General features: G+C 43.5%; 1 protein-coding gene across 1 annotated transcript; it reads right to left on the bottom strand.

Moving 5' to 3' along the window:
* Positions 1–5,014: 5,014 nt before the first annotated feature.
* Positions 5,015–49,032, bottom strand: ufm1 (ubiquitin-fold modifier 1). The gene is made up of 6 exons (XM_038965440.1): positions 48,913–49,032; positions 48,757–48,813; positions 48,003–48,060; positions 41,700–41,739; positions 40,547–40,579; positions 5,015–5,711 (listed from the first exon to the last, which is right to left on the bottom strand). Coding segments are annotated over exons 1-6 (306 nt in total). The 5' UTR covers positions 48,915–49,032; the 3' UTR covers positions 5,015–5,595.
* Between the last annotated feature and the right edge of the window lie 13,222 nt (positions 49,033–62,254).

Genomic DNA, 62,254 nt, shown 5'->3' with positions numbered 1-62,254 from the left:
TGTTATGTTCATACAAATATTTACACGTTAAGTTTGCTGAAAATAAACGCAGTTGACAGTGAGAGGAGGTTTCTTTTTTTTGCTGAGTTTATTTCCCAACATGCTCTATTGCAGTTAGATATTTTGAATTATTTGTTGCAATATCTGTGTTTTTGATTGATAAATATGTCAATAAATGTATCTTGTGCTACTCTAAGATAAATAGCATTACATTTTTCTAAGCTAATTCAATTTACGAGTCGGATTTATTGCACCCATTACTGAAATGGTTGTTCCAGTAGAGAGTATCACTTATTAATCTTTCTTCCAGTAGAGAGTATCACTTATTAATCTTTCTATCTGCAGCAGTCACTCTGGCTGCAGATAGTGGGAATCCACTTGGGTTGGATTCCATTGAGAATTAAACATCTCTCTCTGCAAACCGGCATAATGTGACTTGATGCCGGTGTTGTTGTATCTTAGACTGGTCACCGTGTTTAGCACCGTAAACATTAAGAACACATTCCTAATATGGGCATCCCTGTGGAAAGCTTTTGAAACTTTGTAGAGTCTATTCCCAGACAAATTGACAATCATAAAATGTATCCTAATGAACAAGGCTTTGAAGTTTTTTTTTTACCTCTAACTCAAAAAAAAGAAAAAGAGACCCATGTTAAATATAATACCCCCCCCCCGGTTTTGTGAGATGACTTCTTCCAAATATGGACGTGCACGAAAGAGAGTTCAGACGGCTTCTGTACAGCTTGTAGATGTCGTTGAGCTAAACAACCATCGTTGTTGTGTTCGTGAGAGTCTTGTCTTTCGAAGGTGGAGACTTATTAGTTTGTAGCTCACATAGTTTGGGTTGGTTTCCACTAATTGCCCCAATCACAAAGTCAAAATTGGCTATATTGTAAAAATAGCTTTTTTGGTCTTTAATTTAAGGTTATGAATAAGGTTAGCAGTGTTTTTAAGGTAAGGGTTAAGGTGACGTTTAAAACATTTTAAGAATACGAATTTAAGAAATAGGTGTCGGTTATGATGTTGTGTCTGTGGTAACTACTGAGGGCAGTTTGGGTTTTACAAGACGATTTCGTGACGATTTTCTTGTCCGGATCCTCGCATGTGTAGAAAAAGGCCGCTTTCACAAGCCCCATGTTATGAAATAGGCGCAAACGTTATGTCGGCGGAAAGAGGAGATTGAGCTGCAGCCAATACAACAAACAGTACGTCTCTAGCATTAACCCACCGGGAGATATTCAATATTCAATATGACGTCACCGTGTGACGCACGGGTGCATCAATCGACTCTCTGGTGTTTCTAAGCAACTCCCTGCTTTTCTGTGTGTTGTTTTTGAATTAACAATCAACTCCAGCAGAGTACATGTATCTATCGGTTGGCTTCCTTTTGATCTAAAAGTCCATGCTGCATGCACATTGCAAAGTGGGAAAATGATGTCCTTATAAGGAATCCGATCAGTGCTTTAATACTGCATCTGACGCCAACCTTTGGTTTGGTATGAAATATTATCTTCTCTCATTTCTTGCCAAACCTAATTGAAGGCTTTAGGGTTCAGGAAGACAGACACGGACTAATGCAACAGAGGATGTCAGGCAGAAACAGTCACTCAGCCACATTATTACGCTACATCCCAATTGGGTTCTGGTCAAAAGTAGTGTACTACATAGGGAATAGGGTGCCATATGGGTACTACATAGGGAATAGGGTGCCATATGGCTACTACATAGGGAAAAGGGTGCCATATGGGTACTACATAGGGAATAGGGTGCCATATGGGTAATACATAGGGAATAGGGTGCCATATGGGTAATACATAGGGAATAGAGTGCCATATTGGTACTACATAGGGAATAGGGTGCCATATGGGTACTACATCGGGAATAGGGTGCCATATGGCTACTACATAGGGAATAGGGTGCCATATGGCTACTACATAGGGAATAGGGTGATATATGGGTACTACACAGGGAATAGAGTGCCATATGGGTACTACATAGGGAATAGGGTGCCATATGGGTGCTACATAGGGAATAGGGTGCCATATGGGTACTACATCGGGAATAGGGTGCCATATGGGTAATACATAGGGAATATAGTGCCATATGGGTACTACATAGGGAATAGGGTGCCATATGGGTGCTACATTGGGAATAGGGTGCCATATGGCTACTACATAGGGAATAGGGTGCCATATGGGTAATACATAGGGAATAGAGTGCCATATTGGTACTACATAGGGAATAGGGTGCCATATGGGTACTACATCGGGAATAGGGTGCCATATGGCTACTACATAGGGAATAGGGTGATATATGGGTACTACACAGGGAATAGAGTGCCATATGGGTACTACATAGGGAATAGGGTGATATATGGGTACTACATCGGGAATATAGTGCCATATGGGTACTACATAGGGAATAGGGTGCCATATGGGTGCTACATTGGGAATAGGGTGCCATATGGCTACTACATAGGGAATAGAGTGCCATATGGGTGCTACATAGGGAATAGGGTGCCATATGGGCACTACATAGGGAATAGGGTGCCATATGGGTGCTACATAGGGAATAGGGTGACATATGGGTACTACACAGGGAATAGGGTGACATATGGGTACTACATAGGGAATAGGGTGCCATATGGGTACTGCATAGGGAATAGGGTGCCATATGGGTACTACATAGGGAATAGGGTGCCATATGGGTGCTACATAGGGAATAGGGTGACATATGGGTACTACACAGGGAATAGGGTGACATATGGGTACTACATAGGGAATAGGGTGCCATATGGGTACTACATAGGGAATAGGGTGCCATATGGCTACTACATAGGGAATAGGGTGCCATATGGGTACTACATAGGGAATATGGTGCCATATGGGTACTACATAGGGAATAGGGTGCCATATGGGTACTACATAAGGAATAGGGTGCCATATGGGTACTACATAGGGAATAGGGTGCCATGGGAGACACAGTCTGCCACACTTTGTCCCTAATGGCCTTTTTCCTCTCAGATATGACTGGTTGGTAAATGACTGGAGCACACATTGATTAACACAAATCCAGAGAGCCATTAGCGGTGGTGGATGGAACACACTGGATTCCTCCTCGGCTGCGTTCTCTGGCTAATGGAGAGTGAAAAACAAATGAGCTCTCTTTGTTTACCCACCACTGTGTGTTCTCGCTGTCTCCTTCCATCTCCCTTTATTGGGCCCTCTCTTTCGCTCCCATCTTCCCACCACCAAGATGGCACATTTCATTTCTGTGAGAGGAACCTCAGGAAAACGAATGACCGAGGTCTGACACTGAAGAGTTATGAGTAAACCTGATGTTATCAAGATAGGGAAAACATGTGGTCTGTTTCTGTGTGTGTGTGGTCTATTGTTTATGTGGCTCTGTTCAAATACATGTACATTTCATCCTTCTGATGTGACCTAAAGCCTGAATGAACATACTAGGCGGTTGGGGGAAGTCAACATGGTGGTAACTTCACTTAGTAAGCTAAAAAACTGACTGATATAGTAAGTAGCCTTGTCCGAGCCAGAACGGCCCATAGGACGCTAGTCTGAGGCAGCTTGATGTACAGTACACTACCTGGACAGGACGCTAGGCTATCTCCTGTTTCTGTAGTGTGAGGCAGCTTGATGTACAGTACACTACCTGGACAGGACGCTAGGCTATCTCCTGTTTCTGTAGTGTGAGGCAGCTTGATGTACAGTACACTACCTGGACAGGACACTAGTCTATCTCCTGTTTCTGTAGTGTGAGGCAGCTTGATGTACAGTACACTACCTGGACAGGACGCTAGGCTATCTCCTGTTTCTGTAGCGTGAGGCAGCTTGATGTACAGTACACCCCCTGGACAGGACACTAGTCTATCTCCTGTTTCTGTAGTGTGAGGCAGCTTGATGTACAGTACACCATCTGGACAGGACGCTAGGCTATCTCCTGTTTCTGTAGTGTGAGGCAGCTTGATGTACAAGTACACTACCTGGACAGGACGCTAGTCTACTGCAGGGCCTATGATACAGTAGCTCTTTCTAACACCTTGGCATTAGTCTGATTAGGAATCTTCATTTTCACCATCAGTCCCTACTGTGTATCAGTTGCAGGTTAATCTCTTCCACGAGCCCCCTCCCTCCCCCCTCCTCTCTCTCTGGCAGTAATTGAGCCTGAGGATGTTAGCTGCAGGTTGACGTGATGCACTAGTTCAGTATTTGGTTGATGGGACCCAGTGCATTATATCACAGTGTGTAGTGTATTTGGATAACGCTTGGTTTGCAAAATTCCGTTCACTTTCACAAAATTCTCTGGTTCTCCAGAAATCCTGTTTGGAGGATTCTGTATTTCCTGCTTATTCCCTCCTGATTCTGTGAATCTTCAAACCGGGAATCTTCCAACCAGAGGAATTTTTGAGACCTTAGTTGATTTTCATGAACGTTTTTTCCCCCCGTTTGAGTCATTTTAGCTGATGCTCTTATCCAGAGCTAGTTACAGTAGCAATTAGGGTTAAGTGCCTTTCCTCGGGGATTCGAACCAGAGACAGTTCAGTTACTGGCCTAATGATATTTTAACCGTTAGGCTCTGCTATACTACATGCCAATGTTGCCTACTGTACTTAATGAGACATGCAGCAGTACTGATGGAATCAGACAGACGGCAGCAGAGCTCCATGTTCAGTTCATCACAATACAGTTTATTCTTTAAAAAATATATATATATTTTATATTGAACCTTTATTTAACCCGGCAAGTCAATTCTGAGGGTACAGACAGAAAAACCCAAGTCCAGCGAATATTGAAAAACCATCAATGGGTTTTCCTTAACGCCCCAAACCAGACTCGAAATAATGGCATTACAAAATGATCTCGGCTAGAATGGGAAATGTAATATATTAAAGCTACCTACATTAATATATTCCAGAAAGATCTGCATTGTAAGTTATGGATGCTTGCTTGGACAGTATTTGTCTCTAGAAAAGGATGCTAGACAAGACAACCTCAGATGTAAAACACAGACAGCTTCTTTGAACAAGCATCATTTATTAAACAATGCTCTCTGAAGGCATGCTGAATAAGCTAAATCATTTGAATGTGTAGTGCGAACCCACATTAATGCAGTCCTCTTCAAAAAGCAAGCACATACATACCTAAATATGCCTGCAGATGTTGGACAAAAAAAGGAGGCAAATATATTAGCCATTTACCATTACAACTAAAATAGGTATACAAAACTACAACTGTTCACAAACTCAAAGCACATTGTCTGCTAAGCTTCCGCCGAGTCCTTCTCTTGAAGCCGCCAGAGTGTGTGTGTGTGTGTGTGTGTGTGTGTGTGTCTGTGTGTAATCAATTACTTCAGTGTGAGGATATCTATGGGCAGCCTGGGGTGACGCTGCATTTGGATAGTGCAGACAGTATAGACAAAATTAAGCTTGCTGCTGCAGTGTGTCTCTTTGTGTAGGTGTGTGTGTGTAGTAATTTCAGGTCTAGAAAATATATACACAAACACACTGACACTCACACACACACACTGAGTGTTCCGCAGGTCAGAAGTTAAACATGATTCAGCCGGTGTGTGTCTGAGTCATTGGGTCTTCGAGGAGGAGGATGAGGAAGATGGGTCTGTTCCTACTCCCCTTCCTCCCACTCTGTCTCTGGGAATGATGCGCAGCTCTGAACCGTGCTTCAGGAACACGTTCCCTGGAAAACAACATTAGAAATCGTCAATAACGTCAGAGAATAGAATAAAACAAAACGTTCTCGATAAAGAGTTTCCCCCCTCCACCTGAAAACAGTTGATACTTGATACTGCAGTATTTACCTTGTCAAGAGACTTTCCTAGGCATTTCTCTAGCGCCGTATAAACTCACCAGTCACCAGTCCACAGACAGGAGATAAATAAGACCAACTGATAGATTGAGCTACTAAACACAGCAAATGTTGTAAAATGTATCAAGTAGTAACATCCCGAAACCTCCCAGAGACTAGTGTTCAAGTACTGACAGATAGGTTAACCTATACTACTAACAACTAGCTAAGAGGAAATCATTCCCCCTGAGCAGATGGTGATTAGAGCACTTGGTGATTACAGGGCACGGTGGTTACAGGGCTTGGTGGTTACAGCAGATGGTGATTACAGGGCATGGTGATTACAGGGCACGGTGGTTACAGGGCACGGTGATTACAGGGCACGGTGGTTACAGGGCACGGTGTTTACAGGGCACGGTGATTACAGGGCACGGTGATTACAGGGCTTGGTGGTTACAGCAGATGGTGATTACAGGGCACGGTGTTTACAGGGCACGGTGTTTACAGGGCACGGTGATTACAGGGCACGGTGTTTACAGGGCACGGTGTTTACAGGGCTTGGTGGTTACAGGGCTTGGTGGTTACAGGCCATGGTGGTTACAGGGCATGGTAATAACAGGGCACGGTGATTACAGGGCTTGGTGGTTACAGCAGATGGTGATTACAGGGCACGGTGATTACAGGGCACGGTGATTACAGGGCTTGGTAGTTACAGCAGATGGTGATTACAGGGCACGGTGTTTACAGGGCACGGTGGTTACAGGGCACAGTGGTTACAGGGCACAGTGGTTACAGGGCACAGTGGTTACAGGGCACAGTGGTTACAGCAGATGGTGATTACAGGGCACAGTGATTACAGGGCTTGGTGGTTACAGCAGATGGTGATTACAGGGCACAGTGATTACAGGGCACGGTGATTACAGGGCACGGTGTTTACAGGGCACGGTGTTTACAGGGCACGGTGATTACAGGGCACGGTGATTACAGGGCACGGTGGTTACAGGGCACGGTGATTACAGGGCACGGTGGTTACAGGGCACGGTGATTACAGGGCACGGTGATTACAGGGCACGGTGGTTACAGGGCACGGTGATTACAGGGCTAGGTGGTTACAGGGCACGGTGATTACAGGGCACGGTGGTTACACGGCACGGTGATTACAGGGCACGGTGATTACACGGCACGGTGATTACAGGGCACGGTGATTACAGGGCACGGTGGTTACAGGGCACGGTGGTTACAGGGCACGGTGATTACAGGGCTAGGTGGTTACAGGGCACGGTGATTACAGGGCACGGTGATTACAGGGCACGGTGATTACAGGGCTAGGTGGTTACAGGGCACGGTGATTACAGGGCTAGGTGGTTACAGGGCACGGTGATTACAGGGCACGGTGTTTACAGGGCACGGTGATTACACGGCACGGTGATTACAGGGCACGGTGATTACAGGGCACGGTGTTTACAGGGCACGGTGTTTACAGGGCACGGTGATTACAGGGCACGGTGATTACAGGGCACGGTGATTACAGGGCACGGTGATTACACGGCACGGTGATTACAGGGCACGGTGATTACAGGGCACGGTGATTACAGGGCACAGTGATTACAGGGCTAGGTGGTTACAGGGCACGGTGATTACAGGGCTAGGTGGTTACAGGGCACGGTGATTACAGGGCACGGTGATTACAGGGCACGGTGGTTACAGGGCACGGTGTTTACAGGGCACGGTGTTTACAGGGCACGGTGTTTACAGGGCACGGTGATTACACGGCACGGTGATTACAGGGCACGGTGGTTACACGGCACGGTGATTACAGGGCACGGTGATTACAGGGCACGGTGATTACAGGGCACGGTGATTACAGGACTAGGTGGTTACACGGCACGGTGATTACAGGGCACGGTGATTACACGGCACGGTGTTTACAGGGCACGGTGTTTACAGGTTACAGCAGATGGTGATTACACGGCACGGTGATTACAGGGCTTACAGCAGATGGTGCAGATGGATTACAGTGGTTGGATTACAGGGCATGGATTACAGTGGTTACAGCAGATGGTGATTACACGGCACGGTGATTACAGGGCACGGTGATTACAGGGCACGGTGTTTACAGGGCACGGTGATTACAGGGCACGGTGTTTACAGGGCACGGTGTTTACAGGGCACGGTGTTTACAGGGCTTGGTGGTTACAGCAGATGGTGATTACAGCAGATGGTGATTACAGGGCACGTGTTTACAGGGCACGGTGTTTACAGGGCACGGTGATTACAGGGCACGGTGTTTACAGGGCACGGTGTTTACAGGGCACGGTGTTTACATGGCTTGGTGGTTACAGGGCACGGTGGTTACAGGGCACGGTGGTTACAGGGCACGGTGGTTACAGGGCGTGGTGGTTACAGGGCGTGGTGATTACAGGGAATGGTGGTTACAGCAGACGGTGATTACAGGGCATGGTGATTACAGCAGATGGTGATTACAGGGCATGGTGATTACAGCAGATGGTGATTACAGGGCATGGTGTTTACAGCAGATGGTGATTACAGGGCATGGTGATTACAGCAGATGGTGATTACAGGGCACGGTGGTTACAGGGCACGGTGGTTACAGGGCACGGTGGTTACAGGGCACGGTGGTTACAGGGCACGGTGTTTACAGGGCACGGTGGTTACAGGGCACGGTGTTTACAGGGCACGGTGGTTACAGGGCACGGTGGTTACAGGGCACGGTGAATACAGTGCACGGTGTTTAGAGGGCACGGTGGTTACAGCAGATGGTGTTTACAGGGCACGGTGGTTACAGCAGATGGTGTTTACAGGGCACGGTGATTACAGGGCACAGTGGTTACAGGGCACGGTGGTAACAGGGCACGGTGGTTACAGGGCACGGTGGTTACAGGGCACGGTGGTTACAGGGCACGGTGGTTACAGGGCACGGTGGTTACAGCAGATGGTGTTTACAGGGCACGGTGGTTACAGCAGATGGTGTTTACAGGGCACGGTGATTACAGGGCACGGTGGTTACAGGGCACGTGTTTACAGGGCACGGTGGTTACAGGGCACGGTGGTTACAGGGCACGGTGTTTACAGGGCACGGTGATTACAGGGCACGGTGATTACAGGGCACGGTGAATACAGTGCACGGTGTTTACAGCAGATGGTGTTTACAGGGCACGGTGATTACAGGGCACGGTGGTTACAGGGCACGTGTTTACAGCGCACGGTGGTTACAGGGCACGGTGGTTACAGCGCACGGTGGTTACAGGGCACGGTGATTACAGGGCACAGTGGTTACAGGGCACGGTGGTTACAGGGCACGGTGGTTACAGGGCACGGTGGTTACAGGGCACGGTGTTTACAGGGCACGGTGTTTACAGGGCACGGTGATTACAGGGCACGGTGATTACAGCAGATGGTGATTACAGGGCACGGTGATTACAGGGCACGGTGATTACAGGGCACGGTGTTTACAGGGCACAGTGATTACAGCAGATGGTGATTACAGGGCACGGTGATTACAGGGCACGGTGATTACAGGGCACGGTGATTACAGCAGATGGTGATTACAGGGCACGGTGATTACAGGGCACGGTGATTACAGGGCACGGTGTTTACAGGGCACGGTGATTATAGGGCACGGTGATTACAGGGCACGGTGATTACAGGGCTTGGTTACAGCAGATGGTGATTACAGGGCACGGTGATTACAGGGCTAGGTGGTTACAGGGCATGGTGGTTACAGGGCACCGTGTTTACAGGGCACGGTGGTTACAGGGCACGGTGGTTACAGGGCACGGTGATTACAGGGCACGGTGATTACAGGGCACGGTGATTACAGGGCTTGGTGGTTACAGCAGATGGTGGTTACAGCAGATGGTGATTACAGGGCACGGTGTTTACAGGGCACGGTGATTACAGGGCTAGGTGGTTACAGGGCACGGTGATTACAGGGCTAGGTGGTTACAGGGCACCGTGTTTACAGGGCACCGTGTTTACAGGGCACGGTGATTACAGGGCACGGTGGTTACAGGGCACGGTGAATACAGGGCATGGTGATTACAGGGCACGGTGATTACAGGGCACGGTGATTACAGGGCACGGTGGTTACAGCAGATGGTGATTACAGGGCACAGTGATTACAGCAGATGGTGATTACAGGGCACGGTGATTACAGGGCACGGTGATTACAGGGCACGGTGATTACAGCAGATGGTGATTACAGGGCACGGTGATTACAGGGCACGGTGATTACAGGGCACGGTGTTTACAGGGCACGGTGATTATAGGGCACGGTGATTACAGGGCACGGTGATTACAGGGCTTGGTTACAGCAGATGGTGATTACAGGGCACGGTGATTACAGGGCTTGGTTACAGCAGATGGTGATTACAGGGCACGGTGATTACAGGGCTAGGTGGTTACAGGGCATGGTGGTTACAGGGCACCGTGTTTACAGGGCACGGTGGTTACAGGGCACGGTGATTACAGGGCACGGTGATTACAGGGCACGGTGATTACAGGGCTTGGTGGTTACAGCAGATGGTGGTTACAGCAGATGGTGATTACAGGGCACGGTGTTTACAGGGCACGGTGATTACAGGGCTAGGTGGTTACAGGGCACGGTGATTACAGGGCTAGGTGGTTACAGGGCACCGTGTTTACAGGGCACCGTGTTTACAGGGCACGGTGATTACAGGGCACGGTGAATACAGTGCACGGTGTTTACAGGGCACGGTGGTTACAGCAGATGGTGTTTACAGGGCACGGTGGTTACATGGCACGGTGGTTACAGCGCACGGTGGTTACAGGGCACGGTGGTTACAGGGCACGGTGATTACAGGGCACGGTGGTTACAGGGCACGGTGGTTACAGGGCACGGTGTTTACAGGGCACGGTGGTTACAGGGCACGGTGGTTACAGGGCACGGTGGTTACAGGGCACGGTGGTTACAGGGCACGGTGATTACAGGGCACGGTGGTTACAGGGCACGGTGGTTACAGGGCACGGTGGTTACAGGGCACGGTGAATACAGGGCACGGTGAATACAGGGCACGGTGTTTACAGGGCACGGTGTTTACAGGGCACGGTGGTTACAGCAGATGGTGATTACAGGGCACGGTGATTACAGCAGATGGTGATTACAGGGCACGGTGATTACAGGGCACGGTGTTTACAGGGCACGGTGATTACAGGGCGCGTTGATTACAGGGCACGGTGATTACAGCAGATGGTGATTACAGGGCACGGTGATTACAGGGCACGGTGGTTACAGGGCACGGTGGTTACAGGGCACGGTGTTTACAGGGCATGGTGATTACAGGGCACGGTGATTACAGGGCACGGTGATTACAGGGCACGGTGGTTACAGCAGATGGTGATTACAGGGCACGGTGATTACAGCAGATGGTGATTACAGGGCACGGTGATTACAGGGCACGGTGATTACAGGGCACGGTGATTACAGCAGATGGTGATTACAGGGCACGGTGATTACAGGGCACGGTGATTACAGGGCACGGTGTTTACAGGGCATGGTGATTATAGGGCACGGTGATTACAGGGCACGGTGATTACAGGGCTTGGTTACAGCAGATGGTGATTACAGGGCACGGTGTTTACAGGGCACGGTGATTACAGGGCTAGGTGGTTACAGGGCATGGTGGTTACAGGGCACCGTGTTTACAGGGCACGGTGGTTACAGGGCACGGTGGTTACAGGGCACGGTGATTACAGGGCACGGTGATTACAGGGCACGGTGATTACAGGGCTTGGTGGTTACAGCAGATGGTGGTTACAGCAGATGGTGATTACAGGGCACGGTGTTTACAGGGCACGGTGATTACAGGGCTAGGTGGTTACAGGGCACGGTGATTACAGGGCTAGGTGGTTACAGGGCACCGTGTTTACAGGGCACCGTGTTTACAGGGCACGGTGATTACAGGGCACGGTGATTACAGGGCACGGTGAATACAGTGCACGGTGTTTACAGGGCACGGTGGTTACAGCAGATGGTGTTTACAGGGCACGGTGGTTACATGGCACGGTGGTTACAGCGCACGGTGGTTACAGCGCACGGTGGTTACAGGGCACGGTGATTACAGGGCACGGTGGTTACAGGGCACGGTGGTTACAGGGCACGGTGGTTACAGGGCACGGTGGTTACAGGGCACGGTGTTTACAGGGCACGGTGTTTACAGGGCACGGTGTTTACAGGGCACGGTGTTTACAGGGCACGGTGGTTACAGGGCACGGTGGTTACAGGGCACGGTGATTACAGGGCACGGTGGTTACAGGGCACGGTGGTTACAGGGCACGGTGAATACAGGGCACGGTGTTTACAGGGCACGGTGTTTACAGGGCACGGTGTTTACAGGGCACGGTGGTTACAGCAGATGGTGATTACAGGGCACGGTGATTACAGGGCACGGTGATTACAGGGCACGGTGATTACAGGGCACGGTGTTTACAGGGCACGGTGATTACAGGGCGCGGTGATTACAGGGCACGGTGATTACAGCAGATGGTGATTACAGGGCACGGTGATTACAGGGCACGGTGGTTACAGGGCACGGTGGTTACAGGGCACGGTGTTTACAGGGCATGGTGATTACAGGGCACGGTGATTACAGGGCACGGTGATTACAGGGCACGGTGGTTACAGCAGATGGTGATTACAGGGCACGGTGATTACAGCAGATGGTGATTACAGGGCACGGTGATTACAGGGCACGGTGATTACAGGGCACGGTGATTACAGGGCACGGTGATTACAGGGCACGGTGATTACAGGGCACGGTGTTTACAGGGCACGGTGATTATAGGGCACGGTGATTACAGGGCACGGTGATTACAGGGCTTGGTTACAGCAGATGGTGATTACAGGGCACGGTGTTTACAGGGCACGGTGATTACAGGGCTAGGTGGTTACAGGGCATGGTGGTTACAGGGCACCGTGTTTACAGGGCACGGTGGTTACAGGGCACGGTGATTACAGGGCACGGTGATTACAGGGCACGGTGATTACAGGGCACGGTGATTACAGGGCTTGGTGGTTACAGCAGATGGTGGTTACAGCAGATGGTGATTACAGGGCACGGTGTTTACAGGGCACGGTGATTACAGGGCTAGGTGGTTACAGGGCACGGTGGTTACAGGGCACCGTGTTTACAGGGCACCGTGTTTACAGGGCACCGTGTTTACAGGGCACGGTGATTACAGGGCACGGTGATTACAGGGCACGGTGAATACAGTGCACGGTGTTTACAGGGCACGGTGGTTACAGCAGATGTTGTTTACAGCGCACGGTGGTTACAGGGCACGGTGGTTACAGGGCACGGTGGTTACAGGGCACGGTGGTTACAGGGCACGGTGGTTACAGGGCACGGTGTTTACAGGGCACGGTGGTTACAGGGCACGGTGATTACAGGGCACGGTGGTTACAGGGCACGGTGGTTACAGGGCACGGTGAATACAGGGCACGGTGTTTACAGGGCACGGTGTTTACAGGGCACGGTGGTTACAGCAGATGGTGATTACAGGGCACGGTGATTACAGGGCACGGTGTTTACAGGGCACGGTGTTTACAGGGCACGGTGTTTACAGGGCACGGTGATTACAGGGCGCGGTGATTACAGGGCACGGTGATTACAGCAGATGGTGATTACAGGGCACGGTGGTTACAGGGCACGGTGGTTACAGGGCACGGTGGTTACAGGGCACGGTGGTTACAGGGCACGGTGTTTACAGGGCACGGTGTTTACAGGGCACGGTGGTTACAGGGCACGGTGGTTACAGGGCACGGTGGTTACAGGGCACGGTGGTTACAGGGCACGGTGGTTACAGGGCACGGTGGTTACAGGGCACGGTGAATACAGGGCACGGTGTTTACAGGGCACGGTGTTTACAGGGCACGGTGGTTACAGCAGATGGTGATTACAGGGCACGGTGATTACAGCAGATGGTGATTACAGGGCACGGTGATTACAGGGCACGGTGTTTACAGGGCACGGTGTTTACAGGGCACGGTGATTACAGGGCGCGGTGATTACAGGGCACGGTGATTACAGCAGATGGTGATTACAGGGCACGGTGATTACAGGGCACGGTGGTTACAGGGCACGGTGGTTACAGGGCACGGTGTTTACAGGGCACGGTGATTACAGGGCATGGTGATTACAGGGCACGGTGGTTACAGCAGATGGTGATTACAGGGCACGGTGATTACAGCAGATGGTGATTACAGGGCACGGTGATTACAGGGCACGGTGATTACAGCAGATGGTGATTACAGGGCACGGTGATTACAGGGCACGGTGATTACAGGGCACGGTGATTACAGCAGATGGTGATTACAGGGCACGGTGATTACAGGGCACGGTGATTACAGGGCACGGTGTTTACAGGGCATGGTGATTATAGGGCACGGTGATTACAGGGCACGGTGATTACAGGGCTTGGTTACAGCAGATGGTGATTACAGGGCACGGTGTTTACAGGGCACGGTGATTACAGGGCTAGGTGGTTACAGGGCATGGTGGTTACAGGGCACCGTGTTTACAGGGCACGGTGGTTACAGGGCACGGTGATTACAGGGCACGGTGATTACAGGGCACGGTGATTACAGGGCTTGGTGGTTACAGCAGATGGTGGTTACAGCAGATGGTGATTACAGGGCACGGTGTTTACAGGGCACGGTGATTACAGGGCTAGGTGGTTACAGGGCACGGTGGTTACAGGGCACCGTGTTTACAGGGCACGGTGATTACAGGGCACGGTGAATACAGTGCACAGTGTTTACAGGGCACGGTGGTTACAGCAGATGGTGTTTACAGCGCACGGTGGTTACAGGGCACGGTGGTTACAGCACACGGTGGTTACAGGGCACGGTGGTTACAGGGCACGGTGGTTACAGGGCACGGTGGTTACAGGGCACGGTGGTTACAGGGCACGGTGTTTACAGGGCACGGTGTTTACAGGGCACGGTGTTTACAGGGCACGGTGATTACAGGGCACGGTGGTTACAGGGCACGGTGGTTACAGGGCACGGTGGTTACAGGGCACGGTGGTTACAGGGCACGGTGAATACAGGGCACGGTGTTTACAGGGCACGGTGTTTACAGGGCACGGTGGTTACAGCAGATGGTGATTACAGGGCACGGTGATTACAGCAGATGGTGATTACAGGGCACGGTGATTAAAGGGCACGGTGTTTACAGGGCACGGTGTTTACAGGGCACGGTGTTTACAGGGCACGGTGATTACAGGGCGCGGTGATTACAGGGCACGGTGATTACAGCAGATGGTGATTACAGGGCACGGTGATTACAGGGCACGGTGGTTACAGGGCACGGTGGTTACAGGGCACGGTGTTTACAGGGCACGGTGATTACAGGGCACGGTGATTACAGGGCACGGTGGTTACAGCAGATGGTGATTACAGGGCACGGTGATTACAGCAGATGGTGATTACAGGGCACGGTGATTACAGGGCACGGTGATTACAGGGCACGGTGATTACAGCAGATGGTGATTACAGGGCACGGTGATTACAGGGCACGGTGTTTACAGGGCACGGTGATTATAGGGCACGGTGATTACAGGGCACGGTGATTACAGGGCTTGGTTACAGCAGATGGTGGTTACAGGGCACGGTGTTTACAGGGCACGGTGATTACAGGGCTAGGTGGTTACAGGGCACCGTGTTTACAGGGCACGGTGGTTACAGGGCACGGTGATTACAGGGCACGGTGATTACAGGGCTTGGTGGTTACAGCAGATGGTGGTTACAGCAGATGGTGATTACAGGGCACGGTGTTTACAGGGCACGGTGATTACAGGGCTAGGTGGTTACAGGGCACGGTGGTTACAGGGCACCGTGTTTACAGGGCACCGTGTTTACAGGGCACCGTGTTTACAGGGCACCGTGATTACAGGGCACGGTGATTACAGGGCACGGTGATTACAGGGCACGGTGTTTACAGGGCACGGTGTTTACAGGGCACGGTGTTTACAGGGCACGGTGTTTACAGGGCACGGTGATTACAGGGCACGGTGATTACAGGGCACGGTGATTACAGGGCACGGTGATTACAGGGCTTGGTTGTTACAGCAGATGGTGATTACAGGGCACGGTGATTACAGGGCACGGTGATTACAGGGCACGGTGGTTACAGGGCACGGTGGTTACAGGGCACGGTGGTTACAGGGCACGGTGATTACAGGGCACGGTGATTACAGGGCACGGTGTTTACAGGGCACGGTGTTTACAGGGCACGGTGTTTACAGGGCACGGTGTTTACAGGGCACGGTGATTACAGGGCTTGGTTGTTACAGCAGATGGTGATTACAGGGCACGGTGTTTACAGGGCACGGTGATTACAGGGCTTGGTGGTTACATGGCACGGTGGTTACAGGGCACGGTGTTTACAGGGCACAGTGATTACAGGGCACGGTGGTTACAGGGCATGGTGTTTACAGGGCATGGTGTTTACAGGGCATGGTGTTTACAGGGCATGGCGATTACAGGGCATGGTGTTTACAGCGCACGGTGATTACAGCGCATGGTGATAACAGGGCACGGTGATTACAGGGCCTGGTGGTTACAGCAGATGGTGATTACAGGGCTTGGTGGTTACAGCAGATGGTGATTACAGGGCACGGTGATTACAGGGCACGGTGTTTACAGGGCACGGTGTTTACAGGGCACGGTGATTACAGGGCACGGTGATTACAGGGCACGGTGGTTACAGGGCGTGGTGATTACAGGGCACGGTGATTACAGCAGATGGTGATTACAGGGCACGGTGGTTACAGGGCACGGTGGTTACAGGGCACGGTGGTTACAGGGCACGGTGGTTACAGGGCACGGTGGTTACAGGGCACGGTGTTTACAGGGCACGGTGGTTACAGCAGATGGTGATTACAGGGCACGGTGATTACAGCAGATGGTGATTACAGGGCACGGTGATTACAGGGCACGGTGATTACAGGGCACGGTGATTACAGCAGATGGTGATTACAGGGCACGGTGATTACAGGGCACGGTGATTACAGGGCACGGTGATTACAGCAGATGGTGATTACAGGGCACGGTGATTACAGGGCACGGTGATTACAGGGCACGGTGTTTACAGGGCATGGTGATTACAGGGCACGGTGATTACAGGGCTTGGTTGTTACAGCAGATGGTGATTACAGGGCACGGTGTTTACAGGGCACGGTGATTACAGGGCACGGTGATTACAGGGCATGGTGGTTACAGGGCACCGTGTTTACAGGGCACGGTGGTTACAGGGCACGGTGGTTACAGGGCACGGTGATTACAGGGCACGGTGATTACAGGGCTTGGTGGTTACAGGGCTTGGTGGTTACAGCAGATGGTGATTACAGGGCACGGTGTTTACAGGGCACGGTGATTACAGGGCTAGGTGGTTACAGGGCACGGTGGTTACAGCAGATGGTGATTACAGGGCACGGTGATTACAGCAGATGGTGATTACAGGGCACGGTGATTACAGGGCACGGTGATTACAGGGCACGGTGATTACAGCAGATGGTGATTAAAGGGCACGGTGATTACAGGGCACGGTGATTACAGGGCACGGTGTTTACAGGGCACGGTGATTACAGGGCACGGTGATTACAGGGCACGGTGATTACAGGGCTTGATTGTTACAGCAGATGGTGATTACAGGGCACGGTGTTTACAGGGCACGGTGATTACAGGGCTAGGTGGTTACAGGGCACGGTGGTTACAGGGCACGGTGGTTACAGGGCACGGTGATTACAGGGCACGGTGATTACAGGGCACGGTGATTACAGGGCACGGTGGTTACAGGGCTTGGTGGTTACAGCAGATGGTGATTACAGGGCACGGTGTTTACAGGGCACGGTGATTACAGGGCTAGGTGGTTACAGGGCACGGTGGTTACAGGGCACCGTGTTTACAGGGCACGGTGGTTACAGGGCACGGTGGTTACAGGGCTTGGTGATTACAGGGCACGGTGATTACAGGGCACGGTGATTACAGGGCACGGTGTTTACAGGGCACGGTGTTTACAGGGCACGGTGTTTACAGGGCACGGTGTTTACAGGGCACGGTGTTTACAGGGCACGGTGATTACAGGGCACGGTGATTACAGGGCACGGTGATTACAGGGCACGGTGATTACAGGGCTTGGTTGTTACAGCAGATGGTGATTACAGGGCACGGTGTTTACAGGGCACGGTGATTACAGGGCTTGGTGGTTACAGCAGATGGTGATTACAGGGCACGGTGTTTACAGGGCACGGTGGTTACAGGGCACGGTGGTTACAGGGCTTGAAGGACAGAGTAAAGTAGCCAAGAGTACGTACTCAACTGTATGGATAGCATTTGTATAGTATGACATGTATTCAACTGCCTGCTTTCTCACGTCTTCATGTACAAGTAGTGCAATGTGAAGAAAGCCAGGCGTGGGTGCTGTAGGCTACTATAAGTGCAGTTTACTATCTATAATACCTGGGTTTTATATAGCCCAGCACTTTTCATGGACCCAAAGGTGAGTTTAGTTCCAATGACTGCCTGCTCACAACTACATTATTAAAACACATATCAAACAAACACAGCCTTCACAAAGGAATGGAGAAGAAAAGCTATTTAGAGACAATTCTGAAAAGTAACACATTCGAAGAAACATCTTTAATACACACCACTCTCTACTGTCCCACAACACTACCTGGAGGTCAATGCTAGCTAGCTGAATAGCCTATGCTATTCTAAATCAAATCAAATTTATTCATAAAGCCCTTTTTTAAAAACGTTTTATTTTATTTTTTACATTGGCCGATGTCACAAAGTGATGTACAGAAACCCAGCCTAAAACCCCCCAAACAGCAAACAATAGATGTATAAACACGGTGGCTAGGAAAAACTCCATAGAAAAGGCAGGAAGCTAGGAAGAAACCTAGAGAGGAACCAGGCTGATGATGTTCAAACGTTCATAGATGACCAGCAGGGTAAAATAATAATAATAATAATAATCACAGTGGTTGTCGAGGGTGCAACAGGTCAGCACCTCAGGAGTAAATGTTAGTTGGCTTTTCATAGCCGAGCAGCATTGTCTCTGCATTGTTGAGCAGAGTTGCAAAGAAAAAGCCATATCTCGGACTGGCCAATAAAAATAAAATATTAAGATGGGCAAAACAACAGACACTGGACAGAGGAACTCTGCCTAGAAGGCCAGCATCCCAGAGTCACCTCTTCACTGTTGACGTTGAGTCTGGTGTTTTGCAGGTACTATTTAATGAAGCTGCCTTTTGAGGACTTGTGAGGCGTCTGTTTCTCAAACTAGACACTCTAATGCACTTGTCCTCTTGCTCAGTTGTGCACCGGGGCCTCCCAATCCTCTTTCTATTCTGGTTCGAGAGAGGCCTGTAATTTTCATCATAGGTACACTTCAACTATGACAGACAAAATTAGAAAAAAATAATCCAGAAAATCACATTGTAGGATTTTTTATGAATTTATTTGCAAATTATGGTGGAAAATAAGTATTTGGTCAATAACAAAGGTTTATCTCAATACTTTGTTATATACCCTTTGTTGGCAATGACAGAGGTCAAACGTTTTCTGTAAGTCTTCACAAGGTTTTCACACACTGTTGCTGGTATTTTGGCCCATTCCTCCATGCAGATCTCCTCTAGAGCAGTGATGTTTTGGGGCTGTTGCTGGGCAACACGGACTTTCAACTCCCTCCAAAGATTTTCTATGGGGTTGAGATCTGGAGACTGGCTAGGCCACTCCAGGACCTTGAAATGCTTCTTACGAAGCCACTCCTTCGTTGCCCGGGCGGTGTGTTTGGGATCATTGTCATGCTGAAAGACCCAGCCACGTTTCATCTTCAATGCCCTTGCTGATGGAAGGAGGTTTTCACTCAAAATCTCACGATACATGGCCCCATTCATTCTTTCCTTTACACGGATCAGTCGTCCTGGTCCCTTTGCAGAAAAACAGCCCCAAAGCATGATATTTCCACCCCCATGCTTCACAGTAGGTATGGTGTTCTTTGGATGCAACTCAGCATTCTTTGTCCTCCAAACACGATGAGTTGAGTTTTTACCAAAAAGTTATATTTTGGTTTCATCTGACCATATGACATTCTCCCAATCTTCTTCTGGATCATCCAAATGCTCTCTAGCAAACTTCAGACGGGCCTGGACATGTACTGGCTTAAGCAGGGGGACACGTCTAGCACTGCAGGATTTGAGTCCCTGGCGGCGTAGTGTGTTACTGATGGTAGGCTTTGTTACTTTGGTCCCAGCTCTCTGCAGGTCATTCACTAGGTCCCCCCGTGTGGTTCTGGGAATTTTGCTCACCGTTCTTGTGATCATTTTGACCCCACGGGGTGAGATCTTGCGTGGAGCCCCAGATCGAGGGAGATTATCAGTGGTCTTGTATGTCTTCCATTTCCTAATAATTGCTCCCACAGTTGATTTCTTCAAACCAAGCTGCTTACCTACTGCAGATTCAGTCTTCCCAGCCTGGTGCAGGTCTACAATTTTGTTTCTGGTGTCCTTTGACAGCTCTTTGGTCTTGGCCATAGTGGAGTTTGGAGTGTGACTGTTTGAGGTTGTGGACTTGAGACATTTCAACCACTTGGAGTCCACCTGTGGCAAATTCAATTGCTTGGACATGATTTGGAAAGGCACAGACCTGTCTATATAAAAGTCCCACAGTTGACAATGCATGTCAGAGTAAAAACCAGGAATTGAAGGAATTGTCCGTAGAGCTCCCAGACAGGATTGTGTCGAGACACAGATCTAGGGATGGGTACGAAAACATGTCTGCATTCCTCTGTAAAAATGGGAGAACCTTCCAGAAGGGTAACCATCTCTGCAGCACTCCACCAAGTCAGGCCTTTATGGTAGAGTGGTCAGACGGAAGCTACTCCTCAGTAAAAGGCACATGACAGCTCGCTTGGAGTTTATCAAAAGACACCTAAAGACTCTCAGACCATGAGAAACAAGATTATCTGGTCTGATGAAACTAAGATAGACCACTTTGGCAGGAATTCCAAGCGTCACGTCTGGAGGAAACCTGGCACCATCCCTACGATGAAGCATGGTGGTGTTAGCATCATGCTGTGGGATGTTTTTCAGCGGCAGGGACTGGGAGACTAGTCAGGATCGATGGAAAGATGAACGGAGCAAAGTAGATCCTTGATGAAAACCTGCTCCAGAGCGCTCAGGACCTCAGACTGGGGCGAAGGTTCACCTTCCAACAGGACAACGACCCTAAGCACATAGCCAAGACAACGCAGGAGTGGCTTCGGGACAAGTCTCTGAATGGCCTTGAGTGGCCCAGCCAGAGCCCGGACTTAAACCCGATCGAACATCTCTGGAGAAACCTGAAAATAGCTGTGCTGCAATGCTCCCCATCCAACCTGACAGAGCTTGAGAGGATCTGCAGAGAAGAATGGGAGAAACTCCCCAAATACAGGTGTGTCAAGCTTGTAGTGTCATACCTAAGAAAACGCGATGCTGAAATCAATGCCAAAGGTGCTTAAACAAAGTAAAGGGTCTGAATACTTATGTAAATATGATTTCATTTTTTTCTTTGTAATAAATTAGTAAAAGTTTATAAAAAACTGTTTTTGCTTTGTCATTATGGGGTATTGTGTGTAGATTGAGGGAAAAATACAATTTAATGAATTTTAGAATAAGGTTGTCCGAAGTCACTGAATTTTTATATATATATATATATATAATTATTTTTTAAATAGTTGATTTCAATTTGCCATATTTTCCAAATTTGCTGTTTCACGAAAGTTCTGAACGTATATCCATTTTACAGACAGTATACTTTACATTCGTTATCTTGTTTTAAATACCTCCCTCCAGCTACATTCAACCCCTCCCGTCTCTGAACATCATCCAGTTTAGATTTCTATTTGCTAATATTTTTCAATTGTGCTGTGATGTTTCACAAAAGTTTATGTTCTCAGTTTCTAAAGACTCTAAATGAAAAATATACACATTTAGCTAAGAGTATCAATTGATTGACTATGACTTTTCAAATCACCCAGCAGTGCCATTTGCAGAGTTACCTCCAGATAAAATGTTGCAATTCTTCAGCAATTCCTGAATCTGCGATCAAAACCAAGACACATCTGGACAGTACCAAAACACATAATCTAATGATTCTGCAAAATCTGCAGAGCTGGGATGGTTGTATCCCTCATATACATAACATTATATTGGTAGCAAGAATTTTGTATAATAATTTAAATTGAAAAAGTAGTCGTTTTGTGCCATGGAATTGGTACATTGAAAATCTCTTTCCAACTATTTTGCGATCTATTAGACACGGCTGTCCATTTTTTTGGTCCTTAAATGAAACTTGTATACTTTTTTTTGGTCTTTATTGCAGGGCCGACACACAAGTTCCGTACTTTCTCCCCCTTCCACTTGCCTCTTCCAAACTACACGACAATGTAAAAGTTGTATTGTTTTGTGGTCCAATACGTAACATAGTACACTTCATATAATTTGGTTGTAATCCAGAGAGGTTAGAACAATTATCTTGACCCTCTATGAGGCTGTGGAGGGATCCACATTGTGGATTTAAAAGAATACATGAATCATCAGCATACACCTTGATTTTTAAGCCCTTTGAAAATTGTTGGATCTGATTTTAATAGCTAACATTTCGATGGCCATTATAAACAGATATGCCGATAATGGACAACCTTTTTTACTCCTCTTGACAGTTTAATTCTTAAGGATAGGGGGTGCTGTTTTCACTTTTGGGGAAAATCGTATCCAATTTAAACGGCCTCGTACTCAATTCTTGCTCGTACAATATGCATATTATTATTAATATTGGATAGAAAACACTCTCTAGTTTCTAAAACCGTTCTAATTATTTCTCTAAGTGAAACAGAACTCTTTTTACAGCCCATTTCCTATCCGGAAGTGAGATTTCCAAAAGCGAGGTCTCTCTTCAAGAGCTTGTCTATAAAAGGGCATGTCACTTATGACTGTAGAAACACGTCATACACCTTCCCCTGGGTGTCATGCGGAAGTGAGAGCAGAAATGACTTGATTATCTCGTTCTGGGATTGAATACAACCTCTTGGAGTGAGAGGTCCGCCATTATTTTTTTTTGGAAGGCGCGAAGTTGGACCTGGAATCGACTCCTGGAAAACCGTCGTTATAGGTGAATATGATCTCCGGCTTCGATTTTATTTGATACATGTCACAATATCATCCTAAAGTATGTTTTTTCAATATAGTTTAATTATATTATTGAAATTTATTCGGGACTTTAGACGTGATGCGTTGGAGGAATTTGTTCAAGAAGGAGAGGTTAGCGCCGCACGGCCAGTGTGCTTGCTAATTCAAGAGGGAAATAGTTCGTTCTGGATCCAAACAAAGACGGTTCTGAACAAAGGACCCCTTGTACAACATTCTGATGGAAGATCAACAAAGATAAGGACCCAATTTGGGATGCTATTTCATATATCTGTCGAACTGTGCTATCGCTACCATTTGCCTTGAATCAATGCTGTTGTGTGATAGCTATTGTAGTAAGCTAATATAACGATATATTGTGTTTTCGCTGTAAAACACTTCAAAAATCGGAAATATTGGCTGTATTCACAAGATCTTTGTCTTTCATTTGCTATCCACCATATATTTCTCTGAAATGTTTTATGATGAGTAATTAGGTAGTTGACGTTGGTGTCTGTATTTACTCTGGCTACTCCCGTGCTATTTCTGACTGTAGCTATGATGGTAGCAGTAATGTAAAACTGATTTATAGCTCAAATATGCACATTTTTCGAACAAAACATAGATTTATTGTATAACATGTTATAAGACTGTCATCTGATTAAGTTGTTTCTTGGTTTCTTTGGTTTGTTCTAGGTTAGTTTGGTTGATTTTGATTTTGCTACCTGTGCTGTGAAAAATGTCTGTGCTTTTTTCTATTTGTTGGTGAGCTAACATAAATATATATTGTGTTTTCCCTGTAAAACATTAAAAAAATCGGACATGTTGGCTGGATTCACAAGATGTGTATCTTTCATTAGCTGTATTGGACTTGTTAATGTGTGAAAGTTAAATATTTCTAAAAAAATATTTTTTGAATTTCGCGCTCTGCCTTTTCAGTGGAATGTGGGAGGAGTTCCGCTAGCGGAACGGGGGGGCGAGACAGGTTAATACTTTCTGAGATTTAGCCATTATTTAATATTTTACAGGGTTACTTTACATAACTTTAACCCATTGTATAAGAGATTCTCCTAAATTGAAATAGTCCAGGCATTTTAATATAAATTCCAGTCGTAACTGTATTAACCCTTGTGTGGTGTTCGGCTCTGTGGGACCCATTTCAAATGTTCACGAAGACTAATTGGCCTTGGCTCATTTTCTGTGAAGAACATGTAAAATAACACATTTTAATTGAGAGCACCCTGTGCACCCCCTACACATTAATATTACATATGTGGTGCTCGGGACCACTGGACCCGGTTAATAAAAGCGTGGAAAAGTGTGTAGGTGAAAATAAGTAAAAATGAAACCAAAATGTTTCCTGTGTGCTTTTACTCGGTCTTCCTCCTCCCTGGGCCTGCTGTTTCAACATAGCACCAAGAACCTGTCTGTCTCCAACTTTTCCTCGCACTCTTTACCCTTTGTAGTGTGTGTGGAACTACACAATGTCTTGCGGGAACCTGCACAATGTTATTACAATACATTGTGGGAAAATACAGCATTTTTTTACACTGTACCCAAGCCAGGTGCAAATTAGGGGAGGGACAACAAATAAATAGCTTTGCATGTGTGGCTCCTTACCACAATCAATTAGTATGACAAAAATAATCTCTGCTCAGAGGGCCTTAGAAAAAAAAATGCAGAGAGAGAAGCTAGTGTGGAAGGAGCGTCTTCCACTCTGGAAGATGAAGAATTTTCAGAATGAGGATCATGTCTCTGTCAATTTGGAGTCTGTCAGTGAGTTGGAAGAAGATAAGATTGACCCTCAGCCAGATCTAGGACCAGCCCCTCAGAAGCAGGCCCAGGACCAGCTAGTTAGCAGCCAGGCCCAGGACCAGCTAGTTAGCAGCCAGGCCCAGGACCAGCTAGTTAGCAGCCAGGCCCAGGACCAGCTAGTTAGCAGCCAGGCCCAGGACCAGCTAGTTAGCAACCAGGCCCAGGACCAGCTAGTTAGCAGCCAGGCCCAGGACCAGCTAGTTAGCAGCCAGGCCCAGGACCAGCTAGTTAGCAGCCAGGCCCAGGACCAGCCCCTCAGAAGCAGGCCCAGGACCAGCCTGTCAGCAACCAGCTCATCAGCAGCCTGCAGAAGGAGAAATATGGATGTCAAAAAATTGTGAATTTGAATGGTCTTCTTGCCCAAGGAATGAGCCACCCGGTATGGCTGCCAATGTGATAAGGATGCAACCAGGGCTGACACGGATGGTGGTTACTCATTTGCAGGAAAATAAAGTCTCCTTTTCAACTGTTCATCCCAGACACCATCCAGAAAACCATTCTGGACTGCACTAATTTGGAGGGAAGAAGTGTTTTTGGAGAGATGGAAAGAGATGGACCAAACTCATTTACATGCATACTTTGGGGTTCTTATCCTTGCTGGTGTTTTCAGATCCAATGGGAAATTCACAGAATCCCTGCGGGATGTAGAAACCTTTTCAGTACAACAATGTCTCTGGAAAACTTCAACATTATTTCCAGGATTATGCGCTTCGATAACCGAGACACCAGACCAGCTCGGCGGCAGAGAGACAAGCTAGCTGCTATCAGGTCAGTGCAGAGAGACAAGCTAGCTGCAATCAGGTCAGTGCAGAGAGACAAGCTAGCTGTAATCAGGTCAGTGCAGAGAGACAAGCTAGCTGCAATCAGGTCAGTGCAGAGAGACAAGCTAGCTGCAATCAGGTCAGTGCAGAGAGACAAGCTAGCTGCAATCAGGTCAGTGCAGAGAGACAAGCTAGCTGCAATCAGGTCAGTGTAGAGACAAGCTACCTGTAATCAGGTCAGTGCAGAGAGACAAGCTACCTGTAATCAGGTCAGTGCAGAGAGACAAGCTAGCTGCAATCAGGTCAGTGCAGAGAGACAAGCTAGCTGCAATCAGGTCAGTGCAGAGAGACAAGCTACCTGTAATCAGGTCAGTGCAGAGAGACAAGCTACCTGTAATCAGGTCAGTGCAGAGAGACAAGCTAGCTGCAATCAGGTCAGTGCAGAGAGACAAGCTAGCTGTAATCAGGTCAGTGCAGAGAGACAAGCTAGCTGCAATCAGGTCAGTGCAGAGACAAGCTACCTGTAATCAGGTCAGTGCAGAGAGACAAGCTACCTGTAATCAGGTCAGTGCAGAGAGACAAGCTAGCTGCAATCAGGTCAGTGTGGGACAAGTGGGTGGACCGCCTTCCCCTGTTTTACAACCCAGGGCCCAACGTTACTGTTGATGAGCAGCTTATGCCATTTAGGGGCCGCTGACCCTTCAGGCAGTACATACCGTCTAAACCCACAAAATATGGAAACAAGATCTGGGCTGTCTGTGATGCAAGTTCCACCATATGATGAAGCAACAAGTGTATACGGGGAAGCCAGATGGAGGAGCCCCTGAGAAGAACCAAGGGATGCGGGTTGTTCTGGACGTGACATAGGGACTCCGTGACCACAACATCACATGCGATAACTGTTTTACTTTGCACAAGCTGGGACAGGAGCTCCCCAAGAGGAAGCTGACGATGGTAGAAACAGTAAGAAAAAACAAGCCAGGGCTCCCACCTCAGCTGTTGAATACACGGAACAGGCCTTTCAATTCCTCTAAGTTTGTGTTCACGGCCGACACGTCCCTAGTGTCCTACGTGCCAAAGAAAGGCACAAATGTGGTACTCGTGAGTACGCTGCTCAGGGATGGGAGAATCTGTGGTAAGGAACATCAAAAAACTGAAATCATAATGGATTACAATGCCACAAAAGGAGGGGTGGACAATTAAGACAAGCTGGTGACTGGCTTCAGCTGCAAAAGAAGAACCCTACGCTGGCCACTTGTGATATTCTTCAACATCTTGGACATCTCGGCGTACAACGTGTTTGTCATCTGGATGGCGTTGAACCCAGACTGGAACAGAGGGAAGCTCCAGAGGAGACGGCTCTTTCTCGAGGAGCTGGGCAAGACATTGGTAAGACCTCAAATCCAGAGGAGGCAACGTATCCCAAGGACCCCAGCTTCTGCAGCCATCGTGATTCAGGAGAAGGCTGGTGCCCCATCCGCCTGACCCACAGAACCAACAACTCCAATACAGGAAGTAAGTGTGAGGGATGTTGTTGCATGTGTGTGTCTGACTCTCCTACCTTGGCCTGGTGTAACTATATATGTGAGTGAGATGTTAGTAAAATTCCTGAACTAAGTTAGTTTCATCATTCTAGATTGCAGCCGGTAGCGACAAGAAGAAGCGCAACGATGTGTGTGTGAACCCAAGAATTACATTTGCAACACACACACAGTAAAACTCTGTCCCTCACGTGGTGTGTAGACCTGCCTTAATGTGTGTTCAATGGAGGCTCATTTATCATTTCCATAAAATGCTGTAAAATGTGTTCAGTTCAAAGCAAGAAACATCAAAGTGATGAAAACCTTGTTTCATTGATATTTGATCAAGATAAACATGATTTAAATCCATCCATGTCTTGACTATAATTGATTTGTTTACAAAAATCACGGTAAACATTAACCACGTATGCTGCCTATATTAACCATGTATGCTGTCTATATTAACCATGTATACTGTCTATATTAACCATGCTGTCTATATTAACCACGTATGTGGTCTATATTAACCACGTATGCTGTCTATATTAACCACGTACATTTGAACTCGGAAGTTTACATACATCTTAGCCAAATACATTTACTCTGTTTTTCACAATTCCTGACATTTCATTCTAGTAAAAATTCCCTCTTAGGTCAGCTAGGATCCCCACTTTATTTTAAGAATGTGATATGTCAGAATAATAGTAGAGAGAATTATTTATTTCAGCTTTTATTTCTTTCACCACATTCCCAGTGGGTCAGAAGTTCACATATACTCAATTAGTATTTGGTAGCATTGCCTGTAAATTGTTTAACTTGGGTCAAACGTTTTGGGTAGCCTTCCACAAGCTTCCCACAATAAGTTGGGTGAATTTTGGCCCATTCCTCCTGACAGAGCTGGTGTAACTGAGTCAGGTTTGTAGGCCTCCTTGCTCACACACGCTTTTTCAGTTCTGCCCACAAATGTTCTATAGGATTGAGGTCAGGGCTTTGTGATAGCCACTCCAATACCTTGACTTTGTTGTCCTTAAGCCATTTTGCCACAACTTTGGAAGTATGCTTGGGGTCATTGTCCATTTGGAAGACCCATTTGTGACCAAGCTTTTAACTTCCTGACTGATGTCTTGAGATGTTACTTCAATATATCTACATACTTTTCCTTCCTCATGATGCCATCTATTTTGTGAAGTGCACCAGTCCCTCCTGCAGCAAATCACCCCCACAACATGATGCTGCCACCCCCATGCTTCACAGTTGGGATGGCTTTCTTCGGCTTGCAAGCCTCCCCCTTTTTCCTCCAAACATAACGATGGTCATTATGGCCAAACAGTTCTATTTTTGTTTCATCAGACCAGAGTACATTTCTCCAAAAAGTACAATCTTTGTGTGCAACTGCACATGGGGACAAAGTTGTAGTCTGGCTTTTTTAATGGTGGTTTTGGAGCAGTGGCTTCTTCCTTGCTGAGCGGCCTTTCAGGTTATGTCGATATAGGACTCGTTTTACTGTGGATATAGATACTTTTGTACACGTTTCCTCCAGCATCTTCACAAGGTCCTTTGCTGTGTTTCTGGGATTTATTTGCACTTTTCACACCAAAGTACGTTCATCTCTAGGAGACAATATGTCTCCTTCCTGAGCGGTATGACGGATGCGTGGTCCCATGGTGTTTATACTTGTGTACTATTGTTCGTACAGATGAACGTGGTACCTTCAGGCATTTGGAAATTGCTCCCAAGGATGAACCAGACTGGTGGAGCTCAACAAAAATCAAATTTCTTTTGATTTTCCCATGAGGTCAAGCAAAGAGATACTGAGTTTGAAGGTAGGCCTTGAAATATATCCACAGGTACACCTCCAATTGACTCAAATGTTGTCAATTAGCCTATCAGAAGCTTTTAAAGCATGACATAATTTTCAGGAATTTTCCAAGCTGTAAAAAGGCACAGTGAACTTTGTGTATATACACTTCTGACCCACTGGAATTGTGACACTGAAATAAGTGAAATAATCTGTCTGTAAAAAATTGTTGGAAAAATGACTTGTGTCATGCACAAAGTAGATGTCCTAACCGACTTGCCAAAACTATAGTTTATTAACAAGAAATGTGTGGAGTGTTTGAAAAACAAGTTTTAATGACTCCACCCTAAGTGTATGTAAACTTCTGACTTCAACTGTATGCTGTCTATATTAACCATGTATCCTGTCTATATTAACCATGTTGTCTATATTAACCATGTATCCTGTCTATATTAACCATGTTGTCTATATTAACCATGCTGTCTATATTAACCATGCTGTCTATATTAACCATGTTGTCTATATTAACCATGTATACTGTCTATATTAACCATGTATACTGTCTATATTAACCATGTATACTGTCTATATTAACCATGTATGCTGTCTATATTAACCATGTATGCTGTCTATATTAACCATGCTGTCTATATTAACCATGTATACTGTCTATATTAACCATGTTGTCTATATTAACCATGTATACTGTCTATATTAACCATGTATACTGTCTATATTAACCATGTATACTGTCTATATTAACCATGTATACTGTCTATATTAACCATGTATACTGTCTATATTAACCATGTATACTGTCTATATTAACCATGCTGTCTATATTAACCATGTTGTCTATATTAACCATGTTGTCTATATTAACCAAGTATACTGTCTATATTAACCATGCTGTCTATATTAACCATGCTGTCTATATTAACCATGTATACTGTCTATATTAACCATGTATACTGTCTATATTAACCATGTATACTGTCTATATTAACCATGTATACTGTCTATATTAACCATGTATACTGTCTATATTAACCATGTATGCTGTCTATATTAACCATGTATGCTGTCTATATTAACCATGTATGCTGTCTATATTAACCATGTATGCTGTCTATATTAACCATGCTGTCTATATTAACCATGCTGTCTATATTAACCATGCTGTCTATATTAACCATGTTGTCTATATTAACCATGTATGCTGTCTATATTAACCATGTATACTGTCTATATTAACCATGTATGCTGTCTATATTAACCATGTATGCTGTCTATATTAACCATGTATGCTGTCTATATTAACCATGTATGCTGTCTATATTAACCATGTATGCTGTCTATATTAACCATGCTGTCTATATTAACCATGCTGTCTATATTAACCATGCTGTCTATATTAACCATGTTGTCTATATTAACCATGTATGTTGTCTATATTAACCATGTATGCTGTCTATATTAACCATGTATACTCTATATATTAACCATGTATACTGTCTATATTAACCATGTATGCTGTCTATATTAACCATGTATGCTGTCTATATTAACCATGTATGCTGTCTATATTAACCATGTATGCTGTCTATATTAACCATGTATGCTGTCTATATTAACCATGTATGCTGTCTATATTAACCATGTATGCTGTCTATATTAATCATGTATGCTGTCTATATTAATCATGTATGCTGTCTATATTAATCATGTATGCTCTATATATTAACCATGTATACTGTCTATATTAACCATGTATACTGTCTATATTAACCATGTATGCTGTCTATATTAACCATGTATGCTGTCTATATTAATCATGTATGCTGTCTATATTAATCATGTATGCTGTCTATATTAATCATGTATACTCTATATATTAACCATGTATACTGTCTATATTAACCATGTATACTGTCTATATTAACCATGTATACTGTCTATATTAACCATGTATACTGTCTATATTAACCATGTATGCTGTCTATATTAACCATGCTGTCTATATTAACCATGCTGTCTATATTAACCATGTATGCTGTCTATATTAACCATGTATGCTGTCTATATTAACCATGTATGCTGTCTATATTAACCATGTATGCTGTCTATATTAACCATGTATACTGTCTATATTAACCATGTATACTGTCTATATTAACCATGTATACTGTCTATATTAACCATGTATGCTGTCTATATTAACCATGTATGCTGTCTATATTAACCATGTATGCTGTCTATATTAACCATGTATGCTGTCTATATTAACCATGCTGTCTATATTAACCATGCTGTCTATATTAACCATGCTGTCTATATTAACCATGTATGCTGTCTATATTAACCATGTATGCTGTCTATATTAACCATGTATACTGTCTATATTAATCATGTATACTCTATATATTAACCATGTATACTGTCTATATTAACCATGTATGCTGTCTATATTAACCATGTATGCTGTCTATATTAACCATGTATGCTGTCTATATTAACCATGTATGCTGTCTATATTAACCATGTATGCTGTCTATATTAACCATGTATGCTGTCTATATTAATCATGTATGCTGTCTATATTAATCATGTATGCTCTATATATTAATCATGTATGCTCTATATATTAACCATGTATACTGTCTATATTAACCATGTATACTGTCTATATTAACCATGTATACTGTCTATATTAACCATGTATACTGTCTATATTAACCATGCTGTCTATATTAACCATGTATGCTGTCTATATTAACCATGTATGCTGTCTATATTAACCATGTATGCTGTCTATATTAACCATGTATGCTGTCTATATTAACCATGTATGCTGTCTATATTAACCATGTATGCTGTCTATATTAACCATGTATGCTGTCTATATTAACCATGTATGCTGTCTATATTAATCATGTATGCTGTCTATATTAATCATGTATACTCTATATATTAGCCATGTATACTGTCTATATTAACCATGTATGCTGTCTATATTAACCATGTATGCTGTCTATATTAACCATGTATGCTGTCTATATTAACCATGTATGCTGTCTATATTAACCATGTATGCTGTCTATATTAACCATGTATGCTGTCTATATTAACCATGCTGTCTATATTAACCATGCTGTCTATATTAACCATGCTGTCTATATTAACCATGCTGTCTATATTAACCATGCTGTCTATATTAACCATGTATACTGTCTATATTAACCATGCTGTCTATATTAACCATGTATACTGTCTATATTAACCATGCTGTCTATATTAACCATGCTGTCTATATTAACCATGCTGTCTATATTAACCATGTATGCTGTCTATATTAACCATGTATGCTGTCTATATTAACCATGTATGCTGTCTATATTAACCATGTATGCTGTCTATATTAACCATGTATGCTGTCTATATTAACCATGTATGCTGTCTATATTAACCATGTATACTGTCTATATTAATCATGTATACTCTATATATTAACCATGTATACTGTCTATATTAACCATGTATACTGTCTATATTAACCATGTATGCTGTCTATATTAACCATGTATGCTGTCTATATTAACCATGTATGCTGTCTATATTAACCATGTATGCTGTCTATATTAATCATGTATGCTGTCTATATTAATCATGTATACTCTATATATTAACCATGTATGCTGTCTATATTAACCATGTATGCTGTCTATATTAACCATGTATACTGTCTATATTAACCATGTATACTGTCTATATTAACCATGTATACTGTCTATATTAACCATGTATACTGTCTATATTAACCATGTATGCTGTCTATATTAACCATGTATGCTGTCTATATTAACCATGTATGCTGTCTATATTAATCATGTATGCTGTCTATATTAATCATGTATACTGTCTATATTAACCATGTATGCTGTCTATATTACATGTAATTGATCTAAGTCAACATCTAAGTATTACGTATTTTTATGTAAATTGTTATGACTGTATTGTTTTAAAAAATTGTTTCCAGTACTTGTCTTATTATCTCCAATGTATCGTCCATAGGCAACATTAGATCGTTAATCGAGATTATTACCTAAGGCCACAATTCGGCAGTCTCATCCAGATCATCAGGGCATTTGTAGGTCTTTATGATAGCCACATTAGCAGCTAATTAGTATTACATGTTTGGGGGGGTAAATACAGGTGAATATATTGATAAAAGTCACCTTGTCCTAGAGAGATTTACATGGTTATCAAAACGTCACGTCAGGGTAAGCCTACACGAAACCAAGCCCTTCTTTTAAGTGTTTCTAAAATCCCATATGGAAAAAAATGTATGGTGGAAAAAAGATTCCTCCGTTTGACCGCTAGGTTTTATGGGTATTTTGACTAATACTGTGGTACTCTATAAAAACAAAAGCAGAGATTAATGAGATTTGAGATTAGAAAAATATTAGCATAGATAGAGAATAATACAACCAGAAATAGGGTGCATCTAAAATAACACCCTACTCATTATTATGACAACATTATGGCAACATTGTGTCCAAAATAGCACCCTATTCCCTATATAGTGCACTACTTCTGATCACTGCTCATAGGGCTCTGATCAAAAGTAGTGCACCATATAGGGAATAGTGTGTCGTCATTTGGGATGCAGAGGTATCTGGTTTAAGACTCCTAAGGAAGTCTCAAACCAGCCAGTCTGGTTAGTGTAAGACTAGACTTCAAAATAACGTGTTAGTATGCCTCCTTGGAGCATCACATCAATATCCATGAAGAAATATAATAAAGCACATTTACATACAAGCTTACGTTGGGTCTATTCTGTTATTATCTGATCCCTCTTTAGTCACTATCGTTCCGTCCCAAACAACATGCACTAGTCCCTATATAGTGCACCGTTTTTGACCAGAGAGCCCTATTGGCCCAGATCAAACCCAGTACACGACAGGGAATAGGGTGCCATTTGGAATGCAGATTGCAAATGGGACTCTCATTCCTACAGGCAACGGTACCCACCACAGTCCAATATTTACATAATGACCTGGTATCAACAGATGGAATCAACCACAGTCCTCTTTTAAAATAATGACCTGGTATCTACAGAAGGTATCAACCACAGTCCGAACTATTTGCATTGACCCCCCCCACCACCACCACATTTGTTTTTATGCTACTGCTACTCGCGGTTTATTATCTATGCATAGTCACTTCACCCCTACCTACATGTACATATTACCCAGACTAACCTGTATCCATCCCTCAACTAAATGTATTTTCTTAAAACTGCATTGTTGGTTAAGGGCTTGTAAGTAAGTAAGCCTTTCACGGTAAGGTCGACACCTGCTGTATTCGCCGCATGTAAAATAATAACATTTGATATTGACATAAAGCCTTGGTACCAACATAAAGGTATCTACCCACGGTAGTTGTTGATTATCTGGGTATGTGAAGTAGTATCATACAGTGGCTTCAGAAAGTATTCACACCCATTGACTTTTTCCAAATTTTGTTGTGTTATTTAGATTGTTTAATCACTGGTCTACACACTGGTCTACACACAATACCCCATTATGTCAAAGTAGAATTATGTTTTTTAGACATTGAGAAAAAAATTGTTTTCCTGAAATGTATTGAGAAAAGTATTCAACACCTTTTTTATGGCAAGCCTAAATAAGTTTCAGGAGAATAATAGTGTTTAACATGATTTTTGAATGACTACCTCATCTCTGTACCCCACACATACAGGTAATTGTAAGGTCCCTCAGTCGAGCAGTGAATTTCAAAGAAAGATTCAACCACAAAGACCAGGGAGGTTTCCCAATGCCTCGCAAAGAAGGGCACCTATTGGTAGATGGGTAAAAATAAAATAAAAAACATTGAACACGGTGAAGTTATTTATTACACTTTGGATGGTGTATCAATACACCCAGTCGCTACAAAGATACAGGCGTCCTTCCTAACTCAGTTGCCAGAGAGAAAGGAAACCGCTCAGGGATTTCAACATGAGGCCAATGGTGACTTTAAAAAACAGTTATAGTTTAATGGCTGTGATAGGAGAAAGCTGGATGGATCAACAACATTGTAGTTACTCCACAATACAAACCTAAATTACAGAATGAAAAGAAGGAAGCCTGTACAGAATACAAATATTCCAAAACATGCTTCCTGTTTGCAATAAAGCACTAAAGTAAAACTGCAAAAAATGTGAAGATATGTAAAAAATGTAGTCTATTTCAGAAGAACATAATAACATACTCTGAGTTGTCCTTATGTTAGGCCATGATCTGGCTATGCCAAATGGCTGTGGGCTACACTAGTTAATTTAGCAGACAGGATTTGCTTAGAATTCCGTGGCATTATTTTGTATTATTTTATAGTATGAATAATACAATTGAACAAAGCTGAATAAAATAGAAAGGATATTTCCTCCAAACGATTTCCAAGGAAGTGCAAACATGCAACTATTCTGTGTTGTGCGGTTAACAAAAAAAAAACAGGTCCTCTTATATGCTTAATTTAGAGTTATGAATATTTAGTCGTTATACAAATGCTCTAATGATGATTTGAAAAAAGTCTCATGAAAGGCATGAGCTCCGCTCTGTTTCTTGTGCAGGCTGCACACACGTCATCAGTCTCTCATTCACTATTTGACAAGCACTTAATTATATTCTCACCAGGCCTCACATTTCCTGGTGGCAAACCCCCTTGTGTGGCCATAATGCCCCCTAAATAAAGCCTTTTGAGGCCAAAGTAGTCGTTGTACCCTTTGGCTGAATATAATATTCATAATTCCCTTCTACCGGCTGCCGCGCTCTGAAGCACCTCTCACTCACATGGCTCTCTCAGATATCTTAATAGCCAATGCCCGTCACGTGATCGGGTCCTTCTCACAAGCATCTCCGCTAAGTAGTAGGCTAAAAGTGAAGACAGACACATCGCGTCCCTGTTATGGAATTCCCGAGGCTCATATTGAAGAAGTTAGAAGAACTGTCCACATTTACTTTTCGTCATCCAACAAGATGTGTAGGCCTAACGAAATGTAAAAGCACTAGCCAATGTCAATCTACTATCCCCCCCTAGTACAAAATCAATAAATATTCCAAACATAGTCTGGGACAGTTGTGGGATGCGATAGAGCACAAATGAATCCAACTATTCGAATCCCAAAAAAAAAACGTTTAAAAGCAATATGGCTGATGCAACAGATCAGAACGCTTAGCTTCAAATGTTGATAAACCATTTTTTCCAAATAAACACAGCAATGGGCACACGGCAGATTAATGTTTCAAAATGCAATCAATTAGCGAGAAAATACTATTCCAAAAAGTGACCACAAATGCGATTATACATGTAACACTTTCTTATAAAAGTGTATTTTGATGAAAGCATCTTCCCCAAACTTGAAACTCACGTGCCGCCAGTTAGGCTCTACACCGATTGTAAAGTGGATTAATGTACTTCAATTTTAAGAAGTTACTTGGCCAGTTTAGTTGATATAAACCTTATCAAAACATATAGGTGTAAGGGCTATCCGTACTGTAAGCTATGGACAACAAACCCAGTTGCATTTTATCAATAGCATTTTGAATGCACAGAGATACTGTGAAATGCACAGAGATACTGTGACGAGATCCAGAGATACCGTGAAATGCACAGAGATACCGTGACGAGAGTCTGAGGCCCATTGTCATGCCATTCATCCAGCGACATCATGTTTCAGCATGATAATGCACGGCTGAGGTCGCAAGGATTTTGTAAACATTTCCTTGAAGCTGAAAATGTCCCAGTTCGTCAATGGCCTGCAAACTGACCAGAAATGTCACCCATTGAGCATGTTTGGGATGCTCTGGATCGACGTGTACGACAGCGTGTTCCAGTTCCCGCCAATATCCTTCAACTTCACACAGCTATTATAAAGGAATGGGACAACATTCCACAATCAACAGCCTGATCAACTCTATGTGAAGGAGATGTCTCACGCTGCATGAGGCAAATTCTGGTCACACCAGATACTGACACAACTATTATTATTATATATATATTTTAAAGGTATCTGTGACCAAAATATTTATATCTTTATTGCCAGTCATGTAAAATCAAAATTAGGGCCTAATGAATTAATTTAAATTGACTGGGATATCCTTATATGAACTGTATCTCAGTAAAACCTTTGAAATTGTTTTTTTGTTCAGTATAAATTTACATTTCTTTTCCTTCCTCTATTACTACTAGGGATAGACCAAATGGGGCAGTTCTATGCTATCTTATAGCCACATCAACCATCAGACAGGGCCTGCAACTGCCTATTGAACCTCGTTTGAGTTGGACACTCCATGTTACTTTAAAAGGGACGTGAGTTGACGCATCTGAACATTTGGCGCTTACTTCCTCAAAGCCAACTGATTGATCATATTTTAAAACGAATACACTATTGAAACGTATTTCTACTGGTGTCTTCGCCCAAGATATTATGGACCATTGCCCAGCTGTTTGTGTTAGAGATGTGAGAATACAAAATTCTAAGCTTTGTGTCACCACAAAGAGGAACTTTAAAAACATCAGTGAACAGGCTTTTTTTTCCTTCTTTACATGATCTTTTACTTTAGTGAGCTTGATTGTATCTCAGCTATCCCTGAACATGATTTAGCTTTTAGCCATTCTGAAGATGTCTTCAATGCTATTGTGGATAATCCAATGAATGCCTGGTCCGGAATTATCAGAAGTCATTCATAAAAAGAGATGATGCTTGGGTCAAGGCCAGGAACACAGGCTTACTCCCGGACTGGCAAGCTTTGAAGCAACTGAGGAATCATTGTGTGAAACCAAAATCCGAAAGACTAAATCAGATTATTACGTAAGCTCTCTTTCGGATTGTAATGAGAACACGGCTAAATTCTAGAATATTTGTGTTTTAATGTGTTCTACTTCTTCCTCTCTGCCACAACAAATTAATTCCGACACAGGTCTCATTACAGGGGGAAAAAATGCCATCACTGACGCATTTAATTATTATTTTATTTTTTATTATTATTTATTTTATTTCAGCGGGCTCTCTTTCAAATAACTTCTAAGCCTGTTCACAATGATATTGGGCCAGATGCTGATAGGGAAAACTTGCTGATTGACAAGAGAAATTATAGTCAAAGCTTTTATTTTAGGCTATTTACAGAAAAATAAGCCCATGACGCTTTGCTAGCAATAGACAACAACAAATCCAGAGGGGCCGACCAATTGGATCCTGGTGTTCAGCGCCCACTATGGTTGGCTCAATAACCCACTTTCTTCCATTTTTTATTTAATATTGTTATCAGGAAATATTCCAAAAGTATGGAAATCAGCTCTTGTGCTGCCGCTCCATAAGGACGGGGATAGTAATGATCTTAAATTACTATCGACCCATTTCAAGGCTTCCTTGTCCATCAAAGATTCTTGAATCCTTGGTAAAATGTACAAGTTTGAAATTATTATTTTTTTATCTGAGAAATGAATCTAAACCAAATCAGGGTTTAGGCCTGGACATAGCACTATTACAACAACCACTTTAGTTGTTAATGATCTGGTAAATGCTTTAGACACTAAAATGAAATGTGCTGCTTTGTGAATCTGTCAAAAACATTTGATACCGTTGATCATGCTGTTTTATCGATAGGTCTGAGCGCTGACACTTGTTCATGGTTTCACGATTAACTTAGTGACAGAACTCAGGCCATCGTGATAGATGGGGTTAAGTCCACATTTCTTGAAGTAAATAAAAGGTGTTCCGCAGGGGACGATACTAGGACCTGTTCATTTCACTATTTAAAATAATGCTATCAGTCAACCTGTAAAAAAATAAAAAATAATTCATCAATATGTAAATGATGCTACTATGTACGCAATTTCCCCAACTGCTGACCTGGCTGTCACAAGGAAACAGTCCGATGTTGCAGTTGTGCAGGAAGCCCTTACTAATTTAAAACATGTCTCACATTGATGACATCTTCACTCATCGGATAGTTCTATAAATCGAACGATTCCCTGAATACTTACACCTTGGTATTTGGATTGACAATGATTTACCGTTTAAAAAAAACATACGACTAAGCTTGTTAAGAAACTAAGATTTAAAAGAAGAAGCAGATCTTGTCTCTCTCGTCAGGAGGAAGCAGATTGCGCAGTCAACCTTTCTACCTGTTCTCAATTATGGTGATACTACATACCCAGGTGCAGCTGCTTCTACTCTTAAACCCCTGGATGCCATTTTTCATAGCACCTTTTGCTTCATCACAGGAAATCAACCAATCAAATGTATTTATAAAGCCCTTCTTACATCAGCTGATGTCACAAAGTGCTGTACAGAAACCCAGCCTAAAACCCTCAAACAGCAAGCAATGCAGGTGTAGAAACACTTTAATTACTTATCATTGTATTCTTTACAAAAAGGTTGACTGCACCTCTGAAGTCACATCATTACAATCTTTTTTTTGTTTACAAAGCCCTGCTCCACAAGCTTCCGACTCACCGGGTTGGTTAACTCTGGTGACGCCTTTGGTGTCTAGAAAGTTAGGTAGATAAGCCTGTCGTTTCTTTGTGCCTTGCGTCTCCAATGCACTTTAAAATTGGAGGAATTGGTGACTAAGGGCATTTCAGACGGTTGTTAGGGGAAACTTTTTACTGAAGAATGTGTCTGTTTTATGTCTGTGTTTTGCTTTCCGTGTATTGTGTATAATAACATGTATTTAAATGTGTGTATGAATGTCTTTATTGTATTGTGATGTGTATTGTGGTGCTTCATAGGGCTAATCTGGAAAAGACACCTTGGTCTCAGCATTGACTCCCTGTCTAAATAAAGACCCCTTGGTCTCAGCATTGACTCCCTGTCTAAATAAAGACCCCTTGGTCTCAGCATTGACTCCCTGTCTAAATGAAGACACCTTGGTCTCAGCATTGACTCCCTGTCTAAATAAAGACCCCTTGGTCTCAGCATTGACTCCCTGTCTAAATGAAGACACCTTGGTCTCAGCATTGACTCCCTGTCTAAATAAAGACCCCTTGGTCTCAGCATTGACTCCCTGTCTAAATGAAGACACCTTGGTCTCAGCATTGACTCCATGTCTAAATAAAGACACCTTGGTCTCAGCATTGACTCCCTGTCTAAATAAAGACACCTTGGTCTCAGCATTGACTCCCTGTCTAAATAAAGACACCTTGGTCTCAGCATTGACTCCCTGTCTAAATAAAAGTTAAATAAAACATTTAAAACAAACAACTTGACAGCGCTTGAAGAATTAAAAAATGTATATCGTACAATCCAGGTGTGCAAAGCTCTTAGAGACTTACCCAGAAAGACTCAGCTGTAATCGCTGCCAAAGGTGATTCTAACATGTATTGACTCAGGGGGTTGAACACTTATCTCATTAAAATATATTAGTGTTGTATTTTTCATAAATCTTTTATTAAAAAAAACATTGGATTTTTCTTCCACTTTGACATTAAAGTATTATGTGTAGATTGTTGACAAAGAAAAATCAATTAAAACAATTTTAATCCCACCTTGGAAAAGAAATTGTTTTATAAATCAAGTTATTATTGTCATCAGCGTGGACGAGAAGACAGAAGACTCACCTGCTGTCTGAGCTGGGTTGATGCCTATACCATCTGTCATGAGCACAGAGAGAAAAGGGATTAGTATAAATAGCAATACATGAATGTTAACACCAAAACATGAATAAATAAAACATGCAAAAGAGTGGTTGAGAGAGGGGGGTCTGATGAGTAAGACTGACACAAATGTTCACATGGTAACGCTGCTGCACTAGGCAACACAAAAACAACAACATTTAACAGTATATGCCACATAGACGGACATCTTTTACAAGGACCTTTTACGTAAGAGAGATTTTACAGATAGAGTGCCGTGAAAAAAACATTTCCCCCCCCTTTCCTGATTTTCTCTACTTTTGTATATTATTGATACTGAACGTTATCAGATCTTCAACCAAAACCACATTTTAGATAAAGGGAACCCGAGTTTACAAAAATCCAATTCCCCTGTGTGAAAAAATTATTGCCCCTTTACACTCAATAACTGGTTGTGTCACCTTTAGCTGTAATGACTGCAACCAAACACTTCCTGTAGTTGTTGATCAGTATCTCACGTTGCTGTGGAGGAATTCTGGCCCACTCTTCAATGCAGAACTGCTTTAACTCAGCGACAATTGTGGGTTTTCAAGCCTGAACTGATCGTTTCAAGTCCTGCCACAACATCTCAATTGGGATTCGGTCTGGACTTTGACTAGGCCAATCCAAAACTTCACATTTGTGTATTTTTTTTACCATTTTCATGTAGACTTGATTGTGTGTTTTAGATCATTGTCTTGCTGCATGACCGAGCTGTGTTTCAGCTTCAGCTCATAGACGGATGGCCTGACATTCTCCTCTAGAATTATCTAATAGAGCAGAATTCATGGTTCGTTCTATTAAGGCAAGTTGTCCAGGTCCTGAGGCAGCAAAGCAACCCCAAACCATCACACTACCACCACCATGCTGACCCCAAACCATCCCACTACCACCACCATGCTTGACCCCAAACCATCACACTACCACCACCATGCTGACCCCAAACCATCACACTACCACCACCATGCTGGACCGTTGGTATGAGGTTCTTAATGTGGAATGCAGTGTTTGGTTTTCGCCAGGCATTATGGGACCCACAGACACAATGTAACAGACTCACCTGTTTCTATTAAGACCTGACACAATGTATCACACTCACCGTTAGTAATGATGGCACTGGTGGCTGCTGGTACTTTGAACTGTGAGAGGAAACAGACACAATGATCATGCTATACACCTGGATCTCAGTAGTCCAGGGGTGTTCAAACCTCTCCTCTGTGACCCCTTCCATGCATTTGATCTATTCCAGTCCTAGCCCACCTGATTCAACTTGTCAACTCATCTTCAACCCCACGACTAAGGTGAATCAGGTGAACTATTTCAGGGCTACAACGAACGTGTGAAATGTCTACGGGTCCCTGTGAAGACCCCGGAAGGACAGCCAGGTGAGAGGGGACTTGGATTTACAGGCTCACAGGGAGAGATAGGAGTTGGGCTCACAGGGAGAGAAAGGAGTTGGGCTCACAGGGAGAGATAGGAGTTGGGCTCACAGGGAGAGAAAGGAGTTGGGCTCACAGGGAGAGAAAGGAGTTGGGCTCACAGGAAGAGAAAGGAGTTGGGCTCACAGGGAGAGATAGGAGTTGGGCTCACAGGGAGAGAAAGGAGTTGGGCTCACAGGGAGAGATAGGAGTTGGGCTCACAGGGAGAGAAAGGAGTTGGGCTCACAGGGAGAGAAAGGAGTTGGGCTCACAGGGAGAGAAAGGAGTTGGGCTCACAGGGAGAGAGAGGAGTTGGGCTCACAGGGAGAGAAAGGAGTTGGGCTCACAGGGAGAGAAAGGAGTTGGGCTCACAGGGAGAGAAAGGAGTTGGGCTCACAGGGAGAGAAAGGAGTTGGGCTCACAGGGAGAGAGAGACATGCACTGCCACAACTGTGTATGTGTATGTATGTGTGTGTGTCAGTAGTTATGTGAGAGTCAGCTGTTTGTTCACCCGCACCTGCCCGACTATATATGATAAAGTAAAAGTCTGAGGCCCACACCCGACTAACCCGTAAATATAGAAAATGTGCTGTACAGTCAGAGATGGTGTAAAGATTGTTTGACAGAACTTTTTAGATTAAGTTTCTGCTTATAATGTCCCACATTTTGTTCGGCTATTTGTTATTTATATATTTATTTATTAGTCAACTTGTCTATAATTAGATACATGCAGCTTCTCTGTCATTATATGTTACCCTAGAAGACTAAATAAATCCTTGCTCACCAGAATAATGTCATAAATCTCTAGGATGAATGCTTCAATCTAGTTGGCATTGGTAAAATGTGCTTCTTTTTCATCTCTGCTTCTCTCACACAGCAAAGATGTTTAGGGACCGGGGGGGAATAAAAAGCAATAACTAAAAAGAATGGGAAAGATTTTCCGTGCAAAATGTTCAAATGAGATCAGATCATTTTTTTGATATGATTTCAGTTCGGCTTGGATGCATATTTTATGTGGTTGAAATACTAATCCGCTTTTATGATGCTGATAAAGATAGGGACCGTCTGTAAAGATAGCACCTTTACAGACGGTCCCTAACCACGCAGTCATTCTCACAAGATGCTGAAATAAATCAGTTCTCCACTCCTGTTCCTGAGTCAAAATGTACATTTGGTGTATCATTTTACTGCAAGAAATGCTTAATAGTATAGAGCAGGAGTTAATAGTACATTGGCTATGTAAGAGGTTATAGATCTACAGTCAGTGTCCAGATAGGCTACGATTACATGTAACGCATCAGAACAGTACAGTGCCCTTGACGTGCCATTTTGAAGTCCCCCGTCATGTGACTGTGGCATTTGTATAGCGCCTCACAATCATTATACATAGAGCCGGCACTGCGATCAACCACTTGTACTACCTCACCAAATCTTACCCAAACATTAGACTACTGTTCTGACCGTTCCCTTGTCTTTATTTTCAACTCTACATTTCACATGGTTTTTTTTCTTACTGAATTAAAAAACTCAGAAATTGTCCTTTTTGCCTCAGTGGATTGACATAAAATGTTCTGCCTAAATTCCCCAAATGATTTGCTGTGAATGTGTTGCCTACAGTTAGGCCTAGAGCTAAAGCAACACCCTATACCAGATACAAATTATGAAAGAAAAACCTCAAATGTAGCCTATAGATATGAATTGCACAAGAATTATACATTGACATATTTTATGCGTTATTTTCCCTTTATTCAACCGAAAACCTGCCCGTCCTGCGGTTATAACCTGCCCGTCCTGCGGTTATAACCTGCCCGTCCTGCGGTTATAACCTGCCCGTCCTGCGGTTATAACCTGCCCGTCCTGCGGTTATAACCTGCCCGTCCTGCGGTTATAACCTGCCCGTCCTGCGGTTATAACCTGCCCGTCCTGCGGTTATAACCTGCCCGTCCTGCGGTTATAACCTGCCCGTCCTGCGGTTATAACCTGCCCGTCCTGCGGTTATAACCTGCCCGTCCTGCGGTTATAACCTGCCCGTCCTGCGGTTATAACCTGCCCGTCCTGCGGGTTACGAGTCAACCAGCGCATCTCTAGTTGTCAGGGAGGCTGCTGAGCTTCGATAGAGAGAGGAAGTGATGGAGGATTATCTTCATGCTCTGTAACTGCAGTAGAGATTAAAGGATTTGTCCTAATAAAATGTAAAAACTGTGAAAACGCTGAAATGTTCCAGTTGTTTAGAGGAATGTCTAATCTCTTCTATTGAGTTCTCCTAACTTGCCACTTCGGGTTTTGTTTTCTAGTGACTGCAACGTTTTGGCAAATAAAACAAGCACGCACCAAGTCCATTGCAAAAAATAATGCTTAAAAATAGCCTATTTATTGATGAAAATACCAGTCGATGTAAATACATTTGACAGGTCATTCATATCGGTCTACGGGTTAATTTACATAATTTAGTGGAAATAAATTGGTGTGTGTATTTTTCGTTAGTTGTTATGATTCTTCTTTATAGAAGTGCAAAGCTTACTGATACAGAGTTTAAGATGAAAATATGTCAAACAGTGTGAGAGCTGCTTCTACAGTTCCTGTTACTGCCGAATAATTGTGCAATAATTCCAAATTAAATTGAGTGTTTAAAACAGTTCTGATGGCCATGATTGATTTTTTTTCTTTACTATTTTTTACTTCTAAACTGGTAATTGCACTTCCCATTCAAGTGCAATGGTAGGCAGGCATCAGTGTGTCACACCGTAGAATGTGAGCTTGCAGCAGTATGCATTTTGAAAACTGTGTGAAACCTGAACATTTCACTTCATATTATGAGGCACGTCTTACCTTGCTTCAAAGTAGCCTAGACAAAAATCTGTTTCTATAAACGTGGAGTCAATTATTTTATAAAGACCTCCATATGCAAATCATAATCAAATTTATTTATAAAGCCCTTCTTACATCAGCTGATATCTCAAAGTACTGTACAGAAACCCAGCCTAAAACCCCCAAACAGCAAGCAATGCAGGTGTAGAAGCACGGTGGCTAGGAAAAACTCCCTAGAAAGGCCAGAACCAAGGAAGAAACCAGGCTATGAGGGATGGCCAGTCCTCTTCTGGCTGTGCCGGGTGGAGATTACAACAGAACATGGCTAAAATGTTCCAATGTTCATAGATGACCAGCAGGGACAAATGCTATTGAAACTGGTAGCCTTTTTCTCTCATGTTCTATTGGTTTTCAAAATCAACTTTCTTTCATTGTCCAGTAGCCAAAGGCACAATCCTAGTCATATTAGCATCCCATGCTAGTTGATGATAATCCTAGTCATATTAGCAACCCATGCTAGTTGATGATAATCCTAGTCATATTAGCATCCCATGCTAGTTGATGATAATCATTGTCATATTAGCATCCCATGCTAGTTGTTGATACTCCTAGTCATATTAGCATCCCATGCTCGTTGTTGATTATCCTAGTCATATTAGCATCCCATGCTCGTTGTTGATTATCCTAGTCATATTAGCATCCCATGCTCGTTGTTGATTATCCTAGTCATATTAGCATCCCATGCTCGTTGTTGATTATCCTAGTCATAATAGCATCCCATGCTCGTTGTTGATTATCCTAGTCATATTAGCAACCCGTGCTAGTTGTTGATAATCCTAGTCATATTAGCATCCCCATGCTCGTTGTTGATTATCCTAGTCATATTAGCAACCCGTGCTAGTTGTTGATTATCCTAGTCATAATAGCATCCCATGCTCGTTGTTGATTATCCTAGTCATATTAGCAACCCGTGCTAGTTGTTGATAATCCTAGTCATATTAGCATCCCCATGCTCGTTGTTGATTATCCTAGTCATATTAGCAACCCGTGCTAGTTGTTGATTATCCTAGTCATATTAGCAACCCGTGCTAGTTGTTGATTATCCTAGTCATATTAGCAACCCGTGCTAGTTGTTGATTATCCTAGTCATATTAGCAACCCGTGCTAGTTGTTGATAATCCTAGTCATATTAGCATCCCATGCTAGTTGATGCATCTTTATATCTCCCCTCTTTCTAAATTTGGAATTAATATGTTCATCTCTGTCACATGAAACAGCTCTCATTTGCAATGTACTTTTAACAACTCTGTTTTCCGGCCAATTGCATTATGGAACAAACATTTGCGCGTAGTCCAGTGCCATGTGCGCATTGCAGTGCTATAATGCGAAGAAATAATCGTTTATAAAATGTTTAAGCTAAGCGTTCTGATCTGTTGCATCAGCTTCATTGCTTTTGAACGTTTTTTTTTTTATGTACTGGTTGAATGAATTTGGGATCTTTCATTCCACAACTGTGCCAGAGTCAGTTTGGAATCGGCAATTTATTTTTCCCGCATAGAACGACACGCAAACAAAACAGAATAGGTAAACTTTCTAGTATGGAGGAAAAGTAGACTGACAAAGTTTAGTGGTTTTGCTGTTCGTTACTCATCTTGTTGGCTGTGGAAAAGTAAACGTTGATAGTTTTTCTAAAAAATCTTCAAAGTGTGTTTGATCGGAATTCGTTAAGGTCTGCACACCGATCGATCTTCGGTTAAGATGAATTACCCTCATCTAGATGTAATTTCTATCATTCTGAGCACCGTGGGAGGACACCCTAATCAGGTTACACACCCAATGCATATGGGTACGGTACATTTCTCAAATGTCTGGTCAATTAAAATGCTTCCGGTCAAATGTCCGGCCCTACATTTTCCTAAAAGGAAACGGTGGTGGCACACACACACACACACACACACAGCACAAAAGTCATCAAGGGAGAAGGGAGGGAAAGCTAATCATTAACGAAAGATTCCGCTATCTATGAGAAACAGCCTGAAGGCAAAAATACTAATAATTGAGATTTCGTTCGCAGGAGAGAAAAAAAACTACTCTGCTGTCTACTGTCAAAATCAGCCTCAGCATTCTAAGAACGTAATTGTCTCTGTGAGGATTCTACTTTGCATAAAGAGTACAAAACATATAGCAGCAAAAACAGCAATCACTCATGTCTGCTTGAATCATGATGAGCCTCATGAGTTTCCTATGGGGTTATAGAGGAACATAACTCAAGAGAATGCCCCTGTTACTGTCACACAGACAGAGAGAGACAGAGGAGATGCCACTAGTCTGAAGTCAGGGAGATAAGGATGGCTAAGCGAACACGTGAGCAGCACAGGCAATCTAAATCAATCACAGATGAGCAGGAGAATGAGGAGAGAAAGAGAAACGCATTATGTAGCTGGGAATGGACAATGGGTTGAAGAGGGAGGGTAGGAAAGATACAAATGAATTACTGCTACTCTCAAAGCATTACCCATCATTCACTCTGTCCATTATTTGGATGATGATTATTGTAATAGGTTGCATTCATAAATCTAAATATTAAAAGGGAAGGGATCCATTGATTCAAGGAACTCTGATCGGTATTCGGCAAGACAAACAATGGTCCTCTCCCAGCTTAATATCTACTATAAATTGTTTATTGACTTAATAGCATGTGGAATGACAGTTCTAGCTACTGAAGCAGGCAGGGTGGGACCAGGCTAAACAGAGAGGAGATGCTCAAGCCTGGTATCTATATTGTATATCCTGTATTGTTGCCATGTCATACATGTAAGAGAGGAGACAGAGGAGAGACTCTAGCCTTATCCTTACTATAGGTGCTTTATCTAATCTTTGATAGTTGCCATGCAACAAAGGAGGACTCTAGCCATCTCGTATACATACTGTAGGCAAAGCCTATGTGCTGTAGCCAACTCTAGTATTATATCATTGCTATGCCATACATGTATGAGGAGACTGAAGAGAGACTCAACCCTCATATCCATACTCTGTGCTTTTGTTCCTCTTTTTTGGGGGGGCTAGATCTTGTAAAGTGGGTTGTGACCCCTTAAAAATGTTTTCACTTGACTTGTTGTATTATAGCCAACTACTAGTATATTTTTGTTGCAATACCCAGTATGAGATGAACTCACCTCCTCTGCTGCAAACTTCAACACGGCTGTAAACGGCGTGCTCTCTGGGACACTGAGTCTGAAACAAGAAATACAGTCCTATTTTATATCACTCCAACTCTCTGCTCCCCATGGAACGACCCCCCCCCCCCTTTCAATATTTCCTTTCCTCTCCCTCGTGTAATCTGTAAGGAAAGGCTTCATAGGCCTATTTGCTGTGGCACTGCAGAGTCCTGTTCTGTGTTGACTCTCAACTATAACGTCAAAATGTCATAAAGTGCAAAAACAGCAGGTCATCAAGATAAGTGGTGACATATGGTAGGCTGGCTGAAAGCCTGGAACACATAGGCTAGCTCGTTAGCAATGTTGTGATTAAACGTTATTTGGAAATGTCTGCAATGTCATTGCAAGAGAGGTTTGTTATTCGCTCACTGTGTGCCCAGATACTAAGCAAATGACAGTGCTAATGGCAACAACGAAAGCATCGTCAAAACTGACTACTGTCATAGTGAATTGGCATGCTAGCTAACTAGCTGGCCAGTGACAGCTGTGTTATGGTTCATGGCAACAACATGCTTCCAAGAGTTAACAGCTAGCCAGCTAGCATCTTGCAATTAGCTAGTACTAGTAGCTAGATAGCTTCAATACTTAGCTAGCTACAGACGAATATAATGAAGATCACAGCTAGCTAAACAAGCTACATGCATGGGTGTGACGGTAAGCATCAGTACTCATTGATGTTTTTAGCTAACGTTAATGTTGATCTGTCACTTACACTTTGTAGGGTAGCCGGGGATCCGACGTCAGAGTGATTTTAAACGTGACTTTAGACCTGATGGAGGAAAAACACAATTATCATCACACTGCTTTTTGCTAAATAATAGTCCTATATTAAATGTGTATTATAGGACAGAATGAGAGTTAAACTTACATTTTCTTGGTGACTGTGGTCTCTACTGCACACCGTTAACGTAGACCCGGAAGTCAGAAGGACTCCGTGGACACGTCATCAGTTTGATATGATTTTAGCAGCCTCGCCGAATGAGTTTAATGTTTTTTTATTGAAATAGTTAAAAAATTGTATTCCATTAATTTATTGTATAGTAAAGTCTAGAAACAAGTAACAAAACAGAAAGAGTTGTGCTATTAAAAGATAGGCGTCTTTGGCAGAGTGCTTGTCAATTTACCGTAACATACGACCACATGCGCACACCTATTTGTACATTTGCAGAACTACAAAGCCCAAGTGACTGATAATGTATTTTTTTGAAGAATCACCTATTAATATACAATTACAATATACAGAAAATGTAGGATAGCGATAACTTTTTCCATGACATTAGACTAGAAGTAAAGTGTGCAGTGATTTGCAGAATGTATGGTGCCTTGCTCTGGTGCATGTATCAAGTAATCTCATGCATTTATAAGGTCAGAATGTACAGTGCATTCAGAAAGTATTCACAACCCCTTAACTTTTTCCACGATTTGTTGTTACAGCCTGCATTTAAAATAGATTAGATTGAGATTTTAGTGCAGATAGTGCAGATAGGTCAGTGCAGATAGTGCAGATAGGTCAGTGCAGATAGTGCAGATAGGTCAGTGCAGATAGTGCAGATAGGTCAGTGCAGATAGTACAGATAGGTCAGTGCAGATAGTGCTGATAGGTCAGTGCAGATAGTGCTGATAGGTCAGTGCAGATAGTGCTGATAGGTCAGTGCAGATAGGTCAGTGCAGATAGTGCTGATCGGTCAGTGCAGATAGTGCTGATAGGTCAGTGCAGATAGTGCTGATAGGTCAGTGCAGATAGTGAAGATAGGTCAGTGCAGATAGGTCAGTGCAGATAGTGCTGATAGGTCAGTGCAGATAGTGCTGATCGGTCAGTGCAGATATTGCTGATAGGTCAGTGCAGATAGGTCAGTGCAGATAGTGCAGATAGGTCAGTGCAGATAGTGCTGATAGGTCAGTGCAGATAGTGCTGATCGGTCAGTGCAGATAGTGCTGATAGGTCAGTGCAGATAGGTCAGTGCAGATAGTGCAGATAGGTCAGTGCAGATAGTGCTGATCGGTCAGTGCAATAGGCAGTAATGCATCCTTCTTCAGCTAAACATGTCAAAGTATGATGGTGCCTAATGGTATAGACGTTTGTAGTGAACTACGTTTGACCAGGGCCCATCAAAAGTAGTGCACTATGTAGGGCAAGGCTCTCCAACCAATGATGTATGTAAACCCTGGATAGCTGATGCTATGTATTGGTCATTGAGAGGCTTTGAAGCCACTGGTCGGCCATGTTGTCACTCCCCAGTAGGAGCAGTCTATAGGAATGAATGGAATTCTACAGTATTTCATTTAAATGCTTCAAGGACAAAATGACATGTATTTACAAAGTTTTTGTTGTTGTAGAGGAGACAGTAACATCAGTACACTTTTTTTTTAAAGACTTTGAGGAAAATGTTTTTGTCAGTCATCTAGGGTTTGGGGGAGTGATGAGTGATGAGCTCTACAGCAGAGTCTCACAACTCAATCGCTGGTTGAGAACTGTTTTCTGCCTCTCCCAGAAGATAGAATTTGTAGATAATTGGCCCTCTTTCTGGGACACCCACAAACAGGACCAAGCCTGGCCTGTTGAGGAGTGACGGACTCCATCCTAGCGTGAGGGGTGCTCTCATCTTATCTACGAACATAGACTGAGCTCTAACTCCCCTAGCTCCACAATGAGATAGGGTACAGGCCAAGCAGCAGGCTGTTAGCCAGCCTGCCAGCTTAGTGGAGTCTGCCACTAGCACAGTCAGTTTAGTCAGCTCAGCTATCCCCATTGAGACCGTGTCTGTGTCTCGGCCTAGGTTGGGTAAAACTAAACATGGCGGTGTTCGCCTTAGCAATCTCACTGGAATAAAGACCTCTTCCATTCCTGCCATTATTGAAAGAGATTGTGATACCTCACATCTCAAAATAGGGCTCCTTAATGTTAGATCCCTCACTTCCATGGCAGTTATAGGCAATTAAATAATCAATCACTGATCATAATCTTGATGTAATTGGCCTGACTGAAACATGGCTTAAGCCTGATGAATTTACTATGTTAAATGAGGCCTTACTTCCTGGTTACACGAGTGACCATATCCCCCGCGCATCCCGCAAAGGTGGAGGTGTTGCTAACATTTACGATAGCAAATTTCAATTTCCAAAACCCCCCGACATTTTCGTCATTTGAACTTCTAGTCATGAAATCTATGCAACCTACTCAATCACTTTTTATAGCTACTGTTTACAGGCCTCCTGGGCCATAAACAGCGTTACTCACTTAGTTCCCTGAATTCCTATCGGACCTTGTAATCATGGCAGATAATATTCTAATTTTTGGTGACTTTAATATTCACATGGAAAAGTCCACAGACCCAGTCCAAAAGGCTTTCGGAGCCATCATCGACTCAGTGGGTTTTGTCCAACATGTCTCTGGACCTACTCACTGCCACAGTCATACTCTGGACCTAGTTTTGTCCCGTGGAATAAATGTTGTGGATCTTAATGTTTTTCCTCATAATCCTGGACTATCGGACCACCATTTTATTACGTTTGCAATCGCAACAAATAATCTGCTCAGACCCAAACCAAGGATCATCAAAAGTTGTGCTATAAATTCTCAGACAACCCAGAGATTCCTAGATGCCCTTCCAGACTCCCTTCACCTACCCAAGGACGTCAGAGTACAAAAATCAGTTTACCACCTAACTGAGGAACTCAATTTAACCTTGCGCAATACCCTAGATGCATTCTCACCCCTAAAAACAAAAAAATGTGTCATAAGAAACTTGTTCCCTGGCATACAGAAAATACCCAAGCTCTGAAGCAAGCTTCCAGAAAATTGGAATGCAAATGGCACTACACCAAACTGGAAGTCTTCCGACTAGCTTGGAAAGACAGTACCGTGCAGTATCGAAGAGCCCTCACTGCTGCTCGATCATCCTATTTTTTCAACTTAATTGTAGGAAAATAAGAACAATCCCAAATGTATTTTTGATACTGTCGCAAAGCTAACTAAAATGCAACATTCCCCAAGAGTGGATGGCTTTCACTTCAGCAGTGATAAATTCATGAACTTCTTTGAGGAAAAGATCATGATCATTAGAAAGCAAATTACGGACTCCTCTTTAAAATCTGCGTATTCCTCCAAAGCTCAGTTGTCCTGAGTCTGCACAACTCTGCCAGGACCTAGGATCAAGGGAGACACTCAAGTTTTTTAGTATTATATCTCTTGACACATTTATGAAAAAAATCATGGCCTCTAAACCTTCAAGCTGCATACTGGACCCTATTCCAACTAAACTACTGAAAGAGCTGCTTCCTGTGCTTGGCCCTCCTATGTTGAACATAATAAACGGATCTCTATCCTCCGAATGTGTACCAAACTCACTAGAAGTGGATGTGTACCAAACTCACTAGAAGTGGATGTGTACCAAACTCACTAGAAGTGGATGTGAACCAAACTCACTAGAAGTGGATGTGAACCAAACTCACTAGAAGTGGATGTGAACCAAACTCACTAGAAGTGGATGTGTACCAAACTCACTAGAAGTGGATGTGAACCAAACTCACTAGAAGTGGATGTGAACCAAACTCACTAGAAGTGGATGTGTACCAAACTCACTAGAAGTGGATGTGAACCAAACTCACTAGAAGTGGATGTGAACCAAACTCACTAGAAGTGGATGTGAACCAAACTCACTAGAAGTGGATGTGAACCAAACTCACTAGAAGTGGATGTGAACCAAACTCACTAGAAGTGGATGTGTACCAAACTCACTAGAAGTGGGTGTGTACCAAACTCACTAAAGGTGGATGTGTACCAAACTCACTAAAAGTGGATGTGTACCAAACTCACTAGAAGTGGATGTGTACCAAACTCACTAAAGGTGGATGTGTACCAAACTCACTAGAAGTGGGTGTGTACCAAACTCACTAAAGGTGGATGTGTACCAAACTCACTAAAAGTGGATGTGTACCAAACTCACTAGAAGTGGATGTGTACCAAACTCACTAAAGGTGGATGTGTACCAAACTCACTAAAAGTGGATGTGTACCAAACTCACTAAAAGTGGGTGTGTACCAAACTCACTAAAGGTGGATGTGTACCAAACTCACTAAAAGTGGATGTGTACCAAACTCACTAAAGGTGGATGTGTACCAAACTCACTAAAAGTGGATGTGTACCAAACTCACTAGAAGTGGATGTGTACCAAACTCACTAAAGGTGGATGTGTACCAAACTCACTAAAGGTGGATGTGTACCAAACTCACTAAAAGTGGATGTGTACCAAACTCACTAAAAGTGGATGTGTACCAAACTCACTAAAAGTGGGTGTGTACCAAACTCACTAAAGGTGGATGTGTACCAAACTCACTAAAAGTGGATGTGTACCAAACTCACTAAAGGTGGATGTGTACCAAACTCACTAAAAGTGGATGTGTACCAAACTCACTAGAAGTGGATGTGTACCAAACTCACTAAAAGTGGGTGTGTACCAAACTCACTAAAGGTGGATGTGTACCAAACTCACTAAAAGTGGATGTGTACCAAACTCACTAGAAGTGGATGTGAACCAAACTCACTAGAAGTGGATGTGTACCAAACTCACTAGAAGTGGATGTGTACCAAACTCACTAAAAGTGGATGTGTACCAAACTCACTAAAAGTGGCAGCAATAAAGCCTCTCTTGAAAAAGCCAAACCTTGATCTAGTAAATAGACCTGCCGTACATACCTACACGTACGCTACGGTCACAAGACGCAGGCCTCCTTACTGTCCCTAGAATTTCTAAGCAAACAGCTGGAGGCAGGGCTTTCTCCTACAGCTCCATTTTTATGGAATTGTCTGCCTACCCATGTGAGAGACTCAGACTCGGTCTCAACCTTTAAGTCTTTATTTGTCCTGAGTCTGCACAACTCTGCCAGGACCTAGGATCAAGGGAGACACTCAAGTTTTTTAGTATTATATCTCTTGACACATTTATGAAAAAAATCATGGCCTCTAAACCTTCAAGCTGCATACTGGACCCTATTCCAACTAAACTACTGAAAGAGCTGCTTCCTGTGCTTGGCCCTCCTATGTTGAACATAATAAACGGATCTCTATCCTCCGAATGTGTACCAAACTCACTAGAAGTGGATGTGTACCAAACTCACTAGAAGTGGATGTGTACCAAACTCACTAAAGGTGGATGTGTACCAAACTCACTAAAAGTGGATGTGTACCAAACTCACTAGAAGTGGATGTGAACCAAACTCACTAAAAGTGGATGTGAACCAAACTCACTAGAAGTGGATGTGAACCAAACTCACTAAAAGTGGATGTGAACCAAACTCACTAAAAGTGGATGTGTACCAAACTCACTAGAAGTGGATGTGAACCAAACTCACTAGAAGTGGATGTGTACCAAACTCACTAGAAGTGGATGTGAACCAAACTCACTAAAAGTGGATGTGAACCAAACTCACTAGAAGTGGATGTGAACCAAACTCACTAAAAGTGGATGTGAACCAAACTCACTAAAAGTGGATGTGTACCAAACTCACTAGAAGTGGATGTGAACCAAACTCACTAGAAGTGGATGTGTACCAAACTCACTAGAAGTGGATGTGAACCAAACTCACTAGAAGTGGATGTGAACCAAACTCACTAGAAGTGGATGTGAACCAAACTCACTAGAAGTGGATGTGAACCAAACTCACTAGAAGTGGATGTGAACCAAACTCACTAGAAGTGGATGTGTACCAAACTCACTAGAAGTGGATGTGAACCAAACTCACTAGAAGTGGATGTGAACCAAACTCACTAGAAGTGGATGTGAACCAAACTCACTAGAAGTGGATGTGAACCAAACTCACTAAAAGGGGATGTGTACCAAACTCACTAAAAGTGGCAGCAATAAAGCCTCTCTTGAAAAAGCCAAACCTTGACCCAGAAAATAGTCCTGCCGTACAAACCTACACGTACGCTACGGTCACAAGACGCAGGCCTCCTTACTGTCCCTAGAATTTCTAAGCAGACAGCTGGAGGCAGGGCTTTCTCCTATAGATCTCCATTTTTATGGAATGGTCTGCCGACCCATGTGAGAGACGCAGACTCGGTCTCAACCTTTAAGTCTTTATTGAAGACTCATCACTTCAGAATGTCCAATTATTGAGTGTAGTCTGGCCCAGGAGTGTGAAGGTGAACAGAAATGCACTTGAGCAACGAACCGCCCTTGCTGTCTCTGCAGCTTCTCTTCTGCCGTAACTTGTTGCCCCATAAGACTAAATAAAGTAGTGCTCACCAGAATAGTGTCTTACAGCGTTAGCATGAATGCGTTAGTAATCTAGTTAACACGGGTAAAGTTGTCTGTTTCCTTTAGGGACCGGGGGAAAACACTCATTAAACTCCAAAACAGTGGAAAGATTGGTGATGTGCAAAATGTCATCAGTTTGACCGGGTTTTAAGTAAATGAAAATCTATGAAAACGTCGAAACACATTTCTGATAAGACGTCAGCTAGTCTTGGATGTATTATTTTATGTGGTTGAAATACTGCCCGCTTGCTTAACAGTGTCAAAGATAACACATTACACGCACATTCACATTTTCTCAAGAAATCATATTTCTCCACTTCTGTTCCAGAGACAAAATTAACATTTGTTGTATAATTTTACTGAAAGAAATGCAAAATTCTGCAGGACTTATATTATATTATATTACGTTACATGTGAGAGGATATAGGCCTACACTCAGTGTCCAAATTTCAGTTACTATTCCATTTAACCCATATGAATTTAAATGAGGATAATTATGTTTATTCATGGTTACAGGGATACTCATGAGTGGGATATCAAAGGTGCATGTAAACAGCCTATCCTGAATAAGACCTTAAGCGGGATATGAGCTACTATCCGGAATACTGTGTGCATCATCAGTGAAGCAGTAGGTTGAGAACAGGGCCTTTACAGTGACGCAGTAGGCTGAGAACAGGGCCCTTACAGTGAAGCAGTAGGCTGAGAACAGGGCCCTTACAGTGAAGCAGTAGGTTGAGAACAGGGCCTTTACAGTGAAGCAGTAGGTTGAGAACAGGGTCCTTACAGTGAAGCAGTAGGTTGAGAGCAGGGCCCTTACAGTGAAGCAGTAGGTTGAGAGCAGGGCCCTTACAGTGACGCAGTAGGTTGAGAACAGGGCCCTTACAGTGAAGCAGTAGGCTGAGAACAGGGCCCTTGCAGTAAGTTGAGAACAGGGCCCTTACAGTGACGCAGTAGGCTGAGAACAGGGCCCTTACAGTGAAGCAGAAGGTTGAGAACAGGGCCTTTACAGTGAAGCAGTAGGCTGAGAACAGGGCCCTTACAGTGAAGCAGTAGGTTGAGAACAGGGCCCTTACAGTGAAGCAGTAGGCTGAGAACAGGGCCCTTACAGTCAAGCAGTAGGCTGAGAACAGGGCCCTTACAGTGAAGCAGTAAGTTGAGAACAGGGCCCTTACAGTGACGCAGTAGGTTGAGAGCAGGGCCCTTACAGTGAAGCAGTAGGCTGAGAACAGGGCCCTTACAGTGAAGCAGTAGGCTGAGAACAGGGCCCTTACAGTGAAGCAGTAGGTTGAGAGCAGGGCCCTTACAGTGACGCAGTAGGTTGAGAGCAGGGCCCTTACAGTGAAGCAGTAGGTTGAGAACAGGGCCCTTACAGTGAAGCAGTAGGTTGAGAACAGGGCCCTTACAGTGAAGCAGTAGGTTGAGAACAGGGCCCTTACAGTGAAGCAGTAGGCTGAGTACAGGGCCCTTGCTGTGAAACTCCTTCCAGTGATGCAGTAGGTTGAAAACCCCTTGCAGTGATGCAGTAGGTTGAGAACTCCTTACAGTGATGCAGTAAGTTGAGAACTCCTTACAGTGATGCAGTAAGTTGAGAACTCCTTACAGTGATGCAGTAAGTTGAGAACTCCTTACAGTGATGCAGTAGGTTGAGAACTCCTTACAGTGAAGCAGTAGGTTGAGAACTCCTTACAGTGATGCAGTAGGTTGAGAACTCCTTACAGTGATGCAGTAGGTTGAGAACTCCTTACAGTGATGCAGTAGGTTGAGAACTCCTTCCAGTGATGCAGTAAGTTGAGAACTCCTTACAGTGATGCAGTAGGTTGAGAACTCCTTACAGTGATGCAGTAGGTTGAGAACTCCTTCCAGTGATGCAGTAAGTTGAGAACTCCTTCCAGTGATGCAGTAGGTTGAGAACTCCTTACAGTGAAGCAGTTGGTTGAGAACTCCTTACAGTGATGCAGTAGGTTGAGAACTCCTTACAGTGAAGTAGTAGGTTGAGAACTCCTTACAGTGATGCAGTAGGTTGAGAACTCCTTACAGTGATGCAGTAGGTTGAGAACTCCTTACAGTGAAGCAGTAGGTTGAGAACTCCTTGCAGTGATGCAGTAGGTTGAGAACTCCTTACAGTGATGCAGTAGGTTGAGAACTCCTTACAGTGATGCAGTAAGTTGAGAACTCCTTACAGTGATGCAGTAGGTTGAGAACTCCTTACAGTGAAGCAGTAGGTTGAGAACTCCTTGCAGTGATGCAGTAGGTTGAGAACTCCTTACAGTGATGCAGTAGGTTGAGAACCCCTTGCAGTGATGCAGTAAGTTGAAAACCCACTGCAGTGAAGTTGAGAACAGGCCTGTTTATTTCACTGATATGTTCAAAATAACTTCAATAGCTGAAATTCAAAACAAGCATGTATGCATTGTGAAAGAAGAGAACATTTCGTTCCTGCCGTGAAAGGACGTGACCATGTGGATGTTTTCTTTTCAATTGTGATGTCAGGGCGATTCCAAGCCAGCATTGGCAGCAAATATTTTGGACATCTCAGATTGTTTAGGCAATTCTCACATATAAACTTAATTGGGAGGAAGATCATGATGAAAGTGGCCCTTTCAGTCCCGTCTCAGACCTATTCATGCCTTCTGTAAAACCCTATGATCTGTGAACCAGACATCTTGCTGTCATCAGGGGCGAAAGTAGATATAATTTCTTCCCGATATGGGAACTCCTATATATGTGCATGCGCTAGATTCTGAAATACTATTTTTCACTTGAATTTATTCATCATAAAAAATATTAATATTAATATCTCAAAACTACCCTTTTCGATTGAGCTTATTTTTAAACACGTTGTTTGGACCAATATACTCTTAACTACATTACCAATTTCATACATAGTAATTGGACATTACAGGTCAATAACCAATCACAACCCTCTTTTATAATTGCACATTCAGCAAATCACCAGCAGATGCAGTTCCCTTTGAATCCATTTTCCCATTCACTGTATTGGTGGTGCTCATAACGTGTATCGGAACTTTAGAATTAGCAGAGAGCCCCGTCTGTTATTGTGATGTACTTGTAGAATATTGTTCTAAACAATAGCCAGGACAAATATTGTCATGAATATCACCGAAGGTGGCTCCCCTTCCCGTTCGGGTGGCGCTCGGAGGTCGTCGTCGGCGGTCTACTAGCTGCCACCGATCCCTCTTTTCCCTTTTCGTTTGTTTTTTTTTCTAATTGTTTTCACCTGTTCCTTGTTGGGGTTTTTGGGTTGGGGTTATTTAAGTTCGGTTAGCCCGCTTGTGTTTGTGCGGGCTTGTTACTGTTTATGTTAGAGGTGTTCTCTGATTATTGTTGGGTTTTCGCTGTCCGGATTTACCAGTTGCACTTGGGTTTGGTATGTTACGCCTGTGTTCGGCGTCACCCATTGTTCCTGTTTTGGACATTAAAGCGTTTTTCCCCAGATACTTCTGCTCTCTGCGCCTGACTCCACACCCATCCTCTTCGATCGTTACATATATATTTTCACAATTTCACTAGTATCATCAAAATCAATGTATCAATGCACATTTTTGGACTCATTCAGTAGTTTTTTCCAGATAAAATATAATCCTCTTGAAAAATGATGTTAAAAGTACTATATATATTCCTAAAACATTCATTGAAAATTATACTATTGCTGCTTCCTGTTGTCATGGCTTTTTGATTCATGGCCGAGTGTCAAAAGACAAGTTTTAGATGTCCAAATTCATAATCAATATGCTGAAATAAGTGGTGATATTTTGAAGACCAAAATACAGAAAAGTTACTCACGACACACGGCACACTTGTGTTCAGACTACTTGTATTTTGTGAAATTTGTACCTTCTAAACTGAACACGCAGTACTATTTACCAAGACTCAAGACTGAATATGATTTTTCTACTGTAATCAATAGCAAATGAATCCCTCAGATCGATAATGTATTGAAATCAATGCAACTGGAACAATAACCGCTGCGACACGTACCGTTTACGCTTTTCTAACAGACAAACCTCAATGAACTTGTGTAATACTATAATACATGTGTCTGTCGATAGATGACAACCTGTCATAGCCATTTATCAACGTACACTGAACAAAAATATAAACTCAACGTGTAAAGTGTTGGTCACATGATTCATGAGCTGAAATTAAAGATCCCAGAAATGTTCCATACAGTGGCTTGAGAAAGTATTCACCTCGCTTGGCATTTTTCCTATTTTGTTGCCTTATAACCTGGAATTAAAATTGATTTTTGAACGGGTTTGTATCATTTGATTTACACAACATGTGTACTTTGAAGATGCAACACTTTGAAGTGTACTTTGAAGATGCACTTTGAAGATGCAAAATATTTTTTATTGTAAAACAAACAAGAAATAACTATTCACCCCCCCAAAGTCAATACTTTGTAGAGCCACCTTTTGCAGCAATTACAGGTGGATTGAGGTCTGGGCTTTGACTAGGCCATTCTAAGACATTTAAATGTTTCCCCTTAAACCACTCAAGTGTTGCTTTAGCAGTATGCTTAGGGTCATTGTCCTACTGGAAGGTGAACCTTCGTCCCAGTCTTAAATCTCTGGAAGACTGAAACAGGTTTCCCTCAAGAATTTCCCTGTATTTAGCGCCATCCATCATTCCTTCAATTCTGACCAGTTTCCCAGTCCCTGCCGATGAAAAACATCCCCACAGCATGATGCTGCCACCAACATGCTTCACTGTGGGGATGGTGTCCTCGGGGTGATGAGAGGTGTTGGGTTTGCACCAGACATAGCGTTTTCCTTGATGGCCAAAAAGCTACATTTTAGTCTCATCTGACCAGAATACCTTCTTTCATATGTTCGGGGAGTCTCCCACATGCCTTTTGGCGAACACCAAATGTGTTTGCTTATTTTTTTCTTTAAGCAATGGCTTTTTTCTGGCCACTCTTCCATAAAGCCCATCTCTGTGGAGTGTATGGCTTAAAGTGGTCCAATGGACAGATATTTCAATCTCCGCTGTGGAGCTTTGCAGCTCCTTCAGGGTTATCTTTGGTCTCTTTGTTGCCTCTCTGATTAATGCCCTCCATTCTGGTGGGCGACCCTCTCTTGACAAGTTTGTTGTGGTGCCATATTCTTTCCATTTTTTAATAATGGATTTATTGGTGCTCTGTGGGATGTTCTTTTATAGCCCAACCCTGATCTGTACTTCTCCACAACTTTGTCCCTGACCTGTTTGGAGAGCTCCTTGGTCTTCATGTTACCACTTGCTTAGTGGTGTTGCAGACTCTGGGGCCTTTCAGAACAGGTGTATATATACTGAGATGTGATACTTAGATTGCACACAGGTGGACTTTATTTAACTAATTATGTGACTTCTGAAGGTAATTGGTTGCACCAGATCTTATGTAGGGGCTTCATAGCAAAGGGGTTGAATTTATATGCACCCACCACTTTTCTGTTATTTTTAAAATTTTTAATTTTTTGTACTTTTTCCATTTTTCTTCACCAATTTGGACTATTTTGTGTATGTCCATTAAATTAAATCTAAAATAAAAATCTATTTAAATTACAGGTTGTAATGCAACAAAATAGGAAAAATGCCAAGGGAGTGAATACTTTCACAAGGCACTGTACATGTAGATGCACAAAAAGCTTATTTCTCTTAAATGTCGTGCACACATTTGTTTACATCCCTGTTAGTGAGCATTTCTCCTTTGCCAAGATAATCCATCCACCTGACAGGTGTGGTATAGCAAGAAGCTGATTAAACAGCATGATCATTACACAGGTGCACCTTGTGCTGGGGACAATGAAAGGCCACTCTAAAATGTGCAGTTTTGTCACACAGCACAATGCCACAGATGTCTCAAGTTTTGAGGGAGCGGTGCAATTGGCATCCTGACTGAAAGAATGTCCACCAGAGCTGTTGTCAGAGAATTTAATGTTAATTTCTCTGCCGTAAACCACCTCCAACATAATTTTCGAGAATCTGGCAGTACTTGCAACCGGCCTCACAACCACAGACCATGTGTAACCATGCCAACCTAGGACCACCACATCCGGCTTCTTCACCTGCAGCATCATCTGAGACCAGCCACCTGGAAAACTGATGAAACTGCACCCCTGCCCAGTCATGTGAAATCCATAGATTAGGGCCTAATGAATGCATTTCAATGGACTGATTACCTTAAATGAACTCAGTAAAATCATTGAAATTGTTGCATGTTGCGTTACATTTTTCTTCAGTATGTCTCGCTGTAAGAAAATAAATTTGGTAAATTGCCAATACAGAAAATGAAACAACACTTTTTTGAATGGATCATTTCCACCAATCACCACCTCACCTCACCACCTCATTTGAATGATAGCTTAACCCTCAAATCCATAAATGGCTAAAGACGTTTATGAGAGGCGCGCCGGGTTTGATTTCTAGCCACCGTGGTCTGAAAATGACAAGCTGACTGTAGCACGTTCTGTCCATCATAGGGAAATTAGCGTAATATAAATAAAATATTATTTGACATATGCGTTGAATACAACAGGTGTAGACTTTACCGTCAAATGCTTACTTACACTTAACAAACAATGCAGTTTTAAGAAAGTAGAGATATATAAACTAAAGTAAAAAAAGTTACAATAAAATATCAATAACGAAGCTATATACAGGGGGTACCGGTACAGAGTCAATATGAGGGGGTACAGGTTAGTCAAGGTAATTGAGGTAATATTTACATGTACAGTTGAAGTCGGAAGTTTACATACACCTTAGCAAAATATATTTAAACTCAGTTTTTCACAATTCCTGACATTTAATCCAAGTAAAAATTCCCTGTTTTAGGTCAGCTAGGATCACCACTTTATTTTAAGAATGTGAAATGTCAGAATAATAGTAGAGAGAATTATGTATTTCAGCTTTTATTTCTTCCATCACATTCCCAGTGGGTCAGAAGTTTACATA

Source organism: Salvelinus namaycush, chromosome 26, assembly GCF_016432855.1.
Source record: "Salvelinus namaycush isolate Seneca chromosome 26, SaNama_1.0, whole genome shotgun sequence".
Classification (NCBI taxonomy): domain Eukaryota; kingdom Metazoa; phylum Chordata; class Actinopteri; order Salmoniformes; family Salmonidae; genus Salvelinus; species Salvelinus namaycush.
The sequence above is the reverse complement of the archived record's forward strand: the minus strand, read 5'-3'. Positions and strand labels throughout refer to the sequence as shown.

Excerpts from the sequence above, each read along its gene's own strand:
- ufm1 (XM_038965440.1), bottom strand. Across the intron at positions 41,740-48,002 it reads TGAAGTTTGCAGCAGAGGAG|TTCAAAGTACCAGCAGCCAC; the intron begins GTGAGTTCATCT and ends TTCCTCTCACAG. Across the intron at positions 40,580-41,699 it reads CAGTGCCATCATTACTAACG|ATGGTATAGGCATCAACCCA; the intron begins GTGAGTGTGATA and ends TGCTCATGACAG.